At 40.5% G+C, this 72089-nt stretch overlaps 1 protein-coding gene across 1 annotated transcript; it reads right to left on the minus strand.

Moving 5' to 3' along the window:
• Window positions 1-1847: 1847 nt before the first annotated feature.
• On the minus strand, window positions 1848-57744 carry LOC126389729 (sphingosine kinase 1-like). The gene is made up of 5 exons (XM_050043557.1): window positions 57240-57744; window positions 35827-35976; window positions 16334-16428; window positions 15790-15905; window positions 1848-5658 (listed from the first exon to the last, which is right to left on the minus strand). Exons 1-5 carry the CDS (start codon window positions 57661-57663, stop codon window positions 4779-4781), a joined length of 1665 nt encoding a protein of 554 aa, XP_049899514.1. The 5' UTR covers window positions 57664-57744; the 3' UTR covers window positions 1848-4778.
• Between the last annotated feature and the right edge of the window lie 14345 nt (window positions 57745-72089).

Consider the following 72089-nt stretch of genomic DNA (forward strand, 5'->3'; position numbering starts at 1 on the left):
ACTGTGGCTTTTGCACCAGAATGACAATGAGCTGTGGCCAATAACTGTTCTGCCATCAGCAAGGAAATACTTCACCTCAATGTCCCAAAATCAGAAGCAGACAGCATTTCACAAACCAAATCACAGACAGCTTCTTTATCTTCATTTATTTTAATTTCTCAATCAAAAACACTCCAGCAGAATGTTTGTTTCGATAATAGAAAAATTACAGACATTTGTCTAATGGAAAAATAGATCTCTCTGTGAATATAGAATCAATCATTCAATCTTCAATGTGCCAGAAAAAAAATAAAAACAACTATTTTCCCTTCACCATTAACATAAAATACACGAGACGACGACAGTTGAGAAGCAGCAGGTAAACACGTAAACAGCAAATCAACAGTTTCTTTCATCTGTCTTCAGGTCGCTGACACAATGGACGTCAGGTCCCTCGTCATCTCAAACTTTTATCCGTCTGATTTAACTCATTTGGGTTTTCAATCACACCGACTCACACGGAGAAATTGGATTCAGGTTGAAGGCTGTTGCTCCAATTTATTCTCCTTAATGAAAAGCTGAAGACTTAAAGCTCTCCCCAGTAGTCATTGATGAAGAGGTGGCACCATGGCAACAATAGTAACAGTTTCTACAGTCAAAACAGCAACGTGCCACAATTACACTTATTTTTCTGATGTTTTACTGTCTTCAGTTTGTCCAATAATGTGTCCGCTCTTCTGAGCATTTTTAATGGTGATGAGAAAACAAATGAGCTGATGTTCAAATGAGAAATCAGTGAATGCACCACCGTGTTCAAACCACCAGGAGGCAGCACAATCAAGGCACATCAAACAGGTAAAAGGACCACTGCAGCACTCTCAAGAACCCTGACATTGCATAGAAAATAAAATGTATGAGCGTGGTCAGTAGCACTCTGTGGTGTACAAAAGATTATTGTTATATTTGTGGTTCCCAACTAAGAAAAATCTGCGGGGTCAAAGGTAACAGAAGATTTTTTTTTTAGTTTTTCAATCCATCCGTCTTTCTCATTCATTACTAGGCCCCTAAAATCTTTCAAATGAAACACTCTCAGCAGGTAATTCTTGCTTGAACTCACAAGTAGACCTCATCTTAAAAGGTCACAAGCCTAAAAGGTTGGGAAACACTGTGTTGGGTGTACAGTACGTCGACATTTAACAGTCAGTAACCTGACTCCAGGTTTTTGGTGCTACGGACCACATTTGTCCCCTAAAACATCAGCGAAAGCAAAGTGAAACAAGCATGACTTCAAGTACTGTTTCCTTCTTATGTGCTTGTAGCTCGTCAACTGGATTCCTGTCGCAGAGTCCTTCATGAGTAAACACAATTTAAACCGACTACATGAGTTAAATGTCAGGAAATCGACACCAAGGTCCCGCAAAAGGCTTCAAAGCGGCGTTGGCAACAGACTTACATTGTGCAAATACATGTAGAAAAAACAATGTTTTTAAAATAAATTAATTTTGGTCTTTCACAAGTCAATTCATTACAGTGTCAAACAGCTGATTAAAAACAAAAAACATGAAAAATGTATTTAAAATGACAAACTACAGTAAGTCAAATGGTTTGGATTTGTCGATGCCTCTGTTGTGTGTGTGTGTGTGTGTGTTTGCTTTGAGGTGAAATGAGCTGAAACAAGTCCCCCTTTCTTCCTCCAGCGTCAGGACAGTTTGCTAATGCTCCCAAATGATCTCTTGTGGTGAGGAGGAAGAATAAGGGCGCCCTGACAGGAACACAACGCCGCCTACCTCATGCAGCATTTAACAAGTCGATATATCCCCCCCACCCCCCCCACCCCCCTACCCTTCTCCTCCTCCCTCCCCTCTCCATGCACTCCCTACATGCTGTTTTAACCAGCTTGAACCCTCTAAAACTCTCGCTTAAGGCCACTCAGAGTTCATCTCACTCTGACTCAAAGATTTCTTTGTGTCTACATCTGATTTTTGTGAAAGTGAATCAAACAAACGTCTGAAGAGATTTGGATCGCAATTAAAAACACATTTAAAAATCTGACTTTACTGCCCGTGCAGGCCGAAGCCTCGGTCATCGTTTCCTCTGTGTGACCTGAAGCTCAATGGTAAGGACACCTAGGTGATGATCATTAATAAATCTCCCATAGGGACAGCCTGTGTGTGTGTGTGTGTGTCTGAAAAGCAACTGGGGCCAGAAACACTCAGGACTGCAGTAATTAAAGGGAACCTATTATGCTTTTCTTTATTTTCTGTCATATATATAATGTTAAAATGTCAGATGTTAATATTAAATTTGGAAAAACGTTCAAATAATGAGGTAAACAAAAACAAAAAACCTTTTTCTACTTTCGAGACCAGATTACATGAGCTCGTGATGGATTTTTTTAGATGGTCATCTGCTCCAGGCACATTACTACAAGTGTTTACATTACGTAGCCTACACTGCTACATGTAGCTACATGCTAACGTCAGGGAAACCTGTGATTTTGGTTGCTTTGAATTTCTCCCCAAATTTGGATCATACACCTGCTGAAACATGTCCAGTTTTTTGGTTTAGAAGCTGTCATTGGTGATTTTTCATGGTAGAAAGTGCTGTTACACTACTGTCGTACCCTGGCTGCAAGCACACCGCTACATGTAGCTACATGCTAATGTCAGGGAAGCATGTAATGTTAGTTGATGTTGTTAATTCTCCTCATTTTTGGATCATTTTCCTTCTGTAACAGTTGTGAAGATTTTGGTTTACACGCTTTTTTTTTGGTGATTCTCTGTCTTTTCGGTTACTGTCATTCCCCCAGCTGCAATAACAACCAATCACAGCAGACTGGGCTTATTCAGGAGGGGGGACTTAAAGAGACAGGTGCTAAAACGGAGTGTTTCAGACAGAGGGAGAATACACAGGTTCCAGCAGACAGTAAGAGGAAAATAAAGTGTTTTTGAACATTAAAGCAGGTAGTCATGTTCTCGTAGAAACCTCAAGTACAAGTATGAAGCTGTAAATGAGCATAATAGGTCCCCTTTAAAGCAGCGGATGGATGGATGAAAGCAGAAGAGGAAAAAGGGATGGAGGGATGCAGCCTTGGAGCACACTGAGGCACTAAAACACATCAATCACCCGTCCAGAGAGCTGCAGGAGCCACTGAACACTGTTATCAGTCTGAGATGTTCAGCACGTTCCAGGAGGTATTTTGCACAAGTTTGGTATTGAAATCTACTTTCTCTGGAGAACCTCTTTCCCACCTCGTCGGTCTCTGCGTCAGTTAATTCTTAGTTTGAGTGTTTGAGGCTCTCTGTGGTCGATAAACAGTCACAAAGCCTGTTCGCCTCTGTTAAAACCAGGGCCAAGATGAGATCCCCGCTTCCTCACATTTACTGCATCACACACACACACACACACAGACACACACACAATCTCCAACGTACTGCAGAGGAACCATAAAGGCATAAATCCAACCCTTTCCTGTTGCTGAAGATGCTGTAATTCAGTTTGATACGTCAGCTTCAGCACAAAGAGGAAACCTTCTCCATGCAGTGATAGTAAAGATGAGATACTGGAGGCTGAAGACGGTGATGGTTTTACTTCACATGGAGGCCAAAGACTTCGTCATGAGATGATGAATCGTGTTGGTTTGATTTGTAAATTGATGCTAACACATCTACAGTAAGCTCAAATGTGGCAATGGAGTCCCAAAGAGTTCAATATTAAACACAGGCATGAAACTGTGAAAAAAACCTTACTTTGTTTCATTTTTCTCTTTTCTTTTTTGAAAATTTCCTTCTCCAAAGTAAAATGTCCTTAAAATTTTTATTTTTTATTTGTATGTGCATGTTAACCATAAAAAAATTATATATTATTATATTTATTTATATTTATGTGTATATATATATATATATATATATATATATATATGTATATGTATTTTAGAAAAGGGCTGACATGATATCAGATTTTCACTACATGATTATTGTGGCCAAAAGATAATGATATTTTTGGTATATCTATTGAAACTTTAGGGGAAAAAAAGGAAAATTCTATCAGTCAAATTGATCTTTAACTTTCTTTACTGTGTGTTTTGTCTCTTTTTGGCAAATGACTTGCACTCAAAATATGAGTGTAGTGGGGTGAAGAGAGAGTCTGTCATCATAAAAGTTCAAAATTGCACAAAAAGAGCAATTGCACTTAATGGATAGTGAAAGGGCAACCGAATGGCGTTGCGGGAGGGAGACAAAGCATAAACGGAAAGAAACGGAATGATTTACCAGGTGATGCATGATTTTCATCATATTAGCAGATATGTATTATTAACATGACATATCACTGTTATCGTCAGTACCGGTATATCATGAAAGTGTATCTTGACTGACAATAAAGACTTTCTGAAATAATATGTCTTTGAATTAAAAACAAACAGTGTGACATAAAATAAACACTGTTGTTGTGAAAAGAAGCAGAATGAAAGAACAATATAAAAATGTTTCAAGTTATTTTTAAATTGGATGATTATATTATGCATCTTGTCTGCATTTATAATTTAATTCTATCCATTTAATAACGTTTGACAAATTTATTTAATATTGAACTCTTTGGGCCTCCATATGTGGCACTTGTTTGTCATATCATAGCATAAAACATGGGTCTTCTGCGTACCGATGAGAGGCTGACGTTGCAGATAACAGTGAGTGAGAGTTACATCCATTGCTTTGCTCCTGTACCTGCACATTTCTAATTTGAAATTCTAAAATGTTTTTATTGGGCCTTTAACAGCAGAGGTGAAAGCTGGTGTTTGTTCATCCACTGATTAATCTCCCCAGGCCTCTGTGCACCTCTGCCTGCAGCGGCCCATACTCCACCACCTCTCCGTCTACTGTTATTATCCCTTTAGGTGAATACGGCTCCAGTCTGAGCGCCCGCACCTTCGTGTGCACCAAGTGTTGACAGTTAGTACTCAGATGTGCACCCTTCTCCATGGCTAGGAACAGCCTCAGCAGCGCAGTGCGTGATATTCCTGCTCTGACGTAGAAGAGATGGATGACTCCATCGTCTGTGGTGGCGTCTGGTGCTGCCATCAGGTCCTCAGCCAGGTGGGACTGGTACATGGCCAGCATGAGGACGAAGTCTTCCTCCGGCACTACCACCCAGTTGCTGGGCAGGGGCTGGTCCAGAGGCAGCAGCAGGGAGTCAGACGGGCCGGCGAGGGGTTTGGTGGCGCTTCTAGAAGGCGTGCTCTCCGTCCTCCTCACTTTGAGGGAGTTGTTGGAGTGGCAGGAGTTGTGGAAGGTGTTCTGGCAGGGAGAGTCTCTGGACGGTCGAGAGGCCAGAGCCAAGGAGGACGCCTGATTGTTGCAGTGCAGCTTCATGTTATTTCCTAAACCCTCCTCCTTGCTGTAGTCCTCGGTGGCGGGCAGGTAAGCCAGTTTGCCCTTGTAGACGCGGAGACAAGCCAGCCTCACCAGCGTGCCGACAGTGAACCGGGCAGCTCCCACGTGACGGTACTTCTCGCTCTCTATGTCCACGTCGGCCACGAAGCCCCAGGCCAGCGAGAGGAAGGAGAAGAGACGAAGGCCGGAGGACAGATGGATGGAGACCAGGTCCATGTGGGCCACGAGTCCTTGACAGAGCAGGAAACCACAGCTGACCAGGAGCTCCTCGCTGGACACTGGCGAGGCTCTGGAGACACGAAGGGGGAGGGATAAGAGTTAGCCACAAAAGGCAGAGCTGGACTTCAAGCAAACATCTAACCACAGAATTCATCTTATGCTGCCTTCAAGTGACAGTTAAACTACGGAGACTGGAAGTTGTGCTCAAACTGTATCATTTACAGGCATTTATAACATGTTGCATTAAAAATACAGTTTGAAATCATCATGGTTCTCTCTTTCATGACTCTCAGGTGCTACTGTATATGTGAATGCTCTATATTATGAGTGTGTTTTATGTGTAGGTGTCTCTTGTTAGAGAGATAATGTATTTCAAGAGACTCCTTTTTAAATAAAGGCTAAATAAAAGGAAGGTTATTCACATGAGTGAGTGGGTAAGTAGATGAGGTGTATTGCTAAGACAATATAAATCCTCTGAAAGCAGAGACAGCTGGTAGAAATGATGAAACAACTGGTTAATTAATTAATAAACAGGACTGAGAATAAAGCTTCAATAATAATTAGTGCTGACCAAAATGTGTCAGATATGGCACTAAATGACCCTTGATCTATAAAATAAAAAACTTTCCCAACTTTAGACTAAATATCATTTGGAGAAAGCTCAGCATTTATCACTGATGCATGAGCAGATTGGCCTGAATGTATTAATTGAAAATATATATATAAATATATAAATTATATTCCTCCCAACTAAGGAATTAAAAAAGTACTGATATTCAAAATTCAACCTTGACAAAGAAACAACAGTTCAGAAAAAAATTAACCACAATATCTATTTAGCTGCTCTGGAGCTTTTGATTATGTCCCGTGATCTTAATCAGATAGATGTGATGGATTTGTAGATGTTCATATTTCCATTTTTCTGAGCACAGTAGTTATTCAAGATTCAAGACCTTTATTTGTCCCCGAGGGGCAATTGATTCTGCCGCAGTAGCAATAAAAACAACAACAAACAACAATGACAACAAGGTTGACACACACAAGGCAACAGTCACATAAAATCAGTCGTAACTAAATAAATAAAAACGCATACATGAATAAAATGTGAACTAATGATGATGCTACCTGTACTGTACAGAGTTAAGCAGTGAGATGGCAGAGGGTATGAAGGAGAATTTGTATCTGTTAGTTTTGGCTAATGGTTGTCTGAGGCGGGAACCAGAGGGCAGGAACTTAATTTCTGAATGCAGCGGGCGAGTCCTGTCGGACATGATGGATTTTGCCTTCTTTGATAGCTGGTTATTGTACAGTTCTGAAAGGGTTTTTTTTCTGAGTGCCAATGATTTTACTGCTGACTTTTGTTATCTTGAGTGATGCAAACCAGCAAATAAAAGAAAAGGTGACAACAGACTCAATAAAAGATCTATAAAACACTGTCATCAGAGATCTGTCGACCCGGAACTTTGCCAGCTTCCTTAAACAAAACAGACGCTGCTGGCTTTTCTTGATCAGCATGTCGGTGTTTTTCTCAAAAGTCAGTTTATCGTCGATTATGATGCCCAGGTACTTGTATGAATCGACAATCTCCACAATTTCTCCATTTACAGTGGCGTTTACAGGGGCAGGGTGGTTGCGTCTAAAATCGTTGCACAAAGTGCTATTAAAGTGCTCAGAAAAATAAAAATGTGAACATTTGCAATATAAATGACAACTGAACAAACTCCTGCTGATAAAGATCATGTGATATGATCAAAAGGTCCAAACACGACTTTGTGGCAAGACTGTTTTCAAAACAGAAAAAAAATATTGTTTTGGTATTTGTACTGAAACTTGGATATCAAATCAAAAATCTTAAATGCTGCACTGCCCTGTTAAAAGACTGATACCTACATGGATGGATGATCAGATGGATACATGCAGAACAACCAGTAATTATAAGATGCTCGATTAAGGTGATTTTGCTTATTCTGCTGCAGCAGCACAAAGTAGTGACGTGATGTGAGGCTCGATTTCTAAAACCAAACAATGGCCACCAAGGAACAGCTTCCACTTCAGGGTGCTTTCAGTCAATATTTCTGACCAAATGCACTTGAGTGTGTGACAGGTTGTGTTTACAGCCTCCAGACTTAGAAGCAGTGGAGCTCGTCTTTAAGGCGGCAGCAGCTCTTATTAAGTGGTCAAGAAGGTCTTGGTGCCAATTTAGTTGGCAGAGATGCACCAGATCCAAAATGGACTCCAGTCCTCAACTAATGACTATTTTTTTATTTTATTTTTCTTTAGTTAACGTCAATGTCCGAAAATAGTGATAACTTGCCGTAGCCCAAGGTAACGTATTTAAATAACCTTTTTTGACATCAACAGCTCAAAACCCATTCAATTTATATAATATAAAACACAGAAATGCAGCAAATGACTTGAGGAATCATTTCAGCCCCACAGCAATCCTCGAGCAGGAGACATACTCAAGAATCTAGCTTCAAAAATAAGACGCAGACACCAAAATAAAAACAGGAAGGCACGCTTAATATTTTTGGGTTAGGAACTGGGTCGAGGCTCAAGTCTTTTGAGGAGTGAGCTATAAGAGGAGTGTTACACAATAGCGGGGTAACTATGACCTTATTGTGAGATCATAAAACAACAGAGGAGGGGTGAGGGTGGGGGAGTAGGGTGACTCAGAGAGGGGGGTTCAATAAACCAGGAGGCTTGGGGACAAATCGAGGAGGTGGGACAGAATCAGCTCATGGGCCTTCAGACATGACAGGCCAGTCAGACAACAAAGACATGCCCATCTGGGAGAACGGAGACAAGGGTGGAAGGTCACGAAAACACACACACACACACACACACACACACACACACACACACACACACACACAGATTTGCCTGCTGTTACCACCCACAGCCAATTACAGTGACGACTGGATGTCTCAGCGGAGTTCAGTGGCGTTGGCCCTGCAGATATCTCCATATTCATCATCCTGAATTTATTCACCAGTCAGACTATACAAATAGTCTCATCTGCATTTCCACTGCTCCCTTTCTTTCAAGTCATTGTCTGGTAAAAAGGTCAAGAAATAAGATGTACAGCCTCGACTGCTGCAGCTGACAATCAGTGGTGGAAAGTAACCAAATGCATTTGCTCAACTACTGTACTTAAGTACGATGTCGAGGTACGTGTTCTACTTTTTACTCCACTGCTTATTTGACAGCTATAGTTATGACATAGCTAAGACTTTATAGACATGCTAGCAGCTCTTTTAGCTGAGTACTAACATCTGCAGCCAACATGCTCACTATGACAATGCTAACATGGTGATCTCTAGACTAGCATGCTAGCATTGGCTAATTAGCACTAAACACAAAGTACAGCTGAGGCCGATCAGCCTGGGACCCAGACAAACGCAGGTTTATTATGCTAACTGACTTGCGGAGCCTTTGCACTTACTACAAAATACATGATGACATCATTTTTTGCGTGAGAACTGTCACGTCGGGAAAACTACGGCTAGCATAAACCTAGCTTAGTAAGGAAGAGTGCTGCTGAGGTGTTTTCAAAACCAAGATGGCTGCAGCTGATGTGGAGCTTTCTGTTGGAGCACTGATTTTAAATTCTGATGGCAAATGGCAACACTTGTTCACACACACACACACACACACACACACACACACACACACACATTGATGATACACCATAACAGCTCTGTTTACATTTGATCATCACTCAGCACTACATCACGTTTCATTGCTCTGATGGTTGGGGTCCATGTCATTGGTTCGACAGCCCATTGGTTCGACATCCCATTAGTCCGACTGTCCGCGGTGCTGAACGGCTCGCGGCGGGCGTATGGTGCGCTGCGACCGGCTTGAGGCGGAGCAGGCTCACGGCTTATGTGTTTGTCACTTTCTTTTTCATTTTAACCCACACCATGATCTTTTCCTGACCCTAACCAAGTGGTTTTTGTGCCTAAACCTAACCAGACCTTAACCACAGGGCATCATGATGATTTCGGAACGGACTTCGGAAAAATGCGTTTAATATGGTCGGAATAATGGGATGTCGAACCAATGGGCAGTTCCGGATGGTTGTAGGTCTATCCAATTGTGTCCAGAGAATGGGAATGTTTTGCAGCTTAATTATTAGACAAACTAAAACTGTGACCTGATGGTGGCGCTGATGAGTCTAGGGATCACCAAAACATCAACACAACACAATTCATCCTGAGGAGGACATGAAAGTTGGCACCAAATTTTATGGCAATCCATTCAACAGATAGCATGGCTCAAAACATACAATAAGCTTCTGACCAGCCAATTTATTAGGTACACCTGTTCAACTGCTTGTTGCATGTATTTAGGCATGTGGACATGGTCAAGACGACCTGCTGAAGTTCAAACTGAGCATCGAATAGGGAAGAAATTTGATTTAAGTGACTTTGAACGTGGCATGGTTGTTGGTGCCAGACGGGCTGGTCTGAGTATTTCAGAAACTGCTGATCTACTGGGATTTTCACACACAACCATCTCTAGGGTTTGGGCCCCTTAGTACCAACTGAACATGGTTTAAACACCACAGCCTACCTGGGCATTGTTGTTGACCCTGTCCATCCCTTCATGACCCCAGTGTACCCATCTTCTGATGGCTACTTCCAGCAGGATAACACGCCATGTCGCAAAGCTCAAATCATCTCAACCTGGTTTCTTGAACATGACAATGAGTTCACTGTACTCCAATGGCCTCCACAATCACCAGATCTCAATCCAATCGAGCATCTTTGGGATGTGGTGGAACGGGAGATGCACGCCATGGATTTGCAGCAGCTGCATGATGCTAACATGTCAATATGGACCAAAATATCTGAGGAATGTTCCCAGGAACCTTGTTGAATCTATGCCACGGAGAATTAAGGCAGTTCTGAAGGCAAAAGGGGTCCAACTTGACATTAGCAAGGTGTACCTAATAAAGTGGCCGGTGAGTGTACAGCATACTGTTGAATATCAAACTAATGGTTCTATTTGGGGCCTTTTGTCATATGTTGCACATGTCTATAAGGTCCCCAGTAATCCTCTCACGACCCCTATGATTTATCTTGTGACCCTTTGAAGGGACTCCGACCCTTATGTTGGGAACCACTGAACTAAACTAACTAACTGTATATAAAGTAGTTAAAACTAGCTGGACCAGCAAAAATATAAAATGGTAATAATGTCATATAAAAAAGTATATCAGTCACAGGGGGCACTTTTTAGCTGAGTAAGTACATTTTACTTTCGACACTGCGTTATCAAAAACTGCACATCATGACCGTCATGAAGGTCAGATTTTCTGCAGGACTGCTGCATTAGACTGTATTAGTTTTAGCTGCTGTAGGTGTACCTAATAAAGAGGCGACTGGGTTTAAATATGCGACTTGTATGTCCAGATCATGTCCATGTATTTTAAGGTGTTTATGCAGTGTCTGTGAACCACCAGGGGAGGGAGACTCTCACTCACATCAAAGTGTCACACCTGTCACTTCAGAAACCGTCAACTGCTCAGCTGATGTTCCAGCTCGTGCTCATTATGTTTGTGTACAGACACACATTAAACCCTCACTCAGCGAACCTGTTCACTGTATTGCATAATACCAGATATGTTCTAGCTGTCACTCGTTTGATCCACGTAGCCTCAGTGAACCCTACATTCAGCTGGGAATAATACAAAATACACTCTGGCTACAGGGCCACTGCAGGACAGCCTGCAGCAACCAGAGAGAGAGATTTTCTGGATGCCCCGGGAGTGTGAGAGGAGAGTAAACAATACAGAGTCTGGTCCCTTCCTCTCATTGTTCCTGCCGCTCTGGCTGCAAGACCATTGTTTGATGAGAAGCTGATTGGCAGATGCGGTGGAAGTGATGAATGAGTGCGGCTCTGTGGTGAAGACAGACCCATCAGTGTGAGGTGTTTTCTTTCATTTCATTTCATTGTGACTTTATTTAAATGATCCTTTATTCAGTCTGGGAAAACTGCTGCACAAAGGCTTACATAAAGGATGAGCCAAAATAAGCAAACACACTGAGATACAAAATGACAGATTATAAAATAAATAAAATAGTAAAAGGGCAAGATAAAGCCCAACGTGACCCACAAACAGTAGGAGCAGCTTAAAGAGGAAGAGCCTCAAAGCATTTCAGGAGATTTTTAAATTCCCCACGTGACTTCATAACAGAAAGGGCAGAGTATTTGAAACACAAGCAACAGAACACGGGCACATTTATACAGCCAGCTGTACAAGATGCAATGTCTTCATAAAACCAACTACCTACACTCGACTACTAAGAGAGAAGGTCAGTGTGCAGAGAAATAATATTCCATGACACAGACTTGGCACCGAACATTTCCTGCACCACAAACTGTGGAGCTATGCGGGGAGTCACAGAGGAAATAAAGGAAAAGAGATAAAGGGATATTATAAAATTTGTTCAAACTCCTGTCATCTCACAAACTCTCTTTTTTTGTCTTTTGTTTTGTTGTCTGGTTGGTAATTAGTGATGAGAAGACCGGTTCTTTTAAGTTACCCAGTTTGTGTCGTTCACCCGCCACTAGCGAAGTGAGTCATGAATGACTCTTTTGGATCTTTTGATTCACCTACACTTGGGAGATGTGTATGAGCAGTGAGTTCGCTTTTTTTGTAGTCTAATAAATAAATAATTCTCTGGCACAAAGTAGCCATCACAAATGTACCTTTATGATTTCAGTCCCAATCGGCTATCGTTCTTCGGATCGAGCGTTAGCTCGTTGAATGAGTGCGTCACTCAGCAGCAACTCTCACTTGATGTTTGGCTTAGTGGGGGTGTGTTCATGAACGACTAATGCTTCAGTTAAGGGGGTGCGTACCATACAGATAGTGTGGAGCAGCAGCTCCTAGAAGATAATCTGCCTCTTATGCACAACTGCATATGCACCATATAGAGGAAAATTTTGGATTTCCTACAGATTGCAAATCAAGTTCATTTGTTCCTCTATAAGAGTTGTTCAAAAACATTCTTTCTTGAATTTAACATCACTGATGCTAATGTCTGTCTGTCTGTCTGTCTGTCTGTCTTGTTTCAGTCTGAACCACTTTGGAAATTTTTCAAAGAATTTTCATTCATGTACAAAACCGATGAATCCTAATGACTCTGGTGATCCCTGATATTTCCTCTAGCGCCATCATTAGCTCAAAATCTCAACTTGTCTAGTTCTTTGATTGATGACAAGATTCCTGCTAAACTAACAACATTCCCATCACCCTCAGCTGTACTGTGTGTTTAGTGCTAATTAGCAAATATTAGCATGCTAATGTGCTAAACTAACATGGCAACCATGCTAAACATCAGCATTATAACATTGTCACTGTGAGCATGTTGCAATGCTAATGTTAGCATTTAGCTCAGAGCAGCTCCACAGAGCTCTTACTGTGTGCACATACAGAACACAGCAAATATTAGAGATGACGCAATTACATACAAATGTTTGATATGTTAATCTCACTACAGCGTACACAACTGAGGGTCTATATAAACAAGGGAGTGATTTTCAGACACAACAGATGTTTCTCCACCTCTGAATGTGATCAGTTGCCATTATTGTCCATTGGTTCCTCCTTTGTCTCTGTCCTTCAACTTCTCTTTTCTGTTCTTTGTTCTGGCTGAATGAACTCCAAACAATCACTCAAATGAGCAAATCATTAATAATTGATAGATTAGAGAAGTGCATTTTACACTGAGAGGCACCAGCAGGCAGGCCTGTGTGTGTCTGAGGCTCAGTTATACAAAGGATACTACATCTGTACTTTAAAAAAACGACATCTACATTTTTAATCATTACATCGTCACACGATAGCTGTGTCCGGAGCATTTTTCACCACAGCAAAAATATCAGTTTAGGGATGCACCATATTTGATTTTTTGCCAATATCCAATATGCCGTTATATAACAACTTATTTTGCCAATATCCGATAACCGATAACTGATATCAATATATCAACTTTTTTCCCAACCTAATTTTAGTGATCATCAAGTCTCTTCTGTGTGAAATATGCATGAATACTCTTATTGTGACAGCCCATCAGCAGATGGAGACATGAAATACAATGCTTTTCAATGAATCTAATGTTCATTCATTGTGCAAAATAAGAAAAAGCATGTTGGCCGATACCAATGACGTGCCGATATTATCGTGCATCCCTGTACCTGTTATTATATTTATACACAGTGGAGATGCTGTACAGGCTCCACTTAAGTATATCACTTACTCAGAGGGATTATGGCCTTTACATACAGCATGTCCTTGCCTGCAGAGCTTCACCTGTACATTCTGCACCATGAGAATAAAAATGGAAAGAAATGCTTTTATTGACAGCTGCATTAGTGTTCTGTCTCTGGTCCACAGGTAGCTCTGTCAGACGATATTTCTACAGCACCAGTCACACTGCTTGCTCTGAAACTGCCCTTTGCATAGCCAGATTTGAAACAGACTTATCTGCAAGCAGTGTATACATTAGGGGTGGGCGATATATATCGTTAACGATAATATCGTCATTGTTGTTTTAACGATGTGCAAATTTACGTTATCGAGTATGCAAATGACTTCACAAAAACAACTGAAATCACACGTTGAAAGGTTGAAACCCTATACATTCACTGAACAAGAGTTACGTAACTTGCGTGCAGCAGCACACCGCAGTACGCCTAGGGGGTCACATGATCTCTCACTGGCACCTTCCCGGCAAGTTAGCCTGCTGCTAAACAAACATTAGCGAGACAACATGGCAACACCACCCACAGATGCTCCAGCAGCTTCGGAAGACGTGGGTCAACTGTAGTGATAGGTCCCAGCCTGTCAGGCTAAAGTTCGCAGTTCCGGAAGACCATCTACAGAGCTACCTAGCCTAGCCACAGTTAGCTGAACGAAGCGGCAACATGGCACAGTTTCAAGTCTCCCCGCCTGAAAAGTTCACCTTCAAGGCTAAAGGCTGGCCTAAATGGATTAAACGCTTCGACAGATTACGCATTGCTTCTGGATTGGAGACCCAAGCAGAAAAGAATCGCAGGAATGTGATCTTTGAGAGAGCAAAGTTTAATCAGCGGCTTCAAGAAACGGGCGAGACGGCCGACAGTTTCATTACGGCGCTGCACTGCCTGGCAGAGCACTGCGGTTACGGGGCTCTACATGATGAGATGGTGAGGGACAGGCTTGTGATGAGTCTGCGGGACAAACGCCTATCTGAACAGTTGCAAATGGACCCGAAATTGACGCTACAAAAGGCCATTACCAGAGTCAAACAGAGAGAGCAGGTAAAAAAGCAGCAAGAAATGTTAAGAACATTTTTTCATTAATATCATCCATGAGAAACAATTAATGAGCTATAACTCAGGCTGTTAAAAACACATATTTAAAAGAATATTGTCTAATTATCGTTATCTTCAAAATCCCCCAAAATATCGAGATATTATTTTTTGTCCATATCGCACACCCTTAGTATACATACTGTGTGCACGCAAATGGAACTCACAGCGCCGCACTTGAAATGGTGTGACTCAATTCAGTATGTTCTTTGCCTGATATAAGACCAAATTGTAAACTTGTTACACTTCGTTTCAGTCAACTCGAACTCAGTGGAGTGGGCGGATTCAACGGTCTAGACCCAAGTATGTTACCTAACTGCTTAGACTGGTTCCTGTTGAGCTCTAAGTTGTGGGTTAGGCATGATGTAGTGATGATGCTGCAATGTGGCATTTTTTCCCACAGCTTCAACACTGTTAATGTCCTCATCTAAAGTCATGGGCTGCAACTACTCTTTATTGTCATTATTGATTAATCTTCATATTATTTTCTTGATTAATTGATTATTTATTTCATCTATCATATGTCAAATTTGTTGCTTTCCTCAACTAACTACAAAATCCAAAGATATTCAGATTTACTATGATGAATGCGAAAATTAATTTCAAAATTTAGGAAGCTGGAACCAGCAAATAGTTAACATTTTAATATTTGGTTGATCAACTGATCATTATTGAAGCTCTACTACAGTAAATTAAATGTCACTTCACCCAGCCAGAGAAGTGATGTGTGTGTGCAGCCGTGACAGAAACAATAACATAACCACACCAATGTATTTCTACAGTACGAGGTGGATGGGCATGTGTGGTGTTATTTAGGATTCCTCATGTGGCTCACCCAGTGTAGTGATGTACCGATGCAGCCAAGGCGTTGCCTGATCCACTAGGAAGGATACCCAGCGGGGTCCGGATGGCCTCCTCCCAGTCTGGTCTCTCCAGCAAACCATTTATCACCTGACAGACAGAAAATACAGCTTTGATTAGGTGGGCAGAAAGAAACAGATATCAACTCATCATTGTATTGGAGCACACAGGCCTGTTGTTCTAACCTCAAGGCTTTTATGATACTGACTGAAATGTGCCTGGGTAACAAAAAGATTCTTCTTAGTCTTGTTCATTTATCTTTTAAATCAGATTTTCCTATATTATAGACTCTATGCTTCATCAGAGTTCATACACTGTTGCTGGTGTTAAAACATTGAAGATGAGTTTTTCTAAAAACACTTTTTTCATTTAACAAAAGAAGCAGTAGAAGATCCAGCTCTGGAAACAGACCTGTGTAATGTTGATGCAATGTTTTAGTGTCCTACAATAATGTAAAGCCACACTGTTTGTGCATGTGGATATGAATATCATGAGCATATGCAGGTGTCTCTCTTTACCTCAAACAGGAGTCCATCTCCAGACATGATGACTAGAGCGTCCCACTGTGAAAGGTCAGCCTCCTTCACCAGCTCTCGGGCGTGGTTCTGCCGCTCTGCAAAAATCACACACACATATAAATACCAAGTGTGTGTTCACATGGGTGTGTGTTTCCCGTATAAAAAATTTAGAAAGTAAGAGAGAAATTTGTGCGGTCAGCTCTAATGGTGGTGTGAGAGACATTTGGTGTCTTGCTGGAGGACATTTCCATTGGTGTTTGCTTTCAGAAGCTCAAGTTACACATGTCACAAAAACGTCAGTCTTATTTAAATAATGACAAAAAGAGATCTCAGGTAATCGAAGAGCCCTGGTCCTCCTTGTAATCTTCTCTTTTACTCTCCAGTTGCCAAATTAAAGTATCACCGTGGGAGTGAAAGCTGATATACGGTCTTAAATGAAGCTTCTGCCACATTGCCAATTAGATTGGAACAACTAAATTACCCAGGAGCACTTCATTAAATTAATCTGGGGCTGAATGATCTGATGAAGTGGGGCCTCGGTGACAGCTTCCTCTTAAGGTGAACGACACCGGGGGAACTTTTTGAGAGATTGTCTGTATTGGCATTGGTGTGCACAAGGAATACAAAACAGGACTAATTAAAGGACTACTGCACTCAAATGACCATTTGTATATCAATTACCCTGTGTTAAGTTGAGTTTGTGAAGAAAACATTTGCACGTCTTGCATGCCTTTGATGAACGAAGAATCCAAAAACTGAGAATATTCTTGATGAATAAAAGTCATAGGGCTCTGAGTTTACCAACAACAAAAATATATCAACACAACTACTTACAAACGCTCACACAACTCATGCAGTATAAACAAGTCTCATTTATCCAGTCGTGTGCTCAGTACTTTCCAAACACGTGCATTTTGGCTAGAGCCTTACTATTTAGAACTGAACTAAAGGTGAAACTTATCTGTGCTCTCCTAAAGCCAGACTCCATTGACAAAAACAATGATTTAACCTCGCTGAACGCAGGAGCTGCTGGTCTACCACTGCCTCGACTGGTAGTTACTTTGTGTTATTGTGTGACTTTGTTTTAAACGGTTAGTTCAGATTCAGCAAAGTCACACAATAACACACGCACAAACTACTAATCGAGGCTAGCAGCCCCCTAGTGTTCAGCAAGGTAAAATCACTGTTTTTGTCAATGGAGTTTTGCTTTAAAGAGAGCATAAATAAGTGTTTCTTTGATTTCAGTTCCCTGTCATAAAGGGCTGTCTGTTTGTAAAGTACTAAGGTTACGACTGGATAAATGAGACTTGGATTATACTGAATGAGTTGTGTGAGAGTTTGTAAACTGATATTTTGATATAGTTTTGCTGTTGTTAAACTTGGACCCCTATGGCTTCAATTCATCAAGAATTTTCTCACTTTTTGGATTCTTCGTTCACCGTAGGCATACAAGAAAATAGTTTCCCTAATGAATTCACCATAACACGGGGTGAGTAACTGATATACAAATGTCATGGGGGGGATGAAGTATTCGTGTATATATGGAAAAATACAGGTTACAAAAAATACAGACAAGTGAATGTGGAAAGTGCTTGAATTAACTACTAACATTGGGTGTCATGGCTTTTACAGTAATGCTTCGTTTTACGGTCTGTGATTTCCTAGAAGTTTTTTGCACAGAACTTTGTAATTTGGTACTAATTATAGAGACAGTCTTTAATTAGTACACTTGCAATTAATTAATTCCAACTAATTGCTTGTATAACCTAGAGGGTTCTTTACTCAGTGGACAGCACATCAGCTGAACACACAAAAAAAAACAGTCTACAGGCAAGCATACACTTCGAGATATATATGGAATGCAATGTACCCAAAAACAAAATAACAAAAATCTTCCTTAGGAATTATTAGGAAATGACAGACCTGTAAAATAGTGTCATCAGCCGTACTGTAGTGAGGTGGTGAGATTAAGCAGGAGTCAGATCCGATTTTAGAAATAGTTTATCATGTTCTGGCACCTCTGCTAAAATAGCATTTATAAAGGTTATAGAACAAGTGATTTACCGTCTAGAGTTTGGTGTCTATGATCTTTCAGCTACCTTAACTTCCTCATCCCCATCTTGATTTTCTTGCATCATCTTAAAACAACACACATCTCTGGAATCAGATTTTTAAATAGTCCTCTCTGTTTAGTGTGTCTGAGTCTGAAGACATGCATCTCTCTCTGTCTGTCTCCCTCTCAGTGTCTCTGTCCTCTGTCTGCGGGTGAAAGGGCAGAGGGAGAGCTGTGAGGTGTGAAGCAAAGTCAGTCAAGCGCACCGAACTGTCACAACTTCAGTCACAACTCTCTCCTCGTCTTCACCTGCTGAGGCTCAGCAACAGTGGAGGCTTATTCCTCCTGTCTCTCTCCTCTTCCACACCATTCATCTTCATTTTCTTTCACTTTCATTCTTCTCTATAATGGAGTACTGATATTATTCAATATCAAACGCAGACGCAGCATACCTGACTTGCACAGCTGTGTGCCAAAAGTCATGGAGCATTTGATTCATTTCTTTAAAGACATAAACATCTACAGAGCTGCTACCACAGCCCGTATGAGGAGGGGAAAAAGGGACCTTAAAGGAATTGATTATTGGCTCTAAAGCTGCTGAAAGTGGAATTTTTTTATTAGTCCCCTAACAATGGTCGTTTATCTCAGTGAAGGAAACTCAGTAAAAGCTCCTCTTGCTCCTCGCTGTAAGGACAGCTGAAATCTTCCAACATACAGTATGTATGAGTTTTATTTTTGCCCAATGCTAAACCGGTATCCAAATCACAATCTGTATAAGTGGACTATATATTTCTGCTGCTGATATTTTGGACTGGACTAAGCCAGAGCATCAGGTTTACAGACAGGTAATTTGTTTTTTTGGACTACCAGGTTCCTGATGGACAGACAAACTGTCACATCACAGTAAGACAGCAGGGCAACATACAGGTGGTCATCCTAATTGTACAAGGAAGGGAAACATTTCAGCAATAGGGAGCATAAACATAATATACAGTTGATCTCCTCTTAAGAAGCTGTCAACTGCAGCAGATTACTAATCAATACACAGGATAATATCAGACATATTGATTGAGGCAACTACAATGGATCGACATGGAGAAACACTAATGCATCAAGACTTTAAAAAAAAAAAGAAAGAAAGAAATGTAAACTAAAGGACAACAGGTCTATAAAAATAAATGCGAAGTCAAGTTAATGAGGATCTGATAGTATTTTTTTTTCATTTAGTTTATTTTATCATTTTGAAAAAATTCAACATTTAAGCCCAAAAATCAACTTTTTCAGACTTTTCAGGGACCTGAAAATAAGTCGTCCTCTTTTGTGTCTCTTCCGTGTACCTGCCCTGTTCTTCCCTTTCATTCTGCCATTGTGTCAATGTCTCAGCCCAACAGAAGACCAGCAAAGTTGTCCCATCCAAACAACACACACACACACGCACACACACACACACACACATACACGGTCCTCTGGAGAGGGATCTGATTTCTCGGCCTCTCTTCTTCCCTTCCCTTCCCTAAACTCTGCAGAATAAAGGAATCAATTCCTCCTTATCAGTCCAGTCACATCACATTTCCTTATCTATGCAGAGGCTGTAAACTAAAAAGGATTGAAAGGCCCCAATCAGCAACAAAGGCGTAGAGCAGGGACACTGCAGTGTGGTGGGAGGAGAGCAGTTTTAGTATGCAACTCCCCTCGTCAGACAGATTGATAATGGCAAAACGACGCAGTGAGAGAAAACAAACATCGGGGACGGAGATAAGTCACACAGTGCTTGTGATGATTTTTTATGCCTGTGCTGCAGAGGTAGGAGGAGGAGAGGAGAGGAGCGCGGTCGAGTTTCTCTCTGTTGGTAGAGGCAGTGGATTGTGAATAACTCATTACAGTCATGCAGATCTCTGCTTCATTAATGGCCTCTGGTCACAGGCTGACCAAGCACTGTGGTGCACTATTTCAAAATGTCCTTCAAAGATGAGTAAGCTCCTGTGGGGATAAATAAAACAGCAGATCACTGTTAGGATTACTGTATTTCCTCTAAGATGCATGAATAAATACCAGCACTGTTCACAAACTTGACTGTTCAATTTGAAGCCATTAGGGGGCACGTCAGAGCCAAATCCTCTCTGAACACTGGAACGTCTTCCTTAAGGCTGATTTATACTTGACGGCTCCACACAGAGCCTACACAACTGGCCTACGCTGTCATGAGTATTTTCATTTGTGCGCTATGCGTCTAATTGGTTTGCAGTCACACTGCCAAAATGCTAATTGGCATTTAGGTTTCTATACCACTGTGTTGAGTTTCTTCTGTTTTTCAAACGATGGCGACTGAAACTGAGTAGATCATAAATGTTCAATGACAGATACTTTTACTGAAATGACTGCAATGCGAGAAGTTCAGAGGGAAAAAAAATCAGTATTTGGTGAAACTGTTAACAACTCAGACATCTGAAATGTCACTCCAGTCACGCTCTGCAATCTATTGCGATCTGGGTCACTGTGAGGTGTAGCTTCATTTCTGGGAGGTGCACCTCAGGCTACGGCGCAAGGTACGCATTTACAGCAACCCAATGCTGGCTCTATGCCGTAGATTCAACGCAGAAGTAAAAACCGGCCATTCCTCTCGTAGCATTGACTAAAATGACTACATTTAGAAGTTTTGTTTCCATTGAAAAAAATCCCTTCATGCCTTATAATGGCTTTAATGTAACTACACCTTAGTCTCATTTAGTCTTTACGGTTCAATCCGCTCACCTGCAGCTCGAGCGTCTGCTTACCTTTGACTCTGTTTATCGCTCTCTACAATGTTAGAAACGTAATAGTAATAAATAACATGAGCCTTAGGCATGACTAACAAACAGCTAATAATGTGTTGCTAATGTTAGATATACCTTAGGTAGATAAACCAGATCACCAGCTCTCACAAGAAAAAGTCTGGTTCCTTAGATATTTGTTGTATGAAACCCTGGCTGGCTGTATTGGAACAAATAAAAACCCCATATGGACGTGTCCACAAGGCTAAAGGTATACTATGCAGGACTGTAAGTTAGTGTTTGTAAACACACTCACAAGCAAAAGTGAAAGTAAAAGCCAACCCCAGGCTTACTCTCGTTTGTCATTTCACTTTGCTATATTTGCGTTTTTTTCTGCATTGTGTCTGCAGCTGTGTTGCTTACCAGGGCTGCCCCCTAAAAGTTGAAGATATTAATGATCAGCTGAAGACCCCGCAATTTACTGAGATTCCTTCAAGTCCAGCAGTCTTTTTTCCTTTTTTTTGTCAGCCAGTGTGTAGTGTATTTCTGAGATCGTTTCGGTCTCTACATCTTGCTGCAGAGTGAGCGCTCCTCACTTTCACACTGCTTTCCAGAAGAGAAGAGAGGAAGAGAGTCTTTGCCTGGTCAGGATTCTGCCTTCTGCTTAGAAGTGGTGAATTTACAGCTCACAGAAACTTAATCCGATACAGTCTCTGGCTATATGTATATTACATGAACGTCACTGTCACACTGAACAACCTGCTGAACCCTGTTTGAACTCTCAAATTTTCTATGGATAACAAGGAACGAATAGTTGAATATTTGTAGTGAACAGCCAAATTTGATTTGACTGTCAGAATTCTAAGCCCTGCTGCTTAGAGTCTGGCATCTGATCGTTACCTTTTCATAAAATTCCAACTTCACCCGAGCGCTGTAGAGGTACCAGACTCCGGGGTTTTTTCGGACCTAATTGTATTACGGAGTTTTGCACAACGGCGACCGGATCTTTGCTCTCAAACCACAAAAAAATGTGATGGCACAACAGTCTCCTTCAGTACATTATTCTATGCTTCCTTTTGATTTTCACATTGGCTAGTCATCCTGTTTAATTTGTCTTCTGATTAAATCGGAACCATTGAAACGAGTTGTAGGAAGCCTCTGCAAGTAATTGGTTGCTGGCAGACACTGTGCTGCAATGAAATGATTAATCAGCAGTGCAGTGCACTGTAGAGCCGATGCACTGCTGGTTCTGCCAGCCTGAATAGAATATAAGGTCTATAGCCTTACTGTTGTGTACAGCCTTTATAGACTGAGCTGAGTAGTGATGCGCGGGTCGACCCGTAACCTGCGGGACCCGCAAATGGACCTGCGGGTTGGGCAGCAGTGATCATCTGTTAAATTGGTCTGTAAATGATATGTTGACATTATTGGCTATTACTGTCATGGTATCCGAAGGTACTGATGCGTTAAGCAGGTGACAGTCCGCGGTCGTTTTCAAAACACACTTGTGTCACACACTCCAAAAGAAACTTGTTGAAACTTTAAACAGGGTTCCTACACATTGGGAATTTCAAAATTCTATACTTTTCCATACCCTAATTTCCAGACTTCTCGGCATTTTATTTTATTTTTTCCAGAGAATATGTGACATCTGAGTAAATATATCAGTGTATCATATTTCACATCATATTTAATTATTCTTAATAGACCATATTATATATTCTTAATGTACCATAATGGCATACAAATAACGGGAATCCTTGGCCAACCAGTATTTATATATGGTATTGTCAAGCCATCCATCCAAAAACTTGCATCTACCTATTGTGAACCATGTGAAACTTGTCTTCTTGTCTAAGGTGCAGTGTTGGAGTGAAACTTGATACCTGGGGGGCTGGAGGAGGGTCATGTGGCAGCGGACTGGACATACCACTTGTCAATCACGTAAAAGGGGCAGTATGTTTTCTGAGACGTTTACTCTCACACAAACTGTGCTTGGCCCGGCATAAAACACGATCCGGATTGATTAAATTATTTTTGGAAATACCTAATTTTCTATTTTAGAAAACAATATTTTAGAACAGTGGTAATAGTCTGGAAACATAAATATTTTTCCATACTTTATTTTTCATTTTCCATACTTTTTAATACCTGGAAATTGATCAAATTTATTTCCATACTTTTCCATACTTTCCATACTTGCGTAGGAACCCTGTTTAAACAATAATTTATTGTACAAAACAGGGGAAACAAACGTTGACAAAAACAGTTCCATAATTCATATTAAATTCAAAAGATACCAGAAAAAACAGCTACAAGTTAGAGGGAATAGTGATAAAGTGGTAAAACTTGGCATTGATCCACAGCCTCAGACGGATGCGCTCAGTTGGTAGGCTATACTATATTTTCACATTTTTAACAATGCAATTTAAAAGTTTTGATTTTTATTGATAACCTACATTTACCAACAACAAAAAGACTACATTTAGCACCAAAAAATAATGTTAAAAAAAATAAGAATTTTTTTTAAAATAAGTAAATAAATAAAAAAATGAATATCGAATACCAAATTTTCATAACGAATACCTACCCATAGAAACGAATATTCGAATATCCGAATATTTGGGTACAGCCCTAGATAAAACTTGGTATAAATCTCTGTAAAGCTGAGGGAAGCTGCAGATTCAGGTGATAATTTACACACTGTCAGATTGTTTTCACATTTTCACATTTCAAATGTTTCATCATTTAAGTACATACAAGGTAACTTGGCGCTCTGTCCTCATGCTGACCTTGTGTCATCCTACTAAAGGCAGCTCCAGGTGAATCTCCATCCTGCCGTCACACACATCCTGACTGCAGCTGTCTTCAAACAGCACAGTCTAACAACTGCAGTCCTCCTCCAGCTAAATGACAGCGGGTGGTGACAGTTAAACAGCCGTGTGTGTGTGTGTGTTGTTGCAGCATGAAACAGTATGAACACCGTGACAGCTCACTCAGCTGCTGGGACATGCCTGAGGGCGTTGCCACACAGATAAACATACAAATTTGTGCATGCACACACACATACACACACTCAATACCTTGCAGTGTCTCTCTCTCACCACACACACACACACACACACACACACACACACACAAACACCAGGGAGCGCCTCAGGTGGGACTGCACTACATTTTAACACTGACATTTTTAATGACATTTTTTGTGGGATGTTCTCTGTTTAGCCCGTTTCCCCTGACGAGACTTTACTGCCGGTGCGTCACCATTGCTAATTGTAGCTGAGTGCTGAAGCTGAAATATCTCTGAGAATGTACATCAGGCAAACATCAGATACCAATCAATTGACTCAGTATTAGCCAAGTTTGCGTAACCAAAATATCTGATGACAGCATATGTCACATGTGTCTTTAATTGCCACAGTGCGCACAAGACCAGTCAGACTTCATATTTCCATCGCCTCATTACCCCACTAACAAAAGCAGTCTTATTAAGCTGACTTTAACAGCCCTTAGTCATCTTAAACCTAATAAAGATTAGACCACCAAAATCACCCCATTGTCCTGGAACATGTGACAACGATTATATTTTTTTCCCAGTGTTTCCAAGTTAGGCAGACAGCAATAGAAAAACACCTCATCACAGATCCAGAGAGACTCGGATGGGTTGTACCGATGGCTACAAGCGCTGATGGACACTTCCTCAGCCACGCCTGAACCATCATCAGCTAACAACAGATTAAACAAGGTTTGCCGCTGGGAAAAAACAAGGTACCTAAATTGAGTAACAATTAAGTTGTAGTTCAACTTCAGACAGTATATTTACACTAAGCAGCAATTATATGAAGTGGTAACAACCACATTAAACAAGTGAAATCCTGGAAATTATTGCTTTTGGGTCACAGAGTCATGGTGGGAAGTCTAGAGTATAGGGTTGGCTCTGAAAATCCACAAGTGATTTACTTTTCAAGAGTTACACTAAAGCAAAATTTCAAATGGGGGAATAAACAGAAATACTGAACATCACATAATCGCAACATGGGACAGGCTTAAAGAACAGTCATCTGTTCTGACTCTGTAGTTTCATCTTTTCTGCCTGTTTCCAATCACAGGAACAAATAAAAAAAAATTTACAACAAAGTCAAAATGTCACAGAAAGAGAATGTCTTTTTTTTTCTTTGTTATTCTCTTAAGTGGTACTCCAATGATTCAGTATCACACTCTCATCACATTGGGTGATTTGCAGAGGACAAACTTTTGGTCCCTAGTATGAGCCAAGCATTATAAATGTTCGCCCCACAGTTTGATAATGCAAAAAGAAGGAACCAAGTGGCCACCACCAGGGCAGAAAAATGAAGCCGATGCAGGGCAGCAGTTCCTTTAATGGCCTTTTGAGGCTGGCTCCAAAAGCCAGTCAGTCCCCAAAGACACCCATGTTAAAATGCCCAACTTTACAGCAGAAATAATCATGTTTACAGCCTGGTACAAAAAAAGGTTTTGGTCTTTAGCCGATTTCAACATTCATATAACTCACCAGTTTAAATTGATCACAGCGTTAGACCAGGCAGGACAGGATGTCAAGCTCAGCTCACATCCCAGCTATATCAGCAGATCTCAAACAGCCCATTCAACTGATGAAGCAGCTGACTGATCACATGATTCCTTTCTATGCAACTGATTGGTGACTCTCATTCAGGGCACCCTATTTAAACTGCTCTGGCCTGCCTGCTGTTGCTGCTTCCCCTGCAAACCACTTTGCAACCCGCCTCCACCCCAGCTCCTCCTTTTCATGCTGTGTCTGACTTATGAATTTCATCTCTGTCTGTCATTGATGCTGCTCTGTTCTGTTTCTGGGAGGTCTTTGCTGCTGTTCTCCCCGCCTTAGGGTTTCCATGTAGGTGCATTGAAGGGCAGAGAGGTGTGCTCTCTCTGCCTCAGGCTTTCCACAGTTTTTGCACATGGAAGGGCAGAGAGGTGTGCTCTCGCCTTAGGCTTTCCACGTAGGCACATGACAGAGGCTGTCTGCGTAGGCCCGATGAAAGCCAGAGAGGCAGAGCCATACCACCAAATATCATACTGCAAATGGAAAAAAGTTTTCTGTGACTAAAAGTGTTCTTGACTGAAATGTAATTAAGGCTCAAAGTTACACATAATTAAGGATGTGGCCATTTTGAGTGACAGGTGGGTGCCATCCGTTGGTGAAAATGTGTGTGTGTAACCCCAGATTCACAGAGTATAGCTGTGGCTGTAGTCTCGCCACCAGACAATCAGAGATCTCCGCCTTCTGATAGTCTGGGGACACTCCCTTCTAAAGTGTGTTTAACACACTGGAGAAAATGGCCAGCAACAAAGCAACGCCTCTTGCATTTTTTAAAAGGACACGCCCTCCCGGAAATGTGCGCTCCCCCTTTTCTCGTCCGCAAGGAAACAAACACACAGAGAGCTTGAAAATGGATGCCGAGAGATTTAACTCCGTTTTATCAAACGTGTGCTCAGTCCACAAGATTGTGGAAATGAAGGACTTACAGCGACTTTGTTTAAAACTTTTAACGCAGTCGGACTGTGTTTACGAGCACAAGAGTTCAGCGAGCCACTGAAGGACCGCCCTGCGGATTTACTATTGGTTCTGCAACGTAAGGAGTTTTTTTAAACTCTGAAATTGTATCTGCCCATCTAAACACAAACTGAGGGAGAAAGACATCAGTCTTTAGTTAAGCAAAGCGTCTAAAGACTGACTTGTGAGTCTACTGTGGCTGTTGCTATTGCCATTTCAATATGTTTTCAGTTCATGAATGTTAATTATAATGTTTTGCACCACATTAGTCTTGTTCAGTGTTTTGGTGGCACTAAAAGACCATTTAAGGAACTGGGTTATGTAGCTCCTCTGTTAAGTGCATCTTGTTTAATGATTTTAAGTCTGTTTTTTGCTAATGAAAATTAGCAGCAGCATTATCACAGTTAACCACAGCTGTAAATGCACCATGCTAACCAAGCTAGCAGCTAGTTAGCTCCCCCCACTTGTCCAAATACGGACACTTCGGCTCCACAAATCCAAGATGGCGAAGGCGAAAAAGCCAAACACCAGGCTTCAAAACTGCAGTCCACAAAGCAGTTGGTGACATCTCAGTGGCTTTATCCATTATTTTATACAGTCTGTGGTAAGTATCCCAATCTTTCAGCATCCATAGCTCGAGAGTTTCGTCATCAAAACAACATTTAGATGAGTAAACTGATCCTCGTGCAAAATTGGGAAGTGCCCTTTTAAGCATCACAGACCAGACAGGTTTGTGCTTCAGTCTGCCGCGTAAAGTTATATTACAGAAATTCTGGCAATTTAAGGTCAAATATCCCAAAAAGTTTTTACGCTCTACTGATCTGAGTCACCACTGTAGTGGTCAAGTTGTCTTTTGCTACTTGAAATTTCCTGGATTCTTTTCTTTGTAGGATTTCTTTTCTCTTTGTAGGATCTATGATCGGTTAAATATCCCTGCTCTTGTTCATACAATAATTGTCCTTACATCCTCACATGGGCCATGGCACAGAAAAGAGCTCCACCACAGTATGTACCTTGTTAAATGAGCCGTGATATTTATTAAGAGAGCACGTGGATCGTTGCCATAAAACACAGAACAAAAGACTGGGAGAAGAATAAAGACAGGAAAATATGAGCAGCACAAAGAGGATGTTAGAGGGGATATATGTCGCCTCTGGTAATTATTTGTAATTTTTATCGAGCAGATGAGTCCGAGAACAAGAGGAAGACGAGCATGTTGTTTTCATTTAATTAATACTGTGTGACAGACATCTTTGGATGCCTAAGCAGCAAGGGAGACCGCCTGAGAGGAATCAGTGTGCCATTTTTACTACCACATGGACACATGCAGATACTCACTAACAGACACTCAGACGAACACACTCTCTCTGCATCGGACTCCCACAGCAGTGCAGTCATCCTTCATCTGTCCTCCACCCCTGGCAGTGCCCACAGCTGCCACACAGCCAAGGATCCAATAATGAGTCTGTCCAGTGTTGTTAGCATCCGCATACAAGAGACTTCCAGACATACGCCATGATACACAAGATAACAAAACAACAGATATATATGCTGTTTAGCAAGTGTTAAGGCCAAACATATTATCATAAAACACACTTTTCATTGTTCATGTGCAATTTAAATTGGGTGGGTCCCAGTTGTTCGCTTAAGGCTTCCTCCAAACTGCAGCTGTCAAATCATACTGAAGCTTAGCAAATGACTTACATGGGGTCCTACTCAGAGAGGTACTCAGTATCCAACAACTTAAAGAGGAACACCACCTAAATTAAGAATTCCAATATTTCCATGGCCTAAGAAAGTTGTGATCTACTCTCTCTTACAGCCAGAAACTAGAGAAGTCTCAAGTCAAACTTGTGATGTCATAGGATCTAAAGTCTGGAGCTCCATAGACAATGAATGGGAGCCTGATTCATGGACCCACAGAATGTTTGTTTTTCTTCTTCATACCCAAATGAGCTTTATGCTATTATAGATTTTCAGTTCTGAAACAGAAAATGTACCTATACTTTACTCAGAACATTCCCCTGGGGGCTCTCAGGGTCATCTCGAACGTCAAAAATAAAGAAAAACACAAACATAAACATGTACAGACTGGATTAAACATTGTGTCTTTGTGTTCTAAAGTGAGCTGCTAACAAGCTGCATTTATGTTTATTATACTTTTTTTGGTATGATGGTTGCTGTAGCATAATGTATACATTTTTATATACTTCCTGTTTTCTATTTTCTTATCATTTCTCCATGCTTACAGCAACTGTGACGAGTCCCAATTTAGAATCAATAAAATATTTCTGATTGTGATTATAACATTAGCATGTCTTGCTAACTAGCTTACTAGCTACAGTGGTAACGTAGTGTTACTGCAATGGCCAAGAGTTAGCATATCGTTAGCTATCGACGTTGTTATGCAGGCTGTTCTCAAGCACCATTCATACATTTTCCTATGAAAAGTAATGCACCAAAGTTCGTTCATATCCCATGTAATCATAAGCTAGTTTTTCATGTATATCCCACATTTTTGGGAAGGTTGTGATCATGTAACCAATGTGCTGACGGAATTCAAGAAGGACACACTTCTGTAAAGAAGGAGGTTGGGGTGATGGATGGATCATAAAACTCAGGACTTTCACCAGGAGACCGGTGTTGAGACTGTGTGGACTTGGAGTGAACTTTGAGTCATTTTAAGGTATGTCGTTACCATGTTTCTTTACCTAAAACTGACCACAATAACTTTACTTGCCTAAACCTTACATCTGTAACATTATGGTAAGTATATAACCTCATTCATGTGGCCTTAATTCATAGTTTATCATAAAAAAAAACGATGTATGAGGACACTTTGTGTTATGTGCTTTTAAAAAAGCTACATTTGGGAGCCGGTGTAGCACCAGGGTTAGATGCTAATATTTTAGAGATTGGGATAAACCTAGTGGCTATCTCCTGCTCTTTATTGGACTTATGGAAGTTTAGCTGTTTGGTAAACTCATCGGTTTATCTCATCCTCGAGGATTCATGTAAAATTTAAATATTGTTTAAAATAATATAACCAAGTAGTTCTACTCAAATACTGAGTACAATTCCGAGGTACTTGTGCTTTACCTGTGTAATATTATTACATGCTACTTTATACTTTTACTCAAGCACATTCTTGAGCATAACATTTATTTTAAAGCTAGAGTTACTTTGCATTTTAAGATTTCACAGGTCAAACATCGGATCAATACACAATATATGATGCCTCTTTTATGGATTAATCTACCCAACAATATAGTGAGTGCTCTATCTGCTATATTAATAAAATCTCGATACATGTTGACCTATCAGTAATCATAATCCAATGATGTAACATATAATAATAATGTACAGTAACAGTGAGGGACCATAAAGTATTGTATTCATAAGAGAGCTGAATACTTCTTCCACTGTTGTTTATACTGCATCTATAGTATAAATCTGAACCATGTTTTCCTATCATACTGCACTATACGACCGAATCTGCCATTGACAGTTGTCTTTATAGCCATTTCTAGTGATCAATGTGCCACTGTTAATGTTATGTAAACTGCGTATTTGCAGTGCAGGCTTAGCGACAGTAACTAAGGGGGCGGGGCTTAGCAAAGGATCAATTCAAATCCTGCTTGATGGAGGTGAAATTGCCAGACAGAAAGTAACTGATATATGTCACTCACTAACTGTATTGCCTTGAAAAGCAAAACTGTTGTTTGTTTAAATCTGCATGAGTAAATTTACATGTCACTGTTTCAGTTTCAGCTCTTCAATTCAGTCGTGTAACATCTGTGACACACCTCAGAACAGCTCTCTCTGGACAGAGCTCTCGCTCGCTGCAGTTTGGGAAACAGTTTGTGTTTTTCTCTTCTGCATGCTTCATGTGGGTGATAGAGCTTCTCGAGTTAATTTGGGTCAGAGATTAATCTACAGCATCTGAATCAGGATTTCTCCTTTCTGGTACACTTTTCTTTGGAGCCCATCTCCACGATTCTAATTAAAGTTTTATCTCACTCTTACTGTTGAATGCATTATTCAGACTGTTAAATTTGTAAATGCGATCAGGGAGTGATTAGCGACACTGGCTCTTATCTTAAACAGAGTGAAGTGATGCTGTTGCTTCAGATGAATAAAGATGCACCTGGCAAAAAGCAGCATGTGATTACATGCAGATGTGACGTAAATCATTCAAACACGAGCAAACTGAACACTGGAGCAGGTCTAGCTCACTGAAGGTGAAGGGGCTTGTATCATTTTAGATTTGATCATTTAATCAGCTTTGCACAGTTAGACAGCAGCTACCATCTCCCATCTACCTCCTTCTACAGTGTGTTTTATCAGGTAGACTCTCTGTTCAGTCATATTTATGTTAAGTCTTCTAATAAATAATCACATGCTGATGAGTGGATATAAAATGTTCAGACCATCTGATGCACAAGCTGTCTGCTGTGTCGAAAGTTTGCTGAGCCAAAACTTTTCAGTGCCACTTTCTAATAATACACATTAACAATACTGCTCTTAAAACCCATCTGTTTAAATGAGTTTACTCACTTTAACTGCAACAACTGCATCTTGTTTTTATTGACTTTATTAATTGCTGAACTAAGTTCTGTAGCTTATTGCATGTTTTAATGCTGATTTTATGTGATGTAAGGTGACTTAGAGAGCCATGAAAAGGATCATCAAATGACATATAACTATTTTTTAATAAATAGTTATGCAGGTTAAAAGCCAAGAAGTAACAGAGAAGTAAATTACAAGTTTCGTAATGATACAATAATATATAAAATATTAAAACAACAACAAAATATTTGCTGCTATCACAAAATCTGCGCCAGTGTGACTTTAATTTCATTTAATTCTGGGGCCTGCGAACAATATGAAACAATATCAGTAAATATCCTCACTGTCTTTTCTTGGCTGCTTACCATTGTCTGCCTGGCACTAGGCCACTAGCACTGTTTAAATGTATAGGAAGGAGTTGTGCTTGGATGGAAATGGTCACACATATGTGCCGTGGGAAATTTCAAGATAACGGCGTACCTTAAAGATAATGAAAAGTTTTGCTAATATTGGATCGCTGATCACTGAATCAATATATCAGTCCAGATCGATGTATTGTTACTCCCCTATTAAAGGCCCAGTGTGTAGGATTTAAGGACATCTTCTGGCAGAAATTGTATATAATATTCATAAATATGTTTTCATGAGTTAATAATCACCTGAAAATAAGAATCTTTGTGATTTCGTTACCTTAGAATGAGCCGTTTATATCTATATACAGAGCAGGTCCTCTTCCACAGATTCCACCATGTTGTTCTACAGTAGTCCAGAAAGGACAAATAAAACACTGGCTCCATATAGAGCCATTTGCATTTTCGAGTCAGCCACCGTAGTTCTCCTACAGGCTTGGCACATGAGAGAAGTTTCAGTTGGTTGCAATCTGCAACTTCACCACTAGATGCCACTAAATCCTACACACTAGACCTTTAAGTACAACGTTTTTGTTGCCAGGTTGTGAAAATCATTTTTGAACCATCCCTTTGCAAACATAAAGGGTCAGTTTTTTCACCATTAATATAATTAACCATGGTAGATGTTTATACATTTTATTAAATGGATAAGATGCAGATGGTCACTTCCAGAAGACTTCAAATGGTCCATTGGATGGATCTTCCTGACAACCTAAGGAGCTGAAAAGGATAAACACCAGCCACAGGGAGTTTTCACAACACTGGCAACCTAAAAACTGTTGTTAATGCTTTATAACTGATCTTTAATGCATTAGAAAATTATTAATTTATCATATATAAAGTCATTAGTTACAAATCCTTTTTAGAGTGTGGAAACAACTTCTCAAAAGATTTATGTTGAAAAGTGTAGTTACTCTCACGTCGTTGTCACTGACTGTCCAGGTGGTGCGAACTCAAAAATATTTGTACTTCAGTAAGGAAATCGGGGGGTATTGGCATAATTAAACGGACAGGTGTGACCTGACAAACCCACTCAAATCTTCTCAACATCAGAGGACAGACATGGTCTCCAGACTGTAATGTTTTCACCACACTTACACACAGGACGTAATAATGTATCATTTATTAAAGACATGACAGGTTTCAGCTATGACACAGCCGAGGGAGACACAATTATCCGACTCCAGTGAAATATGTAAATAGGATTGTTTCTCATCCTGTGGAGCTCAATTAGGATTGTTGAGGAATTACTAGACAGCATGTAAAAAAACAAAAATCTTAATACTCGTCTGCTGAGGCGTCATTTAGGGCCATTTGGGAGAGATTAGCATCAAAGTTTTATTTTAGAAGTTTATCTGTCAGAGAGATTGTCTATCACTGTGTTATCCAAATTTCCCTTTCAGCACTCATGCTCTTTCATGTAGATGTAGATTTGGGGATTTTATCTATTCTTGTGTATACTCGGGGATTAACTTGTCAAAAAGTACATCTCAGAGGGCTCAGTTATGGTGTGTTTTCCACAGCACAGTGCCAGAGCGTCTCTGTCTGTCCTCTTTTGTCTGTCTGTGCACCTCACGCTGTGATGAAAGACTTTTTGTGTCTGTTATCTGACACTGCAGTGATTTATGAACAATAAAAGACACAGGGTGAAACTCAAAATAAAAGAGGGAAAACTCCAGTGAATAACTGCAACGATCAAGCTGTCCTGCGACAGTATGGGATGAGTGATTGAGTTTAATACCGCGCTATGGAATCATTACCACCCAGCGCAGATTATAGTGACGATGATGATGAACGCATCAAGATTGTATCAAATGAAATCATGGCAAAAGAGGGATTATGTGCAAATGTGTGCGTTCATCACAGACGTGTCTTTATCCATATGTGTGTCTGACTGTGTGTGCACATTTTTATTACATAACCGATCTGCATGCATATGGGTCAGAGGCAGTTGATCAGCATAATGATGGTGACAGCATGAAAACACGAAAAGGATTTAAACTAGAGGAGGGAGAGAGGGAGGTGAAGTGTTGTTGTTATTGTGGTCTTTGCTGAGCTGTGTGTGTGTGACTGTGTGAGATGATAGTGTGTGAGGCAGCTTTACTGTATGTGTTGGTCAGATATAATTCGAAAATGTTTTTAACGATAAGGTGATAAAATTATAATGAGATTACAGTTACAAGAGCTGTATGATGTGTGGGCTTATGGGTGTGAGTGTGAAGTGATGAAGTGAAAACACCTTATTTTGTCATTTAAGGTTTATTCGTTCTGTGTGCCAGCAAATCAACTAAACCAGAAATACAATCAGGAAGATAACGCCTTCTTCGATTTTCTTTATTTATTAGGGCCAGTTTGTTTCAACCCTGTGGAACAGGTAAGGATTATATATCCTGCTCAAGGACACTTGAGCACGTGAGGACTCGTAGCGAACTGATCCCGGCCTCCTCGGATGGACTGACTAACCACTCTTTTATTCTGCTGCCCACACACTTATGTGCATTAGGTGTAAATTAAAAGCTGATTCACACCACTGCAATGCAAAAATGTGGTGAAGTACGGAAAAAAGGCATGTAAATGTTCCACATGACAACTATGCACACCGCGTCCGGTGCCAGTTATTCATGTTGCTGTGCTCTGTTCTCATCAAGAGAAAAAAGTTTCCTCCTAAACAGTGCCTGTGTCCACTCCATACAACAAAAGCCTATTCAGACAGAGAATATAATCCCAAAAGCAAACACCCATCGCTCCGCAGTCCTGTTTCTCTGAAAAATACACTCTCCATGCAGTTACAAAGATTAATAGTCTGCAACTACACCAGTCAGTAATTCACCAACCTTATCACTCTGCTGCACCGAACATCAGACCTGTGGTCTGACAAACGATCACCCGTCCATGAAGAAATATGAGTGGCTTGTTCTTCTCTGGGGCTTAAGCCCTCACTACCAATGCACTAACACTGCTGCATGGAATGGTGCATAATGCCAACCAGGGAAGAGGGACTGTTTAATAAAGGTATGACAGACTAGCACCTGGCAGTCGGATGTCATTATTCTGCGTAATAGTTAGCCATATGCTTCTGTTTGTTTGAGACTGTGACTAACATATAATATGAGCAACTGCATATCAGCTACATTAGCATCTTAATCGTGTCCTGGATGAAACAGAAATCAAACTTATAAGACATTCCCCATTTTGGCAGCAAACAAGCTTTGACCGGGAGTTATAACATCAGTTAGAACAAAGGATTTCATTGGATAAACATTAAATTCTGCAAGCACAAATCTGCAGAAAACAAGGGTTGTCTGAATATTTTTTCCCCTGCACTAATGTCAGACGGGGTGTGCAAGCACTTGTAAAAGGTAAAAACCCATAACATCTTTATTTATAAATCTTCTGTGCAAATTTCATTTCATTTCATCCTCATTTTCTCATGGTGGGTGAAACTGAAGAAAAAACTTGGGGAGAATAATAAATCACAGTTTTCAAAAAATAATGATTCTCCTTAAATGAGTACGAGCAGACTTAAAGCTGTTAGACACGTAACTCTTTTGTTTTGGGCTCAACACTAAGTATGACAGCTGCACAATGTGAGGACAATATGCGATATGCTATAACACTATTGAATATCGCAATACTGATATCAATTTGCATAATTAAACAGATATTAAAGTGTACAGCTCTTGAGTTGGACTTGCACAATACCAGTGTTTGTGCAACATCATCTCTGCCATAACCAGACGACTGACGTGCTGTTTTTTAGACACCAGTTCATCACTGGCATGCACATTTTTGCCTGCACTCATCTGGTCATAGTAATGAAAAGCAATAAGTAATACAGCAGCACTAGTCTAATAAACCTCACTTGCATGCAGATTCTGACCAATCAGACAATGGCTAAAAGCGAGGGCTCTGTCAGATTGGCCAGAGAGTTACAGTATGGCAGGTATCAGACAAAATAGCACCCACAGACAGAATGTAATTTAATGTGTTGTTATTATATTCAAATTCCACGTTGCATTCTTTTGCGACGTGTTATTCACGCTAGGTGACAACGCAATGACAGTAAAATATATTGTGCAGCCCTACTGAGTATCCTTTATATTGTCATGCTGTGCTGTATGTCACCGTGTGTGTGTGTACTTGTGCCCCCAACTCACCTGTGATGACCAAAGTGTGTGTGACTCCCGCCTCGTTGAGCATTCTCTGAATGTGGTTGTTGTAGAGTGTGAGCGCGTGTCCTTTCCCGCTCTGTGGGTTCACCAGCAGCATCATCCGGCTTGGACGAGACAACTCGCTCATCAACACCCCTACAGAGGACAGACAAGACAAGGTCACATCTCCACAACACTGCACCATATTTTTTAAATCAAAGCTGGATTATTGTTTGACACCGCAACCTGTAAAGTTCTTGTTTGTTTGTTTTTCAGACCACATGGAGTGGCGGCACAGTGAGCGGACAGACTATCCTCACAGTGTGAATCTAACAACAGCCTGATGTTCAGCTTTGGAAACCTTAACCTCAAAGTGATATATTTCCAGCCCTGGTTTTAGCTGTACTTTTGGATTAATATATTTAGATTCAAAGACGCACACCTATGAGTAATCGATTTTCCTTTCATCTCGCCCACTGCTGTGAAAGCCATACTTTCCCTGTCATGTCGTGTGCTCTTTTAAAACCATGTTTAAGTTATTACAAGGGCAAAAAAAAAAAAAAAAAAAAAACGTTTCTCCACCAAAACTGATTTTTTTAATTCCCTTACCTTTGTTACAAAAAATAGCTTTTTCAATTTACGTTATGTTTAAGAAATCTGTTTTTTTAAAGACAGACACAGACAACCAGGGTTTTTAAGTGCAGTGTAGTAGTAATGTAATGTATCCACGGATACATTACATTTGCACACCTCATCATTTGTATCAATTAAACATTTCTAAAGTGGCGTCGTATATGACCTGTCTCTGTCATCAGGAGGTGGAAGGGATGGTGGATGGTGTGACACCTTGGCGAGACTGCTGCCAAGCAGCAGCCCACTGTTCAAGACCAAAACACAACAAAACCAGATGTCTTTAATGGGGGCGGGGGGAAAATCGATACAGCATAGTATCGCGATATTTTGCATTGCAATGTTATATCAATACATGAATGCCAAGTATAAATCTTTTATCATATACATTATTCATTTTTGCAAATACACATTTTAATACCACTTTTGGTATTGAAATAACAAAATAGCTTGCTTTTTCGGTCCACTAGATGGTGCTGATGTTTTTTTTCCTGCTGAGGTCAGCAGAGGTCTCAGTCAGTGGCATCTGGCAGGAAGTTCATAAAAACAAAGATGGAGGCACCGGAGAAAGTCAGTGGAGAAAAATCAGAAATGCGCCATCGGCGTTTAAATCAAACATCTGGACTTATTTAGGACTTGGACATAACTTATGCGATTTGCAAGCAGTGTCATATGAGAATAATCTGGGAATTCTACGAGCATGAGGGCTTACCTCACTCTCCACCATCCAGAGATAGCTTTAGCCGCTGACGGCCAAGCAAATGCTAAACCCACTTGAAAAATCAACCAACACTGGACACACTTAGCTTGACAAAACAACCATCCAACTCTGAGAGAGCTAAGTAAATAACACAGTCCATCACCATCCCAACGTTTTTTTCACCAACACAGCCGTTCCCAAGTGCTACAGAGAAGTGATGCATAAAGTTGAGGAATCTTTGAGTACAGCAGGAAGGGTGGTATAAACTCATGACGCCTGGACTTCAAGCTCAGTGGATTCATATGTGACTATAACGGCACATTATCTCACAGAGGACTGGAGACTGCTGTCTCACGTTCTCCAAACTAGAGCAGTATACCAAGTCACACTGGAGCAAGCGTTGCAAACCTCCTGCAAAATGCAGCACAAGAATGTAACAAATCTGTCAGCTATTCAGCTTGTCAGGTGTATGCAGCATTTCTGACAGGTTTTATTATGATGCTGGTGAGTCTGTCTGCTTTGCATCACATTTTGCTGCAGTAAAAAATTTTAAAGTCAGATGAACAGAGTGAAAACTTTGTCTTATGAGGTAAAATTGATGTTGACAAAGTTGTCCTTTGGGAAAATAAATCGCAGTTTGGAAAAAGGGTAATAAATTGCAATATATCACAATATATTGTATATTGCAATATTGCCATAATATCATGTTGTGACCTAAGTATCATGATAATATCGTATTATGAGACCTCTGGCGATTCCCACCGTCTTTAAGCGAGCCATTGCTGTGTTTCCTTCTTTTTAGGCACCAAATGTAGGCAATTTTTTAGGGACCCCTACTTTTTTTTCCAGCAGGAATAGTGACATGAAAAGCAGCTGTTTTTTTCAGAGACATCACTGCTTTTCCAGTGAGGATTGTGCCACCAAAACCGGGTATTTTAAGCCAAAACATGATCTTTTCCTAACCATAACCAAGTGGTTTTGGTGCCTAAAACTGACATGTTAACTGACACGTTAAGCAAAGCTCTGCTGAAACATAAAGTTTCAATGCATCTGCAATAGTAATGTGTGAGTGTTACATATCTGTGGTTTGCAGAAACGTACAACGCCAACATCTTTTCTGGTGATTGGGTTGTTATGTGACAGTCAGAGGGAGGAGACAGGGTATGTCAAGCCATGGGCTGTCATTAGTTTATCATATTCACTGTTGTAATAACCCAGGTGCAGTTTTGTCTCATCATTAGACAAACAGACTTGACAGGAGATTTGCAGATACAAGCAAAAACAAAGGTCAGTTAGACACCATCCAACGCACACGCCACACACACAAAACTAATCCTACACTGCTTGCATCCAAAGATGGAGGAGTACAGAAGAAGCAGCCTCTTTGGTAAATCTTTTAACTGCATGGTTGATGCAAATCAGTGTTAAAAGTATCATGGGGATCAAACAGATTTCAGAGGGCAACACTGATCTTACACACATCACAGATCACAAATCTTTTTAAAACACTCTGAAGATTACAGTCTCTCAGAGGCACAGCATGGGGCTAAAGAAAGGAGGAACTGGAAGAAGCTGGTTTTGGCCTTTTCTCCCTCACTGCCTGAGAAAGATTAATTAAACACTGCAAGCACAAGACTGTGCCTTGCCAAAATATAAGATCATTATTCAATATCTGAGAAGAGATGGGGAGAACTAAACAGAAATATAGATGTGATGGTAGTCAGAGTATGATGATAAAACTGCTCATGTTAAGGAGGAGCTGATAGTTTGAGAGAGAGGTGATAAGGAGGATGAGGGAGTTGTATCTCAAATTTGAAGCAAACTACTTGTCAATTTTCTCTCCTTTTCCCCCTCTCCCTTAAAATATGTTTTTGTGACATCTCAGCTGGGAAAGAATTCAAAGAAAAGGAGAGAGAAGTGTGACGGGAAGCCATCAGCCACATTTGACACGCTGCAGCTGTGGGATAACTTCACAGGTAGGTACAGAGAGTCCTCTCCATCGTAGCAATGGCACGCTCTAGTAAGACTGTTTTCTATGTCACGCCCTGTCAACACACACACACACAAAACAAACCGTTTTCGGTGAAGCAGCCCAAGAGGCAGAAACCCTGCAGTGACATTCCTCTCACTTTGTTTTGAGTCTGCTGGAATTTTTTTTTTTTTTAAAGATCAAAACATTGTGAGCGTGGAGGGAGTCCAACCATCCAAACAAGTCTGACAGCTGATGAATGAGTAACAATGGGCGGGAGCAAGTGGAGTGCAGGAATTGGCACATCTAACTAGTTTCAAAAGCTAATCGGCAGGTTTCCTTTAAGGCTAATGTTCTTAACTTCCAGCAAAGAGACCAATGATCCCTGCATCCTGGAATGCAGGGAAACAGGTCACAAAAATGTCACCTCACCTTTTTGTTCACCTTTGTACCTGGAGTTTGACCTGAGTCAGTCATCAGTCTTCCATCAAGGCAGGAAGGTAGGCAGGTAATGCTATAAATACTTTTTTAAAGGCTAACGTCTGTTATTTTTAACCTGGACACTATTTTCACATGTTTTTGTGTCTAAGTGACTGATGGGGACAACAATTCAGTAATTATAGTACTGAGCTAGACAAGTGGCAAAACAGGCTGCAATGTAACCACTTAGAGCATGTTCACACAGGCAGTTTAGGTTTACGAAGAGTACTTGGTTTTGCCACTGACAGGCTCTGCTTGTTATTATAAGTGTCTGACAACCTATAGAAAGGATCCCTACAGAGATAGGCCTTTTTTATGTGAGAGTGAGATCCTTTTTATTTAGCCAGAAACAGCCCCAAAATCACTATTGCCAAACCCACCAGACTCCATTGAAATAAACAGTAATTTTATCATCATAAAACACACTTAATTGAAAGTCAATAAAAAGAAAATAAAGCTCACAAAAGCCATCTTGGTTCATCTTTTCACTGCTCCAATAATCACTAACTCTGGTTTGGTTGAAATAAACCCTTAATTCACCCAGTTAGATGTGAAAATGTGCTAGCTGTATACACACTTACATTACTGGTTTATTTAAATGGAGTCTGGTGGGTTTGGCCATGGCTGTTTCTGGTTAAACGAAAAGGAGCTTACTCTTTAACAAAAAGGTCAACCTCTGCGGGGATCCTTTCTATAATGTTGTAAGACACTTACATTAATAATCTGAGACTGTCAGTGGCAAAAACAAGCACTTCTAGTGGGAATAAATTGACGCTGCATAATTACCCTGAGAGGTTACATTGCTGCGTGTTTTGCCGCTGCTGGCTGCAGTGGTCTCACTTAGTGCTGGGCCAGTTTCAAAAAATATTGTTCCCCTTTGACGCTTACACACAAAAACGTGAAAATAGGGTCCAGGTTGAATAATACCTGAACTGAGCCTTTAACTGCAAATAACAAATTTACATTTTCCTGTATGGTTTAGGGTTATGAAGGCGCAGCTGCTTTCTCTGTAGGATGACTATTTCTATGGAGTCATCTCCAAATCGTAACGACTGGACTCCCGAGGGAAAAGCCACAGAAGTGCCCTCATGAATCAGCTGGTATGACAGCTGGCACTGAAGGCCCTGACCTTGCTGTCTGTGTGCCCTGACACCCACGCAGACCTTGTTGGCTAAATCTAACCCCATGCCACTTCCTGTGTGCCACCCCTCCCCTTCTCAAAACATTCCAGAGGGCACTATCTATCCATCTGCTCATCTGTCCATCCACGCTCTGGGTTTCCTCCTCTGCCATTAGCTCGGCTGCAGCCATGTCATGGCACGGAGCCAAAGTGTGACATACATCGAGTACGGCACACTAGAATCAACATAAATGTATTTCACATCCCTCTCTATCTACGATTAAACTTTACCCACCATGTTGGGCATTCTGCAGTGGATTTTAAGGAAAATTCAGGTTTTTATTCATCATTGAGGGCTGGTTTAAAACAGCAGATAAGTTGTCAGGTTTGTTTACATAAGGATGGGTGTAGTCCTAATTGTGAAGTGATGATATACGTTGCTACTGATAAACATATAAAGGTCAGAGACACATAATTTTGTCCAATCTCTTGGTTGGAACAGTCTGTTTCTGCTTAATTACGTTATCAGTTCTTCAACCGCACCACAAATTATGACATAAGAGCGTATTGTAGATGGGCCTCAACAGAACAACTGTAGAGAAAAAAATCAAGTAGTACCTTGGATGAAGTGACCAAGTGGATGACGCAACTGCAACCTGACTGAATCATCCATCCTCACAAACAGCAGCCGGGACAAAGAGATGAAAAACAACACTACAACAACAGATCTCCGCTCTGCATCTCAACTACATTTATCTGATCTGTGATTACAGACGTCTCATCTGCTCCCTTCAAACCAAGAGCATGGGAACTGTCCCAGATCTTAATGGAATAATCACTACTGAGGTATTCGCCATAGGAAATGACAGCCTAAATGAAAGGGAAAAACCCAGGAGCCGGAAAAAACACATTTTCCGTCAAGGTTCCCTATAATAGCTATCTGGGTGCATATAGAGTCTGAGAACAGACAGCTTTCTCAGCTTTGTCTGACAACTTTTGCTCAGTACATTCAGCAGGATGTCGGCTTTCATTAAGCAGACACAGAGATGAAGGTTGAACCAGAAACTTCAAATGTAACATCTTTCACTTTTCCTTGAGTGCAGAAAGTGTTACACAAAAGGGTTTGCTCCAGTCTCAGCACCATAACACAGAACATCTTTCTAGAAAAAAAAAAGTTTTATATTTCTACACTTCAGCATTTCTGTTTCCCAACATCCAGACATTTCACATGAAATGAAGGTAAAATGTTAACATTATTCAGCATGTTGCATCCTCGTTATGTAAATGACCTTACATGGTCACTCTTCTACCAAATGCACCATCATTGCTTGCTGACTCACAGTGACTCATTTTGATGACCTGTGCATGTCATACTGGTGTCTCACTCAACTTCCTTTAAATCTGCTCCCCATCAGCGCTGAAGCATGACGAAGCATTAACCATCTGCGATTAAGGAGTGAAGTAGCAATCTTGATTAAAAAAGTGGCTCTCATCACACTCAGCTGAGCCCACAAAACACCACTCAGCCGGCATAAATTTGCCACTCAGATGGGACCGGTGCCACTCCGACCACATTTGGTGTCTTTCGGGGAGTTAAAAGGGAAGAGAGGAGCTGTCAGGACACATTTTGCTTTGAAAGTGCAAATCACTGTAGGAAGAGATGACAAGTGGCTCAGACAATAATTACAAAAACAAAAAAATATGATTTGAATTATTAAACTAGAATTATCACCCCGCGGTTGTGTGCCTCGGCGTAACAGTCAAGTTTATCATACAGTTTACACCCATGTCTGTGAAACATGAATGCTTCACACACATCTTTCCCCCGGCAGCACAGATCTATACAAGCAGCACAGTTTCAAGATTTGTGTCACCAATTCAGTATCAGACCAAATGTCTGTCTGTTCCTGAGATATGACAATGAATAATGGCCAGAAAAGTGTTTCATGCAGAATATTATGATGTCACAGTGAAGTAGACCTTTGACCTTTTGAAAATAAAATGTCACCACTTCATCATTTTATTCTGTTTGACATTTGTGTGAAGTTTTGTCATGATTATCATATGAATTCTTAAGTTATGGCCAACATATCTTGTGAGGTCATACTGATCTTGACCTTTGACCTTCAACCACAAGATTCTAATCTGTTTATTCTTCAGTCCAGGTGGACGTTTGTGGTAAAAAGAAATTCCCTTAATGTGTTCTGGAGATAATGTGTTCATGAAAATAAGATGGATGCAAGGTCACACTGACTTTGACCTCTGACCACCAAAATCTAATCGGTGCTTTCAGTCAAAGTGAACGTTTGTGCCAAAGTTGGAAAAAAAAGATTCCTCAAGGTGTTCTTGAAATATTACATTTACCTTGACCTTTGACCTGTGATCACCAAAATCTACTCAGTTCATCACTGACTCCAAGGGGGCGTTTGTGCTAAATTTGAAGAAATTCTCTCACGGTGTTCTTGAGATATCGCCCTCACAAGAATGATATGCATGGATGTACTGACAACCCTAAAGCATAATGCGTCCAGGTATGGCTATCACCATCGCTGCTGTGGTTGGGGTGTTACTGGGAACAGCTCAGAGGAGGTTGGGACTTCATTAAAAGGTAGCGACAAGGTGCCAGACTGTAAACTGCACGCATCCAAGAGGAAGCTACGAAAAATCAGCGATTCAAACAAATTTATTGGGTATTAATTTAGTTGGTGATTGTTTTAATTGTTGTAGGGGTGGGGGCATATTTACATAATAAAATCTAATTCATTAAATCTTTCTTATCATTAACCGAGTTGAATCTTTTTTTTTTCTGAAACAGCCAAATAAATAATGTGTCTTCCTGACTTTGCGTAAGAACTTATTTTATAATAGGATGTAATCCATCCAGCACTGTTTGTTGTGCGTCAGGGGTGTGTGTGTTTGTACGTCACAGCTCTGAAAGGGAGCAGAGGAGATCAACAGACAGACACACAGAACACATCACTGAGCTTGGTTACTGCTTGCTTCCTGTGGTTGTAAACAGAACTTACAGCTGCCTGGGGTCACCCATAAATAGTCGACAACTAATCGATTAATCTTTGCAGCTCTATTTCTGACAGCTACTGTATCTCTCAATTCATTAATTAAACCACAGAAGTGTCAACAAACAGCTGGAAACATGGCTGCAAAGCCACCAATATTGACAACTGCACCTAAATAAAATCCATTACTAGCACTAATAAAATAAGTGCCTAAGTATTAAAAAAGGAGCAGTACGTTGTTTTTTTATCAGATTTCACTTGTCAAAAGTTTCACACTATTCTACTGATGTACAGATGGATGTACAATGTCAAGAAATGCAGCAACCTGCCCGCAAAATCAGTAACGAAAAAAGACTGCAAGCTTGTAAACATGACTGCAAACAATTAAGGATTGAAAATGTTGAAAAATATTCACTTGGAAAGTGTTTTATGAGGAGGAGGTCAACACAAATATTAGCTCTCAAAGATATACACTGTGCAGTGCCACTAAATCTCAACAGATCCTTGTGTACACAAGGCAGCTTTCACAAACCGCTCAGAGTGACACAGCAAAATTATCAAATCTAGATTATCTGATTGGTGTGACAACACTGGTTGCACAATCTTGGAATAATGCAGAACACTCCCGAGTCAGAATAGCAGGAGGCATTTCTGTTCCTCTCATTCTGCCGACACTGCTTGAAAGCAGCATAAGAATGTGTCCTGCTTCTTGTCTGCACAATAACAGCAGGTCATGGACATCAGACTGAAAATAAAAAACAGACCTAATGCATGGTGACAGAGCACCCCACCACCCACTGCCACCTACTGTGCCCACTCACAGGTTTGTGTCCCACTGCTCTTACATGTTTGTCTCAGTGGTGATGAGGGCTCTAAGCCTTTACAAACACCCATTAGGAGGGAATCCAGTTTCAACATTAAAGAGATTAATGGATTAACATGTATTTGACCTGGCTCTTATGCCCTCCCTGCCCCCGTAATATGAGAGATATGTCCAATCGCAATCTACTAACTGTTAGCTTTGTCCCCGGCCAGTTGAGGGCAACTCTTTATTACACATGTATGGTCGTCTGTATTTGCTGTAGTCTGATGTATGAGGCAGAAATCTTGTGTTCAGCACTAAACAACCAAAACAAAAAAAAACATATAATCACAAAAACAACACGTTTCAGCTGCTATCAGTGGCTGAAGCTGACTTAAACTGCTGGATGATAATTTTATGTTGGATCTGTGTCATCATTTCACTCTGCGCATCTGCATTCAGCCAGCTGAATTTCTAAAAAAACATCCTCTTTTGCAGACACAAGATCGTCATCGTGTTGCAGCGCAGTGTTCAGCCTCTAAACCGAGCTTTACACTGTAGTTAACGACATACCAACTGTAACCTCATGATAGCAATTTAGAGATACAACACAATGTCTGGGATGTTTCCATCATGATTAGAGGTTCAGCTCTGCTACGGGTCATCTTAAACTCAAATATCATTCATAGTGACGAGCTTTATTTGGAGCCTAAAGGTTTGGATCCCGACCTAACTGCAAGTCACTGTGGATCAGACCGGACCAGCGTTGCTACTGTGATTAAATGTGCCCACATTCTTCTGAGTGCATGCACATGAACCGTATCAGAATGTGTACAGTTTAATTTTAGTTATATGACACGTTGTTTGATTATTTATATGCCACGTTTCTATGTACAGTGAACATTTAGAACAGCAAAATTACTTTTATTTATGTCAGTGCATTTGGATGGTATTTTACAGACCTCTGACCTTATGTAAAACACATAAGTGGACCTTTAGTTACAAAGTTTGAGTATGCAATTAAAAATCCTTTATTCATACATGGATAAACCAACACGTTTCAACTAGAGAGTCATCATCAGGGTGTCACTGAATGAGCTGTCCAGTCGTTGTTTTTTATCTATATTTTACTATTTGCCCCATCCTCCAAGAGCACCTGCTTTTTTTTTTTTTTTTTTTTTACAACTAACTACATAGCTACTTTAACCCAGTGTAGCACTCCCTATTTTTTCCCTCATTTTCATAAAGTATGATAATTGAATAATATTTTTTCTGCACCAATAACCTGAGCATATTGGCCTCATTCCTTTCAAAAATACGGAAAGAAGGCAGTGAGCAACAAAAGAAGAAATGATTCCCCAAAACTTGCAAGAGATTAGTAAAAAAAATAAAATAAAGTAAAAACAAACTGATTAGTTTAAAAAAAAAAAAGTGAAAAACAAATAAACAATGATATGACTTGGAAAAACTGCTAAAACTTATAATAATTCTGTAACACAATCTTAAAATGTAATGATTATAATTGTAAATATAGTTTTTACCTAGGTTTTTTCTTTTTTTTAAAAATTAATTTTCTAAATCTATTATTTTTTTGCACTTTGTGGGACATTTCTTACCAAGTTGCTCGTCGTGTTTTCATTGCCTTAGAATGAGCCGTTTATATTTACGTATGGACAGGTCCTCTTCCATGGAGTCCGCCATGTTGTTTTCTACAGTAGCCAAGACTGAACAAATTAAACACTGGCTCTAGTTTTCATGTGTGCCACCGCAGTTCTCCTACACACTTGGCCCCCAGTAGAAGTTTGGGTTTGTCGCAATGTGCAACCTCACCACCAGGTGCCACTAAATCCTACAAACTAGACCTTTAAGTACGATTTTGAATACAGGACTTTTACTTTTAACAGAGTATTTTGACACTGATATATTGCCTACTTTCACTTACAGTAGCAGACAACAATCAGGTAAATTGTAATAAAAACTACATTATTTATATCTTCCTTTCACATCCTGTAATGATTATTGTTTTCACAACCTTAAGGGCTGTAACTTAAGGATACGATTAGTGATTGTCGACTATTTCATTAGCAGCTTCATTCAAATACAGTTGAGGATTTGGTTTGATTTTCTGTTTTTTTCATTTGATCATAAAGAAATGTGGGCATGATTTTACTTCTGGGTTTTACAAACCTTACAGATCGGAGAAATGCATCAAAAAACATTTAAAGACCTGTCAATCATTTTGAGAGTAATACACTATTTTCATATTTGTTGGTTGGACTAGCCTTCAGCTTACAGCTGTATCACAGGCTGTATCTTTAAAAGACACCTTGTTTACCTAACCAACCTCACTGCAGTAGGTGCCAGCGAAGTGATGACTCTTGTCCGTAATGTTGTCTGTAAATCAAAGAGTGAAAGCTGCTTGGGCACACAGCACGTTTCTGCTGAGCCAGAACCACAAAGGGTGTGGAGGGAGAAGGAGGAGGAGGAGGAGATGGTGGTGGCAGTGGTTAGCTTGCTGTAGATCTATATTAGGAAAGGCGGAGAGTTTACGACATTGAGGTTTTTATTAAAATCATGCTGCACTGTTTGTCAACCACTTGTCTATACTGTATCTCCTGCGTTGTTATTATAATAAAGAGATGCATATGTTGTGAGACAGGGACACAGCTGAGGACGTAACCACCGTCTGTCTCTCCCATATGGGTATTTTAGGCTGCAGGGTCGGATTAGGCTGCATGAAAACAAACTTTCCAAAAGTCTTGGTTATATTGCTACTAAATTCATGTTTAAAATTATTTTTAATGGGAACTGGAGTTTAAATTTTAACGTCAGCTCGGTTAGCACTATGTTCAACTGTATGTTTACTTCCTGCTACTATCAGTAATGATATTTTTTTTAAAAGGAGAGAGATGAGAGCAAAACATGACATTACTGCAAACTGTAAAAACAAAACAGCTAAATGCATATAAAAAGTGCTGTGTGCCAGCGTATGGAGGAAACTGACTTCCCACCATAAAAAAACCCACAACCACATGTTCTTTTACCAGGCAAAGACAGACTTTCTCTGAGGTGAACCAGCTGCTCTGTATGCCCAATGGTCAATTAGTGGTTGTTGTTGTTGTCGGCGTATCATAGAATGAGTCGAGAGGCCGTTTCTGAGAATAGCAAACTGGGTGAGCACCGAATGCTTTTCTACGCTTGGTGGTATAATGTACAGAAAGTCCTCCACCAGCCTGAGATGTAAATATTCTGCCACAACGACGGGAGCAAAGTTTGATGGGGTTTAGGCTGGAGTGTATTTGGCCAAATTTTACTGGCATACTCCATCATTTAGACTTGCTCGTGGTATGAGGGAGAGAGGGCAGCACACTGTCATTACAGACACAGAGCTGCTGTGAGCCCCGAGAGCCGGAGAAAGCTCCAGAGACGCTGAATCAGAGGTCTCGACAACACGTCAAGCTCTATCGCAGTGTGGATCCAATGAGGAGGAGTCCTCAGGGAGAGGACTGCTGCTGCCACTGCTGTCTGACCACACGCACACACACACACACACACACCCACACACACACGCCTCTAATATTCCAGAGAAAAACAAATACGGGACTGTGCTGATATTGGAACCAGATAACATCAGACCTTTTTATGCCACTGTAGCAGCAGGAGGAACAAGTTGTTCTGAATGAAACATGTGGTTTCTGTTGTAAGAGAATCAGGAAGTTTCGTCATTCTCGCTCATTCAAGACTGATTAATCATGAGGGTGTGATTCTTGATGGACCAGTCACATGGTTTATCAGCTTCACACATCTGAAAAGAACGTCCTCTTTACAAATATGTAGTCACTGTCATGACCAGTACCTTAGTTTTGGTTCACACTCCCCAGAGCTTAAAAGACATACCATAACTCAAGAACTGAAAACCTACTGTATATATTATATGTGCAAATATTAGTGAGCATGTTCATGCATACACTTAGTTTGCATTGACTTAAAAATCAGTAACTTTTCACAGCACAGGTTGACTACAGGTATCAGACATAAATTTAATGCTTTTAAGATTTTCATTTTGTGTGTGTGTGCCTTTGTCTTATTCTGTGTCCCCTCTCTAAATTCGGACTCTAAGTTGCAGAGTGCATAATTGATCAGTCGATATGAACAGAGCTGATCAGCTCAGATCGGTAGATGAGAGGAGCAGCTGCTGCAGAGGCCAGTGAAAGCCAACTTTAAGACCCAGTGCGATGAATGTAAAGTTTCACTGTAACTTAAATGTACTGCTGCTCTGTCTGTACCCAGAGTACACTCTGTGCTCTGAGAGCGGTGCAATGAATAACCAAAAAGTATATGTAATTCAACAGCATTCCTAATGAGTGGTCCAGCTCTAAAAATGGAAAATCAAAATGTTGCGGCAGATGTTGTCATTGTGGTGGGCCGCCACAAATAAATGAATATGTGAGAAACGCTGAATGTTAAACTATAGAAAAAGCAGCAAATTACGTCATTTAAAAAACTGGAACAATCAAATTATTTACATTTTGCAGCTTTTAATTTTTGAATTTCTCATAAGTTATCCATTGCCATAACAGCAGCATTACAACCACTATGCATTTGGGAAATAATTTCATCTATTGAAACAATAACACAACATGTCTTTCCACCTCCTCTGCAGCAAGTTCCAGAGATGTACAGCATGTTGAGTTTGTCCCATACATGTAATGTTCACTCTCTCTGGATCTCACAAATGACCCACGTGGTTTCATTTGTAGCCCAGGAAACACAGGATGTAAGACATCTTAAATCACAGTGTAATGGACGCAGATAAAACAGGTTAGATGTTAAATTTCTTATTCAGTATTAGACAAGCTCCCTTTTTACATCACAAAGGCATCAGATAATCACAGGACTTAACATAAATCTCTTCTCTTTGCTTGTAACAGAGCAAACAAGCCATTGTCCCAGCTTCAACTCTGTCTCGGCCAGAGGTAATGTATTAGTAATAGCATTGACTGGCTGAGAGAGGCCTGGATTTTGCTGCTAAAAAGAGCAACGTGGGTCCCCCCCCGAGACTGTCGAATAAGGTGCCTCTTATCTGACTTTCCATCACTGCCGTTTCCATGGTTTCACACTTTTACTAATAGCCTTATTCAGCTATAGTGCATTAGCACAAGTCACAATGACAAAGTTCCCCCTGACACAGTAATTGGTCATTCTAAAACTAACTTAATCTCACTATCAATTATAGAATCTTTGTAAATAAATTTAAATTCGTAATTATATTAATTCACATCATACTATTACTACATTTATTAACCTATTAGACAGCTTAGCTTACTCAGCATCAGCACAGTCATAGAATTGATCTGGTAGTATCACAAGCGTGTTGGTGTTGTTTGATTGACCAGATATAATCTAGGTAACCTAGATAAATTAATTCACATCAGTAATGTGTTGTAATTCACTGTCATTCGAAAGCAGCAGCCAAGTGCTCAAACCAAGTGACAACCCAGAGTGATTGATTTAATCAATGCTAGTAACCCCTCTGCCTGCTGGCATCACCTGACTCATTATAATGATAATGCTGTCCACAGCTGAACTGAATCCATTTATTGACAACGTGGGATCAATACTATTTAGGAGACACTTGGCAATGCATCTGAACTGTCAGCTGTATTTGTCAGAGCCGGGATGAAATATATGAGGATCAGTGCACTGATACGCAGAGAACTAGTGCCAACAAAGACTGATGCTTGTGTCACCTCATGTCACCTCGCATTACACCACAAAGACTCGAGCCAACAGCTACCTGACCGTGACAAGCAAGTATACACTGCACTTCCTCCTGTCCTCCTCAACATTTGCAGACAACAAAACAGACTAGTAAACCATATTCATACACATGATACAGTCTCCGGCTTTTGTTTGATATCTTGTGTTGCCAAAAAATGCTGTTGTACATTTCTGATCTGTCGTTAGTGCAGTTAGCTTGTTTACTGTATTACATGACTTTCACTGTAATACTGAAACTCTCAAACTTTATATGGAAAAAAGGAATGTACAGTCCAATATTTGTATTGAACAGCCAAGTCTGATTCGACTGACATAATTCTGAGTCAGGTACAGCCCTATAAAACAATGACATCAAACTCATGCTGCTAAGCTGCTGGAAACTTGCAACAAGGAGTCATGGCAGAGAGGAAGAAACAGTCAAAACATGGCTTCATTTCACTTAGAAACAGGACAACAGTGCTGCTTGTAATATCTGTAAAATGATCATTTTAAATAAGGTTGGAAACACTAGGAATATGCTGAAACATCTATCTATGCAACATGAGCTTAAATTACAAATATGCTGTGTATTTGACACTCGTCGAGGATAATATCCCATTATAATAACACTAAAGCCATACAGGCTTAGCAGATTTTTTATTTGACTAACAAAAACCTTAAAGAAAACAAATGTAGTCAAATATTCTGTCATTTCATCTATAGTGTGTTCAGACTCAGAGATAATAAAGTGTGCTTCGATGCTGAAAACCTGTACGGGCCCCCTTTTTTTCCACAGAGAAAATTTAACAGGAATCAATAAGAGAATGGATAAAGACTCAGATCAATAAGCAGAACTGATAATAGCATTTCTATCAATACAATCTTATCAATTCCTATCCCTGATAATCATTCGGCTCAGACTATAAATTGACAATAGTGCTGTAAAATCTTCCCGTGCTATATTAATTTGTATTCTGTGACCTGTCAGACAGCTCTCCCCTCTCAACACCAAAGGCGACTCAACAGCGCCCCAGGGCCAACCGACAGGTTGTTGTCTTAATAGACGCTTGGGGAAATGTTCATTGGCATGCGGACTAGTATTGATGCCATTAAAATGAAAGCGTAGTCGTCAATCCCTTTGCCATAGAGCTTGACAGTATCACCTATCAGAGCCATGCTGGGCAACCTTAGCATGTGCTAACACACCCAACACCTGTTTGTATTTTAACAGTATACTGTAGATGTAAGAATGGTCAAACAGAGTTGGCCTTTTTGGTATAACACTATCTACGTGTCAGAGGTAAATGGATCTGGAGAAAACAGATGCTTTGTGAGGACACCGGAAGTCAGGCCAATGATATGTGCACCAATATTGATGGAGACAGGCAGCACTGACCTCATTTAGACTAATGGTTTGGATGCGGAGCCCCTGAACATGATTTAGTATGGTTCAAAAGGCCGCTGGCGTAATGAATAACTTACTGTAGACTGCTTTTTAAACAGCAATCCTGTCGTCACATTCCAGAGATACCAAATACCCATGCAGCCTGAACGAAGCTGCTGCCGACCACAAAAATGCTGAAAAACGTGACACTTCGGCAGGTAGCCCAGCAGCAGAATGTATGGAGCCCATATCTTTGTTTGACTCTGTATCCTCCAAACTGTTTCTACAGTCACAATAAGGACACAAATAAAACAAATCTTAAAATATGACCCACACAGGTTTCTTAGTAAGGTGGTGACTAATGTTATTTTATTATTGGTATTAATACACTTAATTAATAAAACAATAATGAAAAATGCCAGTTATAAATTCATATTGTTTGACCATACAAGTCAACAAGAAACATTAAATGTTTTTTAATACCATTTTTACGTAAGCAAATAATTAAGCTTTTAAGCTTAAGCTTTTAAAAAGGTGCAAAATAAAAGTATTGCATTTCCTGTTTAAGTCATTATGATTGTGAATTACTCACAATGTTGTGTTTATCTCTCTGGAAGATGTCTGACGTTTGTTTCCTGACTCTAATAAGGCTTGTGAGCCAACAGTTTAGCGATGATGGTATTACGTGGTATCTTGGTGTGGTCACAGATCAAGAGTCTTCACAGTTGCCACTTGAGGGGGGCAGTCAGTTCAATGTCCACCCAGTGAGCAGGAGCCAACACAGTAGCAGCGGCTAACATCCAAAACATTCCCAACAAACTTGCACCGACACCGAAACAGCTCAGCATTGTCATTACACCAGTTAATAACCACGACGTAATCAGTGCAATGGTAACAGTTAGCCCGGTGATTGTGTGTGTAGGTGGGCTCTGTCCCTGGTGTGGAGCTAACATTCCCTCAGCAATAGTCTCCTTGGGAAGGCGAAGGCGGAGGAACTGCGGGGGTCTCATGATAAACAGAGAGCGAGAGCTGGGCAAGTCATAAGAGTAACGTTAGCCTACTATGGGCCATAGTAGGTCAGTTGCCTCTATCCAGATCTTTGAATCTGCCCACTTCGAGTTGACTAACTTGTCTGGCATTGTGACATGAAATGGCAGTTTCCTAATTAAATTAAAAACCAACCAATGAGCGCCGCGATGGGAGGAGTAATAACAATGGCAAAACAAAGATACTCTTTAACAAATAGATAACCCATTACAAGTTTCGTCAATGGTACAAAATGGCACATACTTCCAGTTTCCTGAGTGGACATGGTAATTTCTCCCCCACATACCCCCACCTCATTTGGAAGTATAATATACATTGTGTGGATGGATGAAAGCAGACTTAAAACAATATAACACAGTGTAAGATCACATCAGTTGTTGCCAGATCTGGCAAGAGTTTGTTGCTAAAACAGAGACACGCCATTTCAGCGTCAGGTTGGGACTTTACTTCAGTAACTATGGAGCAAAGGGAATGGTCTTAATCTGTACTCACATTCACTTTTCCCATTGGAATAAATGGACTCAGGACCGCTGCTTGTCTCCTAAAGAAGGGGGGCAGTGGCGAGACCCGGGTGACACAGATATAGGAAATGAATCTAAAGAGGGCCGTCTCAGTATATCAGTGGTCTCTGGTTAAAACAATTGATTCAATGGATTCAAATCGAACTTACATTTGAATGTTCCGATATCGATTCATAAGATCCAAGATCGATCTTTTAATAAATGCCACTAATCTCGTCTGCACTGAAGAGGCTCTGGCGCTAAATTACTTATCGACAAGCTCCAAGATTACTGGCTCATTTATCTGCAACTGTTAGCCTACTTTTTAATGTTTTGGTGTAATTTATTATCATGCTCTCCTTTTGCTGTCTGTGCGTCGGGGCTGCTCCTCCACACAAGCACGCGCGCACACACACACGCGCACACACACACACACACACACACGTACACATAAAAACAGAGCCGACAGCAGAGCTGACAGGCTGTGGTAGAGACAGGGAAGTGAATATTACTCCAGTTGAAGAAAACTAATGTTGCACTTTATCAATACACCCGTTCAGCAAGCATATTTGAATCGGCTTTGTCCACAGTCTCATCCATCTGCACTAACGTTGTGCTTTACATGCTTTATGTTGCTAAAAGCAACTCACTGAGCAGATGTAAATCAGCTAACTAGCTTAATCCAATCAAATCTGCTAGCGACAGTCTCAACTTCAGCTGACAAAAAAAGTCGATTGTTAGCTAGATATGAAAAGCCTGATTTTGTATATTTTTGTGCAACATGACAGGTGTAGCATCAGTAGCTAAGCTAAGTGCAAGGTCAATTGTTCCAGCTCCAGTTTCTAACATTCCACTTTGCATCCATTGGGATTACAGTTCTTTCGAGCAGGACATAAAATCATGTCTGCAAAAATGCCTCCAGACACAGCAGGTGTTTCACAGCAAAAGACTGGGTTTTTAAGTGCGGATCAACAGGGTGGTGGTACAGTCGGGGTGTATTATGTGACTACAGAGCAAGTGAAGCCATGGAGACATTTGTGTTTGGTTCTCTGTCCCAAGGTAGAAAACTTGCTTAGTCACTGTCTCAGGTTATCTAGGCAGTGTAGTGACTCACAATGTGCTTCAAAGAATATAATACAGTCTTCTCACTTGCTCTTTCCCCTTCTGACAGTGACAGGCAGTATACAATTGCAGCATATTTTGTCTCGTTAAAAATACATTTGTGCAAATGGGAGAATGCTATCTGGGTCAGAGAGTGCCAGTGATACCATGGCTGTGTGGAGGGAAAAGTTTGTGTGAGGCAAAAAATGGCGTTTTATGTTTTTCTGCGTCGAGCTGGGACAGCAGGAGGACAAATAATGAGATAACTTATCTTTAGAAATCTCCAATTAGAGAACATTCCCCACTGGAGTAATTACACCTCTGGCACTACATGAACTCAATAGCAGTAATATTGCCTCACGTTTCTCAGGTATCCTTTATATTCAAACAGTTCGTTTGCAGACTGGAGTTACTGTAAGGTGACTCTCCATACCACACCAGTCCTATTGTTTTATTCATATAAGGAGCAGGTGAAAGGTCGATCATATTCTGTGAAACTTAGGAGATAAGATTCCGGTTCTATGCAGAATACCTCATGACATGTCTTGACATGATGTGAACTCAATAGCAGTAATCTCTTGTGTTTCAAGTATCTTTTACATCAAGAGGGTTTGTTTGAACTCTGTTACTGAAATGTGACTCTCTGTACCAGACCACTCCTGTTGTTTTATTCATTTAAGGATAAAAGGTAACGGAACAACAGCCTTTAGGTGGGGCTGATGATGTGATGAGAAACCAGATTGGTACAGAAAATAAGCAAAGAATACTAGTAGATATTTACATAGCTGTAGGGCAAAATCTATGTCAATAATTACAGTTGAAATAATTAAATATTGTAAGTGACATTGTGATTGAATATTTCCTATAGTGTTGTGGTTTGACTGAAACTGATAAAAGACAAGGGTTGGCACTACTTGGCCCAAAAGATGACTGCAGGAGGCAACACTTTAAAAACAATGACTGTAACAGTCAGATGGAAACTCAATATTATCTCTACCTTAAATTTCATCACTATTAGACATTCCTGTAATGAAGCTACAGTATAATGTGGTACGCAATAGATGTTATTTGTGTCCTGCACAATCACTCCTACTCTTAAAGGAGTATTATAATCACATTTATATAGTAGTACCTATAGTATCAGACAGTAGAGTTTGTACACATGTAGGCAGTATGGCTGCAGTATTTGTACTGGTATTCTTTCAAAAATGCACTTAGTTAATTAGTTTATTTAATCATAAGGGAGAAGCCTTGGTACCTCTCCTCACTACAGGTCATGGAGGTCATTTCTCTAATGTGACTAATACAAAAGAGCCCATAGAGGGATTAATCTGTAAATTGATGGCCTGATAATCAACAGCTATTTTGATGATTGTCTAATCATTTAAGTCATCTTTTAAGCATTCTCATAGGTTCCAGCATCTCATTTGTGAGGATGTGCTGCTTTGCTGTGTCATATGTGATGGTAACCTAAAAAGCTCTGACTATTTGCTGACATAGACTAAACACATGTTTAATCTTGAACATAATTAGCAGATGAATCAGTATAATCAAAATAATCAATATAGCTTATCAGTTTTGCTGATTCATTTTGGAGATGGATGTAAAGTCAGACTTAACATCCTTTCAGTCTGCAATGATAAAATGACTGGTTGCAAACAGAAGGCAAATGAGTCTTGAAAGGGTAACTTCTGTATTTTTAAACTGGGTGTTAAAGTGACTCATGAGAACAACAACTTTTGAAACTGGTCCAGTACTGAGTGAGAGGGCTGCAGTTGGTTGCAGTGAAACAAGCTGCAATGTAATCACTTGGGGCAATAGCGCACTCTCAATATATGTCCACTAAAAGTGTGTGTTCTTGTCACGGACAGGCTCAGATTATTATTATAAGTGTCTAACAACATTATGGAAAGGATCCTTGCAGAGACAGAGCTTGTGTTAACAAGTAAGTTCCTTTTTGTTTGACCAAAAACAGCTTTGAAATTGCCAGTGCCAAACCCACCAGACTCCATTTAAATAAACACTAATTGTATTATGTATAGAGCCAGCATATTTTCACATCTAACTAGGTGAATTAAGGGTTTATTTCCACCAAACCAGAGTTGGTGATTGTGAAACAGTGAAAATCGAACCAAGACAGCATTTGTAAGCTTTATTTTGTTTTTTGTGGACTTTCAGTGAAGTGTGTTTTACGATAATAAAACTACTCTTTATTTAAATGGAATCTGGTGGCTTTGGCAGTGGCGATTTCAAGGCTGTTTCTGATAAAACACAAAGGATCTCACATCAACAAAAAAGATATGTCTGTGTAGGGATCATTTCCATTATTACCAGACACTTCAAATAACAATCTGGGCCTGTCAGTGGCAAAAACAAGCAATTTTAGTGGATGAAAACTGATGATGCACAATTGCCCCAAGTGGTGACATTGCAGCCTGTTTCACTGCTGCCAACTGCAGCAGTCTTAGTTTTCAAAAACTATTGTAGCCATAAAGAAAATGAGAAAATGGGGTCCAAGTTGAATAATACCGAAGTTGCCCATTAAGACAACACCAGCAGACCTAATCTTGACGCCCCATGAAGGTCCCCAAGTTGAGAACTGATTTAATATGTATTATTTCAGTAGCAATATGTTGTTGCCTTATGGTACAGTTTTATAAGTTACTGAAACTGCTTACTAATCAATACAATGCAGAGAGAGTGGAGATACCTGGGGGTTATTGCCGTAAGGTGCCACAGCTCATTGAAATACATGTTAGTTTCTCTATCTACATTGTCACTTGATGAACACGTGTAGATACACTCAGTCATTCAGCCGGTATCTATTCCTGCCCCAGGACACATAGCTTTAATGTAACTTTAGAGTGCTGACAGTAAACTTTACCCTCTTGTTGCTAACGGACACTCACCGTCTCTTAGGTACCGTTGCCTTGCAGAACGTTCTCGGACAGCGCGAGCCCACTTCTCCGCCTCCTCCAGGTTAGCGCGTGGGTCCTGGAGCGCGGCGAGGCGAAAGCACTGCTCCGCTCTCTGCCGCGACACCCCGGAACTCATCCAGCGGCGTTTGAGCGGGTAGAAGTAGACTGCCAAGTACGCTGCGGGGTCCGCGTTGTCATCCTCCCGGTAAGCCCGGCAACCGACGCAGTCCTTCAGGCTGAGCACCACCTTGTTCCGCCCGACAGGTGCCGAAGTGAGCTTCTGGACGATAAGGTCGCTCTCGGTCAAGCTCACGGCACACCTGACTTTTCGGTTACCAGTGACTGTGAATTCCCCGTACAGCGATACCGGGTTGATGCTGGTGTAGCGGTCCGGTTCAGCTCTCCTCGGGTCCATCCTGAGCGGACGGGGGAGACCGAGACGCGGGGGGTCCGGGATAAAGCAGCAGCCTCTCTGTCACATAGCTACCCGCCTGAATGGTGCGAGCGAAGTGGAGACTACTGAACTGCGGCTGACAGCCTGCTGCTCGGACCGGTGTCAAGAAAAACGGAATCGAACGCACCACTTCCGTCTACATTTCAAAATAAGAGCCATAGTTACATAGTTAAGATGTGTTTAGGTACCACTGGGGACACTAAAGCCTTGCTAAAGATTCCCCTTGCAGTGACTTGCAACTACTACGTACACAGAAGCATAACAATGGCATAAACAGTAACTAATAACACACTATATCTCTCTATAAGCATCTCCCTCTCTCCCTCTCCTTCTCTCCTCCACACGCATGCACACACTTCCTGACATTTTCCTTATAGGTCAGATACACGGCATAGTTTTACACAGTCCATGGCAGCAACAGCCATGTTTACAACAACAAAGTCACTATAGAAACTCAATAATATCTCACTGCAAACACATCTAACATGTCAATAAAATAATATTCCTCATAATATAACACTGATTGACTATGCTAAAATGCTGATGTTTGGCAGATATAATGTTTGCCATGTTCATTATCCTAGTTTAATGTGTTAGCATGCTTAGATTTGTCACTAAACACAAAGTACAGCTGAGGCAATGTCATTAGGCATGATGTTATTCCTGATTATTCCCAAGAGGGACATGAATATTTGTACCATATCACATGGCAAATCATCTAATAATTGACAAGACATTTCACTAAAAGACCCCAAATGCCAAACTCTGGATGGCATTAGGAAAAAGTCAGGGGATCACCAAAACTTTGAGCCAATACATGAGGCAGATGTTAAGATATTTAATGAAATTTTTGATGTGCTGGTGGCCTTAAGCAGCCTTCAGACCCAAGATTCCCCTTGCAATGACTTGCAACTTGCAACTGCGTGCACCCATTTGCAACTAAATGGCCTTGCAACGTCATGCAACAATACAGTTCACAACGAAGCACCGAGCTGAGACTGGCTCTTGCAACATCATGTAAACCACTGTCGTTTCTACAGCAACAGGTGTAGCATAAAGGTGAACAGCACAACAAACCCCAGAGAGCACATGGATGCATCAGCAGAGCACCCAACTCTTCTTGCACAAACCAGCCTATACAAGCTTTCAGGGGCCCCAGAGAAGTTGCCCACTTTGCCCATTCAACAATCCAGCCTTGCTGGGTGTTAGTGACAGTATCAGTGGGTTCTTAATAAGCATTGAACATGGTCATGGTGCATGTATTTTCCATTAATCAGCCTGTGATGTAGGAGACATTAGGTGAATATAATGAGTTATAATTAACAAGGTGATAGGCAGAAAACAGCACTACTGTGAGTCTGAATGGGTCGTAGCCACACTCTCAATTCAGTACGATTAAACACTTTTTTAGAGAAGGTAATTTAGTAGTTCACTTCTAACCAGTCATTTTTAGTCACTGATTTACTCCACATATACTGTCATAATCCACAGAGAATATCAAAGGACCAGTTCATGCTTTTATTTTTAAGATCATAACCGACAGTTTCTCTGAGCAGTTGCGGGTGTCTCCTGCTGACTTGACGCATCTCTGCTCAGCCGCATCTCAGGTTGAACTTTGCTGTTCATTAGTTCTGCCCGTTGAAGAGAGGCGGTCTGCTGCCCTCTAGTGGTGCTATCAGGGAAATACCAGGTTAGACACTGTAATCATTATCACAATAAAATAATTTGGACTAATTATCTGTATTTACCATATTAATAACATAGTATTCTATTAATAATATTCTATTATTATTTACAGGCTATGTTAATGAAGACAATCTGTCCTTCATGAAGTGACGTGGGGTTGCTGTGGTCTTACATGCTTAACATAAGCAATAATGGCTCTGCTCTATTTAAGTGTCCCAGTAAGTCATAGCAGTGTGACAGCGAGCCAGCAGGCACAAAAGCAAGACCCTGAAAATCAAGCAAATTTAATTTATCTGTCATTAATTGTATTATTTACACTCATGATATTCCCTCTGTGGTATATCAAAATGTCTTCTGGGACAAAGGCCAATTTAAAAAAGCTTGTTAACTGACCTTGTCTTTTGACACCTGAGACAAATGTACAGAATATCTGCTATCACTATTCGTATCAATAATACAAGCAATGTTCTTTTCTGAACACTTCCTATACAGTTATCTGAGGCATTGTGACCATACTGTATTGTGACACTGTAAAATGCAATTAATGATTTACATGGAGCCAGAATCATGTTACATATTGCACTAACATTTCAGTATCCCTTCAGTCTGACAAAATGCACGTCTGTTAATCATATCTTAAAAAAACTTTGAGAGTTAATATACTAAATGGGTACAGTAAGAATACAAAAAGCTATTTCAGAAATTAAAACTAAATGCCTCTTGTCTAGAAGTTTCTCTGCCCTTCAAAGATGGATTGTGCCTTACATGATTGCTGAACACTGACGCAACATCCTTATCAAACACTGTAGCAACAAATGACCTCAGAAGATTAGAGACGGGGAGTGCAGCTCTTTGTATTTAATTAGATTTCCCACATGAATACAAATGCAGTTTAATTAGTGATAACTGGAACCAAACTCAAGTTCTGATGAGCAAAACAAAAAGTGTAATTAAAAATGTGCGTTTCATTGTCATGGTGTCCTTAAACACATCAGTGAATGTCTGTACACACACTTCCAACTAAGTGGGACTGCAAACTGAGAAAATGGCTTTGATTTATTTGTTAAGGGATAATTTACAGAGATTCATGGATGTGATTATATTTTAACTGATTTCAGTTTAGCCTCCATCAGACAGAGGATGATGAAAACAGTGAGGTGTGACTGAGGATGAATGAAAAATGATTCAGAAAAATATCATCTCCAAAGAACAAATGCATTTTAATAAATCCCAAATCCATTAAACAGTGGCCACTGTGGTGCCAAACAGTGCATTTACTCGAGTTCAGTGCATTTAAGTGACAGCTGCAAGTCACTTTGCAAATTAAGATTCTAAATGAAAAACATGATGACTTAGCTCCACCAAGTATATTTTGCTTTTTCCATCATCACATTTAGGAGTAAAACAATCCTGATGATCTATATAAGTAAACCTTGTATAGACATTTTATGTGTCTGCTTCAGTTTCCTTCAAATGTTTTTGCAGATCAAGAATGCAAATGTCCTTTTTAAGTACTAACTGACTGTATACTTGTATATACTGTATTATATTTCTGACTTACTGAGGGATGATGTATAGGCTGCTATGATACCCATGGGGACGATGTGATATAGCACCACAGTGATTATGTTGCATTAGGCCAGGAGCCAGGTCCAGCTCTCAGGTTGTTGTCTGCTACCTTTTTTTCACTATTATTTCCTGTTAGCCTAAACTTTACCTTACCATCACAACTTTATAACAAGCACCTCCAACTCTGGGCCATTTAGTCTCAGGGGGCCAGAACTACTTTTTTGGGAGATGGCAAAATGATGGGGATGCAAATATTAAGGTATTACAACTGCATTAATAGTCATACAAGTATGACGTCTGGCATGGAGGATCCTGAAACCAAGGAGGAAGTAGCTTTCGCTGCCAGTCTATTTCAAAATATCCCCCAAACATCATCAAAATGTTATNCGGTTCCCAACCCAAGTCCCTATGGACTGAGCTACTGCCGATGGGGATGCAAATATTAAGGTATTACAACTGCATTAATAGTCTGGCATGGAGGATCCTGAAACCAAGGAGGAAGTAGCTTTCGCTGCCAGTCTATTTCAAAATATGAGGAAGTAGCTTTCGCTGCCAGTCTATTTCAAAATATCCCCCAAACATCATCAAAATGTTATGTTTTTACAGCAGTTTATGGTGAATATCATTCACTTGTATAAAGAAAACTTCCCAAGTTTATCAGCCTCGATTTGAGTCCAAGATGACCTATCTGTCTTGAAAATTACACTTGCTTTTGCCTAAATCTTTGATCCTCGATTCTTGAAAACAAAATTTCAGTCACTAGCCCTCCAGATAGTCTAATCGCCAGCAGTGTGAACCCGCAAATGTTGAGTACTCCAAAGTTTTATGTTAGAAATGCACACTACACTTACTTGTGAAGATTGTCACAAGGCATCTACATGCTAATGAGGTGTCATGGTGATTGTGCCACCAACTGGCAACAGGAACGCCACATAGTGAACACAGGAAGTTGTATGAAATGTTCAATAACTCTTTCCAGCACACACAGTCTATGACAGTTACACCATCTCACTGCTGCATGCGTGTCTGACTTTCACAGAAATTAACATCAGCTGGTGTCCACGATGTTACTTGCAGCTTTAATTATTATTGTCTTGTTATATGTTTTTATCATCTTTTTTTCTATCACAGATGTTTTGATTGTCTTTTATGTTAAGCCCTTTGTGTTTCATTTTATGCATAAATTGTGCTATATAAATAATTAGAAGTAGTGGTATTATAAGTAGTAGTAGTAGTATGGGTCCCCAGCATTTAGAGAGTACTGTATGCTATTGTGAATATGCTTGGAAATTAGCATAATAACATATGGATGGTATTTCAGCAACTGCTTGGCCAATCTGGACAACATTGGAGCAGTTTTGGGGGTTGTTGAGGATGCTGAATCAATTTCTGACATACTCAAAATCCAAAACAGCTGTTTTAACCAGAAGTAGTCTTATTTTAACTTCCTGTGGGACAATTAATGAATTTTAGGTCTATTTGCAGAATCAGCTTGGATTGGACAGATCACATATGTATTTTAAATAAATAAAATAACTTTAATTTGGTAATAAATTGTAGGATATTACCAATGAACACAATTAACAAATGATGCAGAACACGGACATTCATAGACCATTACATTCTGAGGTGACTCACATTTGGGTATTTTTTTTTATTTTTATTTTTATTTTTTTTATACTTTATTAATCACCGAGGGGAAATTCAATTTTTCACTCTGTTGTCAATTACACACAGGTCCGAACACACACATGCACAAACTGGACCTATACATGCACTAAGTGGAGAGATGTCAGAGTGGGCTGCCCATGACAGGCGCTCTGAGCGGTTGGGGGGTTCGGTGCCTTGCTCAGGGGCACCTCGGCAGTGCCCAGGAGGTGAACTGGCACCTCTCCAGCTACCAGTCCACGCCATGTTACCTCTCGTATTGGAGGTAACATGACAAGCAGGCCTGCTATAGCAAACTAGAATAATATGACTATGGCTAAATAATATCCTCAAAAAGAGAGAATAACACAAAATGTTTTAACAGGTACAACACATGAGTCCTGGAATAGGTTTTAAAGCGTTGGTGTGTTGGTGAAATCACAGCCTCAGACAGTTACAGCCTCTACCCACCTGAAACTGAATTAATTTTAATGTGATCAGCTTCAATAAATGTTCAATACACACATTTTGTGGAAGGGTACTAAATCTGTTAAGGCTCTTTGTGTTGATGTGTTTTTATGTCTTTACACTTTCTCTGCCTCCACGTACAGTGCGAGTGATAACAAGTGAAGATTTACACATTCTGCACAACTCCAGCATGCAGCAGTTACTTGAGTCAAACAACAGATGGCGATGTTGGATTCAGAAAAAGGCAGCTGATAGTCTTCATGTCACAATGCACAATTAAAATGCTCTAACCAAACAGCAAGCACCCCAAACTGCAGACTGAGCTGCACTGCACTAATAAAAAATAAGTAACTGGTATTTGTACAAAGCAGAAGTGAAAAGTAAGTGTTTCAAGGCCATTTATTTTTTCTGTTATGTGAGACATCAAACCTTAACTTCACCACATTTCAATGGGAAATACACATTACCCCAACATGTGATGCCTTACACTTTAGTATGGGGTTTAAAGGGGAAATACACCCATTTTCAAATTTCATTCCTGTGGTCTAAGACAGCCCAAAGATACTGGTGAACATGAACAACTCTCCCCCAAATCCAAAAACTAGAGAGCTAAAACTCAAAATTGTGATGTCATCAAGTATAAAGTCTGGAGCTGCCCCTTAGACAATGAATGGTGAAAGATGTTTTAGATGAGAGTGTACAGGGGCACTGTTCTGAGTGTATGGGAACATTTTCTGTTTCAGAAGTGAGAAAACGACAATAGAATAAAGCACATCTGGGTATAAAAAAGAAAAACATTCTGTGGGTCCACAAAGTCAGTCCTCCATTTATTGGCTGTGTCCGAAATTCCATACTAACATTTTGTTTGTATGCTAAAACAGTATGTGAGATTGTTAAGTATGTCTGAGACCTTAGTATAAAACTAATTGTAGGTGAATTAACACTGTGTCCTAACTGGATGCGAGTGTCTGACTATTGGACCGCATCCCGTTACTTCGGACGCTCTCTTTCCACACTGAGTCCGTTAAATATAGAACTCCATCACATCATGTGAACAAACCACTAACCTGTGGTCTCAGAGTAACCACTGAAAAGGTGGGTGAGTACGCACTTCCTTAGTACTCATACTCACAACAGTACTATCGCGAGTAACTTATAGATATCATTGGTGCAGCTTCCATACTACATCATACCATCATCTCCACTTTGTAAAGCAAGCTAGCTTTCTAGCATCCCACACAATACTTCCTAGAAATGTTCATCTCCCTGGTGATGTCCTTCCAGCCAACTTATTTAGGTATTTGTAGTAAACCTCGTGAATCAGCTGTTCCTCATCCATCACAGTGTTTCCAACACAAGTGACAGATTAAAAGTAGAAACGGGGCATCCGATAAAAGTTTAGCTCAAAATGGTGCAACGCTGTGTTGCATTGTGTCACGTTGCTCATGGGAAGTTCAGACAGTCCAATAGAAAACAGTGCAGTCAAACTGATTAAGTCGCTGGCGCTCGCTCACGTCGCTTCCAGTTAGGACACAATGAAAAGTTTGCAAACACTAGACACTACGCTGGCATAAATATCCCACAATGCAGCGTGGTAGAGGACAACACTCATAACGGCCAATGACCGAGACAGCCCTGTCAATTCTGCTTCAGTTCAAGTGTAAGATTTCACTTTGCTGGTGTAACATAGTTCTAAGATTATTTTATAATTACCAGTCAAGCTTAGGGTGGCACAGGTTACTATGGTTATGTGTCTCCAACCAGCAAAGAGGCTTTCAGGAAGTGATGCCATAAGTACAACTCAGTGCATCCAAAAAGATTAGTACAACTGTTAATTTACACAAAAGTATGTTGAACAATAGCACACATATCGGGTATGCAGTGCATAGTATGTGATTTCAGATATAGTGATTGTGTATGGAGGAACTCCAGACTTTACACCTAATGACATCACAAGTTTGAGACATACCTCTCTGGTTTCTGGCTTTGAGAGAGAGCAGCTCATGTTCACATATATCAATTGAATGTTCCCCGGCCATGAAAATAACATATTGGAGTTATTCATTTAGGTGGTGTTCCCCTTTAAGTGTATACAGAATAAAAACAACCTAATGCACTGAAAAGGGGACAGACAGCATCATGAGTTTAACATAAAGACAAGAAACAAAGAGGAATCCTGTGGTCAACCCTCACAGGCACAGGTTTTGATTAAAAGGTGGTCATTGAGGATTAGTGTTGGGATTTGAAATGACCAGTAAGACGGTAAGAAGCTGCTGTATATTGTAAAAGTTTATCCTCCACTCTTAACTCATTAAGCCCCTGTTAGACTGTAAGAACCCTCGTCTTCTTCTACTACAGAGGAATTCATGTTTTAAGATGTTGAGTTCTAACTGTACATTATGTTTTACTATGGAAATCCTCTCTCTCAGAAAATGATTTGATTACTTTCCCAGAAGTGGCACTGCAACCATACCTTCATATTGTGTCATCAGAGCCACTATAAAACCCATTACTGGCAACATAATTTATCTTCATCGTGGCGGTGGTGATGTATCTGAGGAGTATATTGCTTTGAGAAAACACAATAAAGAAGTTGTCTGACTTTCCCTTGGTTAAATCAAAGTCATTCTTGCGTTCTCATTCTGCTCCAGGCGCTGGCACGTGATCCACAGAGACGAAGAAGGGGGAGTGGGAGAGGTAGGAGGAGGAGGTAAGCGTATATGCAGATGGAAATTAGTGGTCCCAGTAAACACCTGGAGCCAGAGGGGGGAACGAGATGATCTTATTCACATGCAAGTCTTGTGCCACGCTGCTGCTGCTCAAACGCACTGCTTTTCATCCACGTCGCACCAGGAGATAGGTAGGCATCACCTTAATTCCTACCTTGGCTGTGAATGCAGCATTTTTCCCCAAAGCTATTCAGGTTTTACTTTGAGCATGAACATATTATGTAATTTGCTGCAACGGGGGGAGAAAACGCCTCTGAAAAACGTGCATGTTTCTTCAGCGTGAGATCATTATACACACTATGGGCTTCACAACAAAAGAGGCCTTTCATTTCAAACTGCAGGGTAGACGCTGATTTCCTAAAAGCTATTGATTGAAAATGGCACAGCTGAGGAGCGGGAGAGGAGCCATGAATGGAGACAGTAGATTTTCACTTCCACCGTTCTCCAGCTGTGAGCTCTATTGCAGCCGGGCCTTCAAGGGGGGGAAGAGGGCCGTCCCTGCATATGGTGTTTTTCATGGAGTTTAACACACAGCGCCGTCACTCCCCATATGTGCTTGTGCAGTTTTGAGAGGTTTCATCTCAAAAGGCCGATGAAAACAAGTGTGTTTTTGCTGCATACTTTCTGCACACATGCCCCAGTTTGCACTAATTGCCATCAACTGGCATTCCTCGCCATCTGGTTTCATCTCCTGAACATGAGACCATTGACACAAGCTTAATAACTGATAAGCATCCATTATCTCTTGTTAGGGCAATGCAGCGCAGATGTCAGCCCAGTACATATCAATACGGTCAATACATTAACCTAATTATTACTTATATAACATACACTGAGCCTGCCTCTGCCCTATCACCAGCCCACACACACACATACACATACACTGACAGATAACTGAGTGGGAGGAAGGAATGTCATATACCTCAGCATTTAGTTAGCATTGGCATCCAACATGACAGATTCCCCCGTCTGGGTCGCTTAGCACTGATGACTTGCAGAAAGGGTTCGCCTGTCTGCCTGGCTCTCCCTCACTTGCCCCTTAATTCTGCTCTGTTTCTTCAGATGCCCACCCCCTTTTGTCAAGGCGCTGCCATAATTATATAAGAGTTATGCAAACCTGTCTCTCGCTGGCAAACAATGAAACATTTCCAGCTCTGAAATAAATGGTGATTAGCATGAGAAATATACAGCCACTTATTGTGAAAGTCATCATTTAAAACTAACTGAGTCGCGGCTGCCTGAATGCTGATGTGGAGAATCGTCTTTTTGTATCATTCCATGCAAAATCATCCTCAGTCTTCCAGATTAGCGACTGCGAAACCTGAAAATGCGATTTTAAAAAAGTACCATCATCATGGCTCATGCTGTGCTGCGTGCATAAACTTTAGACCTGAGGAACTTAGTCAAAATCAGAAATACCAGATACAATATGTCAGGCTGAACTGTGGGAAAATGCTTGTTTATTTTTTATTTCATTCAGGTTATATTGGTGACTATGGTCATTTCTTCTATGTTGCCACGTGTCTTTCAACGAGCTCAACATATGAGATACTGTCAGCCTGTGTGCGGAGGATTTTTCCAACCTTATAATTATTTGAGAATAAATTTAAGGGTGAAAGCTGGATGTTGAGAGGTTAAAGTAAATTAGATTCTTCATGAGCTTTCACTAGACTGTTTCCATAATTCATGCCCTTTTTTTCGCTGAGAGTTAGATGACAAGATTGATATCACTTTCATGTTCTTACGGTGAATATAAAGCAGGAGCCAGCAGCCGATTAACTCAGCTTAACTATAAGGACAGGAAACGGGGAAACAGCTAGCCTGGCTCTGTCTCATAGTAACACAACCTCTTACCTTACACCTCTAAAGCTCATTACTGAACATGATATATTTCATTTGTTAATCTATTAAAAAAACTGAAGTTCAAAAGCACAGCGTTGTTTTTAACCTCCTGAGGTCTCTGCTGGTTGCCTGGCAACTTCACAGTGATGTTAGGAGGAATCAAAGGGAACTGTCAAAGCAGGAAAGGACATGATGTCAGTGACAGCGCCAGAGCCAGATTTGGTGCCACTTCTATTAAGGTCAGTGTGGAGGGCACGGCTAATCACAGTATCACCCATCATATCTGTGCTGTCACTGACCAGACTGCAATAATAAGCAGATCTGAGTAACTTCTGGGCTACCGGTAACTTAGCAGTCACTTAAGTGATAAAGGTCCAAATTTATTGAGGCGTATGCAATTTGGCAAATGTTGCCACCTCCTGACAACAACAGTAAACATTATTGAAAGAGTTGGTTAAGGTTAGCCCTTCTAAGTATTTTTAAATATCATGACGTGCTAAAATATCAATCAACAGTTTGACTGATGGTTAATTATCCATAATCAAACACATGTAACATTACAAGGGGAGAAAGGAGAAAAAAAATTAAGCTACTGCAGCCAACTCACTGGTGGCTCTGCATTTATACTTTCAGGTAGGTAAATTATCCCAAAGTGAGTGCTGTCACTGACATCATGTCCTTTCCTTCTTTTATAGTTTCCTTGGAGGAAACAGGAAGTCACGTCTATCCCCTTGTCTTCCTTCACAGACAAAAAAAAGAGATAAAATTAAGATAAAAAGCTTTTTAAAAAATGGTGAAAAATGACAGAGCCAGAGTCATCATATCACATATCTATATTGTTTGTTTCCAACAAAAAATTGAATTAAATAATAAAAGATAATTTACTTTAAGGAAAATAAATAATATTCACATTCAAGGTTCCAGAACCACTTAATATTTGATTATTTGGTTAAAAAAGTGACTTAGAAGTCCTGTATACAACATTCAGAGTATTAATATAGCAGCAAATATCTATTAGCTATATAAAAATACGTGGAGTAAATCATCCTGAGCAGAGGATGAAGTCATGCTGCCTCTGTGTGTGTTTTAGTTCGAGCCTCTCTGGTCATTTTTGTCATAGTTGGTCCCGCTGCCCGTGCATGTTAGTGTACATGTGAGTCCGTGTGAGTGTATCCCACTGGCTAGCTAGTTGCCGCCACTTTGCACCGCGCTCATACAGCAGTTACAGGTGCTCACTTTCTGTGCTGTCAGCACTGTTGCCATTGTTAGCACTGTTTGCGCTGCTAGCACCATAAGCTGCAAGCTACTGGATCAGCCACCTCCATGTTGAGAGCCATGTGCAGACAATCTCTACTCAGACTCTGAAACATGGATATGCTCTGGATGTTACAGCTCCTTCAAATGATTGATTGATTGGCAAAAGTGTTGCTGATTCCTTTTCTGTCAATCCACTAATTAATCGACTTGTTTCAGCTGTATTCATGTTACATATTGAAATAGCATCCTAGCATGTCAACTTTATGTATTTATCCCTTCAGTGTGAGTCACTGGTGTTATGAAGTGAGCACATCTCTTCTCAGAATTAGTTTCACCTGCAACTCAACCAGCAGGAGAGTCCAGCATCCTGACAGCACCGGGGCAACAGGAGCAGCTTGCAGGGCCCGCCAGGCCATCTTTAATTCAACTCAGCTGCCGCCCAGCAGCCACGGGGCGTCCAAAGGGCTGAGTCACTCGCTGAACTGAAGACATGCCAAGAAGAACAGACAGGGGGAAAGCCCAGGCCTCTCCCTGTGCAGCGGGGGAATCACTCCTCATTATATTTGGACGTGATTTATTGGGTCACCTCCATTCTCGTGGCCTGGTTGTTGGAGCATGATTGTGGGGGATTCAAACAGAGGCAGCTGGATTAGCATGATGGTATGTGCACTGTGTGTGTCACGGGGGGGATGTGAAGTCTTGCAAAAAGACTGAGCCGACTTGATTAGAGGGAGTCCAAGTTGATCTTGAAATGCAGCTTTGTTTTAGAAATGCATTGGATGTTGTGTCCAGTGGGCATTGCTGACACGTCCTGGGGGTATGATCACTGACATGCAGTCATGTGTGCTGCTGTAGATGGTGTAATCTGTTGGCAGGCAGCTGTAAAATCTCTGCATCTCCACTTTCACATCAAAGAATACATCTAGTATCTAGTATTTAATGTTGTTAGGAGATTATTAAGCTCAGGTTTAAAGTGAATATTTACAGCATGTGCGTCTCATCACTTATCAGTTTTTATGTATAGCAGTGACAACTATCAGGCTGCTCACTGCTGTGGTTCTCCATCATCTTATTTCCTCCATCACAGTGTCAACCACAGGGTCAGCTCTCATTACGCTCTTGCGTGACCTATTAGAAGAAGCTCCTCTGTATGTCGCTGCTCATTTCCGAAAGTGGCAACCTGGTGGTGCCGAGAGAAGAGAACAAACATATCTTGCCGGCTGAGGGGACACCTTGCTATTCTCACAACCTCTCCTACCCACTCAAACCCGTGTTTGTGGGGGGGGGGTTTGGCTGTGTGTGTCTGAGCGTTTGGTTAAGAGTTTCGAGGAGCGTTATTGTTGCTGCTCGGTGCTAATTGTCTGTGAGTGGCATTTTATCAGACTTTTGCTCTCGCTGCAGGAGGCTGCTGCTCGCTGTATCAACCTGCTGCTGATTGTGAGGTGCTGACATCCCTCTGTGTATCATCACAGAACATTTATTTGCAGGCATTTCTGGTGACAGAGAACAGGAGAGGTATTGGATGAAAAGCAAAAAAAAAAGATGGCTTTCATTCTACATGAGCTACAAAAGGTCTACTCCAGTAAAACTGAGAGTTTGAGCATGTGTGTACACATACAGATGAGACCGGGGTGTTTTAGTGGGGAAAAAGTGGGACTGATAACCCAGGGCCCCAGTGGAAGAGGGGCCCTTGAAAAGCCTGAGATAAAACGTTGAATTTGTTTGCAACCTTTTATTTCTAACTAATAAATGCTGTGACAAAATAAAAACTGGCTGAATAAACTTTGTTTAAAAAGATAGTGGAAGCTCTCTGAGGCCCCTCTCACCCCAAGGAGGTGCAAAATGGTTTAGTCTCTTAACGTAGTTAAAGCCAAGTGAATGACTGCTTAAGCTGCTGGAGCACCAACATGCATTGCCACATCTTTCCCCAAGAAAAGGATATCGGGATTAAAAAGAAAGGAGAGAAAGAAAGGAATGGGAATGAAAGCAAACTGACTTTGTAAAGGGAAAAAAATCTAAAGATGTGCGAGAGGGACATGGATCAAGAGAGGAAGGGTGGGGGACCCACAGAGACTGCTTATGCATAGGGCTCAGAAATCAGTGCTAGGCTCCTGGAATAAGCTGTGATGACATATTACCAACATATTACTCATAACATACATGTTAAGAAACTATTCAGTTACTGGATATCACATCAACATTGATATTACATTTAAATTACAGCAATAAAAGCATAATAAGTGACAACCGGTACACACACCAGCATGTGCTTGGTACCATTATTAGATCTGTCACTGAATAATAAATACATTTAACTATATGTCCACTCCATAGCTTGTTTATTGTCCTGTATTTTAGCTTTTAGCTTTTATATATTGTAATTTTTGTTGCTTGTTTTGATCATTCTTTATTTCTATTTTAACTGGTTTGCGTATTGGTTTATCTGTTTATTTTAACTTATTTTAGGTTTGTTTGTTTATTGTTTTTATGTCTTTGTTTATGCTCAGCATTATTCAAAATGAAGGTCTTCCTCAAATGATTTCCCCAGGTCTTAAATAAAGGTTTGACTGAGTTAAGTAATGCCTAATGCGTGATTCATGTGGATTCAATAAATGAATGAATGCAGGATGTATCATTAATTCCTGTTGCTCACCATTAAGCAATTATCAAATCACCATGTGATTAGTTATCACTTAATGGATCATTAATCAATGATAGTTACCTCACAGTTACTTCATGCATTAATTCATGATTGCAAATTGGTGGTAATGATAGGACCATGATGCTGCATTTAGTTATGTCAGCAGGTCCTACAAATTGGTCCAGACTGAGATATCTCAACAACTGTTAGATGGATTACTATGAATTTTTGTACAGATATTTATGGTTCCCAGAGGAGGAATTCTACTGACTTTGCTGACCCCCGGCCTCACCTGTAGCACCGCCATGAGGCTGACATTGGTGGATTTGTGTGAAATATTTCAACAACTTCTGAATAGATTACCATTGGATTTAGTACACATTTCCATGTTCCCCTCACACAATGAATTGTAATAATTTTGATGTTTCCATAGCTCCATCAACAGGGCAAAAACTGAACATGAAACAGGGAGTTTTGGGGTCAGACACTTAATTTCCTGCATTCTGGTGAATTGTTATGGACCAATTTGTGCCCTTTTTATTTGATTT

This window comes from Epinephelus moara, chromosome 5 (genome assembly GCF_006386435.1).
Source record: "Epinephelus moara isolate mb chromosome 5, YSFRI_EMoa_1.0, whole genome shotgun sequence".
Lineage (NCBI taxonomy): Eukaryota > Metazoa > Chordata > Actinopteri > Perciformes > Serranidae > Epinephelus > Epinephelus moara.

Bases quoted from the DNA above. Each gene is read 5' to 3' on its own strand.
- LOC126389729 (XM_050043557.1), bottom strand. From the start codon at position 57,663: ATGGACCCGAGGAGAGCTGAACCGGACCGCTACACCAGCATCAACCCG. The intron at 16,429-35,826 runs GTGAGTTGGGGG...TGATTTTTGCAG, and splicing joins ACACACTTTGGTCATCACAG to AGCGGCAGAACCACGCCCGA. The intron at 15,906-16,333 runs GTAAAGAGAGAC...TCTGTCTGTCAG, and splicing joins GAGATGGACTCCTGTTTGAG to GTGATAAATGGTTTGCTGGA.